The 69,989-nt window shown below is 44.6% G+C and overlaps 3 protein-coding genes across 9 annotated transcripts in view; 2 read left to right on the plus strand and 1 right to left on the minus strand.

Annotated features, from left to right (window-relative positions):
• The window catches only part of RSPH1 (radial spoke head component 1), a 6,944-nt gene extending 1,947 nt beyond the window's left edge, over window positions 1-4,997 (minus strand). The window contains exons 1-8 of one of the 2 annotated variants that reach the window (XM_042033737.1): window positions 4,889-4,997; window positions 4,409-4,522; window positions 4,190-4,295; window positions 3,111-3,201; window positions 2,743-2,878; window positions 2,365-2,436; window positions 710-875; window positions 189-287 (exon numbers count right to left, since the gene is read on the minus strand). In XM_042033737.1, the coding sequence (XP_041889671.1) occupies window positions 189-287; window positions 710-875; window positions 2,365-2,436; window positions 2,743-2,878; window positions 3,111-3,201; window positions 4,190-4,295; window positions 4,409-4,522; window positions 4,889-4,948 (844 nt within the window). In that variant the 5' untranslated portion in view covers window positions 4,949-4,997. Of the gene's footprint in view, window positions 1-173; window positions 288-709; window positions 876-2,364; window positions 2,437-2,742; window positions 2,879-3,110; window positions 3,202-4,189; window positions 4,296-4,408; window positions 4,523-4,888 lie in introns of both variants that reach the window. The other variant, XM_042033747.1, reaches the window with a different exon arrangement.
• Window positions 4,998-14,322: 9,325 nt separating this feature from the next.
• Window positions 14,323-50,637, plus strand: SLC37A1 (solute carrier family 37 member 1). 6 transcript variants are annotated; one of them, XM_042033788.1, is made up of 21 exons: window positions 14,324-14,472; window positions 15,311-15,405; window positions 18,303-18,598; window positions 20,721-20,802; window positions 21,614-21,740; window positions 23,567-23,645; window positions 24,472-24,607; window positions 25,659-25,831; window positions 27,952-28,118; window positions 29,155-29,192; window positions 33,632-33,715; window positions 37,556-37,687; window positions 39,270-39,360; window positions 40,290-40,352; window positions 41,846-41,931; window positions 42,563-42,611; window positions 43,421-43,494; window positions 44,331-44,409; window positions 44,980-45,077; window positions 46,901-46,953; window positions 48,022-50,637. In XM_042033788.1, exons 3-21 carry the CDS (start codon window positions 18,543-18,545, stop codon window positions 48,035-48,037), a joined length of 1,683 nt encoding a protein of 560 aa, XP_041889722.1. In that variant the 5' UTR covers window positions 14,324-14,472; window positions 15,311-15,405; window positions 18,303-18,542; the 3' UTR covers window positions 48,038-50,637. The 6 variants fall into 6 exon arrangements, with proteins under 6 accessions (XP_041889742.1, XP_041889722.1, XP_041889692.1 ...); XM_042033758.1 differs by having other exon boundaries at window positions 18,324-18,598; XM_042033777.1 differs by having other exon boundaries at window positions 18,327-18,598.
• Window positions 50,638-65,970: 15,333 nt separating this feature from the next.
• Window positions 65,971-69,989, plus strand: part of PDE9A (phosphodiesterase 9A) — a 49,508-nt gene continuing 45,489 nt past the window's right edge. Inside the window, exon 1 of the mRNA XM_042033822.1 lies at window positions 65,971-66,407. Coding sequence (XP_041889756.1) covers window positions 66,339-66,407 — 69 coding nt within the window. The 5' untranslated portion in view covers window positions 65,971-66,338. The remainder of the gene's footprint in view (window positions 66,408-69,989) is intronic.

The raw sequence follows: 69,989 nt of genomic DNA on the forward strand, positions 1-69,989 counted from the left end.
GCAGTATGTGAGTTCTGCTTCTCACAGTTCACCTCTCCAGAGAGCTGCCCTCCTTATGAAAGGTACAGATTCCCATGGTCTCCCAGCAGCAGCATGGCTTCAGCTGATTGACATCCATAATTTCAAACCCTGACTACTAATTAAAGAATGAGCACACATGCCCCATTTCTTACCTTGATCCTACTGACCTTGGTTTACTTCTTCCTCTCTTCCCTCACCTTCCCCTCCATTGCTTGCTGGGTTAAAATCCTCACTGGAGGGCTCATGACCCCCACCCTCTGCAGTGACTGCAATATGAGAAATTAGAAATACCAAAGAAAATCAACTTTACAAATTTGCACTCAGCCCTTGTTTTCATGTAATGCCAGCTAACTCCTACTGAAGGCTGCAGTTGTTGTTCACATGAGAAATCCCACAAAATCGTCTCTGTTTATTACCAAGTTTATATAATAAGCCATGACGTAGAGTAAAATAGCTCACAGGCTTCCCAAGACAGTTTATCTCATGCTATGTGAAATAAAACAGATACATACATACATATTGTGCAGTTTATGAATGGACTTGGAAGTTCCAAACATTCAATACATGGAAAATCATAGGAAAAACAAAATAAAACACAAAACCTCTCTCACATCACTTGGTATTAAACCTGTAAAACGATGGTCACCATAGTGAAAGCATGGAGTTTCCAGATGTTTCCAGAACAAACCTGTAACTGAAGGAATTTTCTCTTCTTCAGTTACTGCTCCTTCTGCTTCTCTGGGGGCTGGCTCTTCCTCATGGGGAGACCAGGGTGTTAATTTGGTAATTTCTGATGCTTTCCATTTTGGTTCAACAGGTAATGGTGGTTCATCCTCTTCTTCCTCCTCTTTTTCCTGGAAGAGAATTCATGAAATCCAGTATCTCATTGCTACAGACAGTAACTAAGATGATGGGTTAGTCTACTAAAACCTCCTTATCTGGGATCAAAATGGCAATGACTGGGAAGTATTTACAGGTGGAGGAACTTCAGCAGCTGCAAATCTTGGACAAAAACTACACTTTGAACCTTGATGAAGTTCAGTTGACAATTACTGATGATTGATATCTGATGCTTTGTCTGGTAGATGCTTCACTGTCTCACACAGTAACAGACTGAAAAACCAGTTGTTTCTGCCTAAATCTTTGCTTAGGGAGGACATTTGAAAGGATCTAAGAAGCAGTAAGGTAGTGCACAAAGCTTATGGTTTTGAAATGTGAAGATATTTTTTTACATTTGAAAAAATCATGCTTTTTCTACAAATATGAAGGAGTCAATAATTGAATCATTGTCTGTATTATTAGCTAATCTTTTCTCTTTTTTTTTATGGGCTTTGTTCTGCAATTACTTCAACTAAACCAAAAGGGCAAAATTTAATCTTACTTTAGTGACAGCACTGTCCCTTGCTTTACAAAGCTCATCCAAGAATTCCCAGCTGAACTAAGGAAATACACATTACTTTGGATACTCCTATCAATCTGATACTTAATTTGAGGATCTCTTGCTTTTAGCCTGAAAAAAGCAAAACAGTCTCCAAGCTTTGCAAATCTCTATCACAAGTGACAGGACTTTGATGATTTTTATTTTATCCTTCAGAAATGATTGCTGCATCAGAGAATTTTATGATGTGTAATGGCAACTAATGTCACGTAAGAGGTAGCAAACTCTAAGCTAAAATGTGGCATTTTTTCTTGAAATCAAACAGTAATATTAAAATATATTTCTTACTTCTGTAGCTATTTTTGCATCATATTAATCAGGAATGTTTCAAAACATTAATGCATAAAGGAGAAGGGAAAACACACTTTGACACCACTTTGATACTCCCTACAACTATTAGAATCCGTGGATATTAAGTTCCTAACAGGACCAGGACAACAATAGGATGTATTTCCCAAACATGAATCTGCTGGAAAATACCATTTGTATGCATAGCACCAAGCAGTTCAGAAATACAGGAAATATTGTTCATTATTTTCTGGTGTTCAGAAGAAAATGTCACAGAAGCTAAATATGCAGACAAATGTATCTGTATTCCCCTGTGATTTGAAACTTCAAATGTTTTGGGAAGGTTCTGATTCTTTTTAAGCAGAAAGGATTCATATCTGCAAGCAGTGCAAAATCACACCTTGTAGTTTTCAAAGCTTACACAGTAGAGAACATTAAAAAAAAAAGGCAAAATGAAACCTCATTTAGTTCTTAAGAATGCACAAGTTTCCACCCCTTTTTACTCATAAGATCTACTTTAACATCACTGTCTGTAAGGCATTTTACATATTCCTCAACAATAGATTTGATTTACTGAGTTCTCTGATACTCACTACAACTTGCACTATTTCTTTTACCTGCTCTGGTTCTATGTATTCACCATGCTGCTCACATCCCATATCAAAGATGAATTTGCCAGGACCTAAAGGCTGCATAAAGACATAAAAACATCAACAGAACTGAACAGTTAATCCATTCTAAGCACAGAAATGTAAAATACCCTTTACTAAAAATTCCATGCAATAGTCAGTAACACTACAGTTTGCAAGTGATGTTGCAAAGACACTTGGCATTGTGTCCTACAGGTTAATTCAGTTTCATGTGTTACACTTATGGTACAAGAAATACTACAAAAGATCAGAAGCCTAGCTTCTTATTTTAAGAGGAAATAGGTCATATTAAGGCAATTCCATGCTAACTGTTCAGATGAATAGAAAGTGTTCCTGCACGCTTACCTTACCATTGAGAAACCTGCCCTTAAATCTATGGTTTAGGTGGATAAGTTCAGCTGGTCCTTCCTGGATTCCGTTTACCCAAGCACCAACATACTTAGATCCTGTGTCTTTATAGACATATGTGCCTTGCCCATGCCTAAGGAGAAAATTATTTTGTTTTATACCAGTGAGCATTAAGAATTTAGGATGTTGTTATAATTAAGGTATAAAACCAGTATTAATTAAGCAGCTGAAACTACTCAAGCTGGACTAAATTGCCAAGGTCACCCCTGGATGTCATTTGCTGCAGTCAGACATGCTCTGAAAATAATCTTTGCATTTTAATGCCACTGGGTGACTTGAAACATCCCTGTGAGAACGAAACAAACCTCTTGTTGTCAGCCCATTCTCCAGTATAAGTGTCTCCATTTGCATACAGATACTCTCCATAGCCCTGTCTCTGGTCATGCATCCAGTCTCCTTCAAGGACAAAAGGATAAAAGCAGTGTGAGACCTGGTTTATTTCTTTGTCTGATACAGTGGCCAGTTTGTAACATTATCATACAAGTATCAGAGAAGGAAAAGAAAGCTATGATACTGTTGGACTTCCTCACTATTCCTTACACCACTCCTTACTCTAGAGTCCCTTGCTCTTTTTTCATCAGTCTGTTCCTCTCCACATGTATTTATGCTGCTGCCTGACCTCTCTCTCCATTTTTCCATCATTATCTGTCTCTGTTATTACTTTCTATTACCATTATGAACACATAACAACCCAGTCCTATCTTTAAATGGGGTAATGTATTACAGCTGCATTAGATAATGTGACTTTTCCACATAAATTTTAAAGAGGAACTACTTTGACTTATTTGATAAAGTTGTCCTGTCAGTCATGGGGCACATATATTCAGAAGGATGCTAGATGGTGTGTCTTAATTATTCTTCTAATCAAGCTAAAAAGTAGTTAAAAAAAAAAAAAAAATCACAGTGCTTATGTTCCTGCACGGCAAGATCAGGCTGTGCTTTTTGCTCTCAGCTTTTAGCCCTCACAATGTGAATGTCTTTTTTTTCCTAGCTTAGAAAGGAGGGGGGAAATATTGTCCCTTGAAACTTAACTGATATTCTGAGTATTTCAGGTACTCTCCAGCAAGCAGGGAAACTGTGAATGTCAACTTCTCCAAACTTCAGAGGTGTCCCAATCCCTAAATAAGGACTCTGATAAGCAGCCAATTTTTTTAACGACAGATCTAATAAATGCTCTAAACTAAATCCCCATAAATAAACCCCAAGCTTCTCAGAACTATTACTAGAAAGGGAATAAGAGGACAGTATCTTGTAGCAAATGTATCTTCTTAAAATAAGACATTCTCCAATTCACTATCTCTTTTCATTTGTGGCGGAGGAGGAGTGAGAGGGGAACGTGTCCTTTTGGCTACAGAAATCCTTGCAACTGTGTTCAGTGTTTTACCTGCATATTTTGATCCATCTGGATAAAAAAATACACCTTTTCCATGCTTCTTGTTTTCAAGGTAGTCCCCAGTGTAGAGAGCACCGTTTTTAAACCTGTAGGTCCCCTGAAACACATTTGGTACAGACGAAATACCTGTCAGCTCTCACCCTTGGTTCAATACAGTGCCCAAATAACACAACTGCAGAAGCAGAACCACGACCAGGGTCGGTGTCTTACACGTCCACTCCTCAAACCATGCTTGTATTCCCCTTCGTAGGTGTCACCATTGGGCAGCCGTGCCTTCCCAAATCCATGCCGCTCCCCTTCGGAATTGCGATCGCCTTCATACTCCTGATAAACGCGGAGGGAAAATGGTTAAAGGGCTGGGCCTGACTGAATCCAACCTCACCACACAGAGGGACTCAGGTGTTTGTGGAAAGCTGCTCCAGCTCAGCTTCAGTCAGACCCCGGCACCCCCAGCCTTCTTGCCGCACAACTGAAAAGCGTGGATGCGTGCTTTCAAACCCATGGAAAAAGCGGGGCAGGTCGCACCTGGAACGACACAGCCGCTCTCCCGAAACCCCCTGCCCGGGGAGCTGCCCCTCGGGACCTCTCCTCGGCCCGGCCCGGCGGGCACTGAGCGCCTCATCCCCGGGGATGTTCCCTTTCCCTCTGCCTTCCCCGCTGCCCGCCCGCTCCTCCCGGGCCCCCGCGCACCCCGATGTCCGCCCCGGCCTCCCCGGACTCGTCGCCCTCCTCAGAGCCCAGGTCCGACATGGCCGCGGCGTCGCCGTCGCTGTGACAACCGAGCGAGGCCGCGGCGGGGCCGCCCCTCAGCGCGGCCTGGGCCCGGCCCCGGCCCCCAGCACAGGGAAATAAAACTCTCCAACCTGTTTGTTAGAAAGTCGGCACTAATGATTCCGTCTTGGAGGAACATGGGGATAGCTCCCCAGAACGTGCGTGTCAGTCGCCAAAACTTTTACCTAGTTATTCATTTCAGCAAAGAGATTAGTGTTCATTGGCTTACAATTTACGTAATTGTCTTCATTAATTAGTGTTCTGCCTTCTATTCGTTATTGATTTCTTGCTTCTCATGCTAATTAGTCCGCGTTTTTCAGTATTTTTATAATCTTTCTCCCAGATAGAGCACCTCTGCTTTATGTAATGTGGTTTATAAATTCTGTCCCGTTCTCAACAATAAATTCCCTTCCCAGGCTCTACTAACTTCCTTCTCGAGGTCTGAGAGCACTAAAGTATGTCAAGCCCTAAACTTTTAATTGGTTTTTCTAACACGTGGACATCACCCAGAGCTTGCCCATCAGCTGTTAACTATTTCACTGATTAAGCCTCTTCTCAACATTTTCCCCCCACTGTTGCACAGGCTCATTTTAAAACAGTGCCAGGCTCTGTTCAGTGGTGCCCAGTATGAGGAGCAATGGCTGTAAAATAAAGCACAAGACGTTCCACCTCAACACGAAGAAGAACTTCTTCACATTGAGGGTGGCAGAGCTCTGGAACAGCTGCCCAGGGAGGTTGTGGAGTGTCCCTCTCTGGAGACATTCCAAACCCACCTGGACGTGTTCCTGTGTCACCTGCTCTGGGTGGCCCTGCCTTGGCAGGGCGTTGGACTGGGTGATTTCCTGAAGCCACTCCAACCCTCTGCCTCTTCCCCTCAGCTTTTCCCACCAAGTGCCTTTTGTGTGTTGAAACTGGTGATGTCTTGGATGTGACCTGAGACCCCTCAGCCTTCCGAGAGCTCCCAGTAGTTAAGCTGGTCTGGCCTGAAAACAACATTTTAGATTTTAAACCTCATCCTTCAGCTAGATTCTTTTATTTTTGGGCAGTTTATTGATGTTCAGAAATACCAGTCCACTTCCTGTCTTCTCTCTTACAGGACTCTGGCAAGTCACCTCACCATCACTTTGCACAGTAATTTAATGGCCAAGGATTCACAAGGCAAGGATATGCTTTGTGAAAAGCAGTGAGCTAGACAAGCACTGGGCAGAGCAGGTGACACTTCTGAGGAAGGCAGGATTGGCAAGTAGTTGGAAAATGTGGTGGGGGTCACCTTATGCCCTAGATCAAAGCTTCTCCACCCAAACCAGAAGAAAAACAGGGTCATCGCTACACAAAGAAACACCATATTCAGGTGAGTTTTCAGAGGTAGGAATCTAAATAGCCAGTATTTAGATAATGAATGAATACTAATAAGGTGTCACTTCTGTGGCAAGTGTCTTTTTGTCTTCACCTGGGTAAAGATGCAAAAAGAGGAGACTATTTCTAAATACCTCTGTGTTCATAGGAACCAGCTTCTGAGTTAATGTCCATAGGAACCAGCTTCCGAGTTAATGTCCAGTTACTCATTTGAGAGCACCTTCCCTTTGAAACAGTTAAGAACACTGAAATTAAATTTTGTTAGCTGGTAGAGCACTAAGAAGCTATACATTCATTGACTCCAAACTGTATGGTTATTTCTCTTTCCTGCACATTCCCAGCATTTGACTAGGGAAGCCTAATTTGCGTAATGTACTGTTAATAAGCAATTGCAGAATATGCAAGCTACTGCTCTGCTGAGCTCCTGCAGAGCTGACATGAGTGCACATTCTCTGAAACACAATCTGTGCAGTTCCTTCTTTCTGACTCTTGATGATGCCTCTGTTTCTCCCTTGCACCCAAGACTGGCTAAATTCTTTTATCTACAATAAGGTAATGTCTCTAATTATAAAAGTGCTCACTTGGTCTGTGCGTGGTGTATTCATTCTAAGCAGACACTACAGCTCAGAATGATAAGGGAATTTATGTTTGGAATGCATAGGGAGGTGCTCCCTGTTAAACAAAAGCAACCAGATGTGTCTTTTGGCCTGGAAGGTGACGTGGCCCAGGGAACAGCTGTGACACAAACAGGAAGCAGCGACAAGATACCAGAGTCACTCCCCTGGATGACCACTAATAATGATCCTTAACAGCTCTTGCTTATTGTTTCAGAGTTCTGAAGGAAGAAAAGGGTCTGAAGGAGCTCAGTTTTCTTGGGAAACAGCTAACTCTTTCTTTATAAAAGTTAAACTGCTTAGCACCCAGAAGTGGCAGAAAGAACAAATGTATTTATGACAGGATCATTTCACTTAAATAAGGGAGGCATCAGGTAAAGTTTTCTATACCTAGAAACTGTCTTGTGAGAACAACTACAACTTATAAGGATATGTATAATTAATGACAAGAAGAATTTATCTTGTAGTTTCTTGTCTTCCCATTGAATTTGGGTGTATTTCAATGTCGATTAAAGTTAAGCTTCAGGTATGTCACTTTTGAAAGGAGGGCTGCTATCATCCTTATTTTCCTGTTCTTTTCCCTTTTCTGTCAAAGGACCAAGATTCTTAAGGTCCTGCAGATCTTGTATACAAATTTCATTTGTCCAAAGTCCCGAGAGGGTGATTTGTGCTGATTATCTGCTCTCCCCTTGCTGCTGGCTGAGCTGGCAGCTGCCTGCACTGACTGCCAGTCACCCTGGCAGGGACAGCAGAAGCTGCTACAGCTGTGAGTTGCCCTGGGAAAGCTCCTGGTTTGAGCCTGACAGAAGCCTCATAGGGAGCCAGAGCTCCCCTGAAACCCAAAGCCACTGCTGCCAGAGGTGCTTAAAAACAGAGAAAGACAATGACACAGGGATGGAGAAGGCTGCTGGGAACATGACTCCAGAAAGTGCCTCCTGTGGAAGAGGACAGCCCCAGATGTCCTTTTATCCTGCCTTGCAGGTCCTCACTTTGATTTTAACCAGAGAGCTCCTCTGCAGAGAGAAATGGCCAAAAGGCATTTTTGAGGCCAGTTATGCTCCTGTTTCTCCTTGGACTTTACCCTCTGTTGGGAGGGGGAGACTTTCAGCAGTGCAGGGGTTTTGCAGGGAAAATGTTGCTGTGCCACACCTGTGAAACAACCTGAAGGCTTCCTTCCAGCACTGACCAAGTTCTGAGAGCACACATCGCACAATGAACATTAGAAACGACAGGACTGTTTGTTGACCTCTACGTGTCAATCAGTGTCTTGCTTCAAAGGGGTGATTAAAATACAGCAGGGTGCACACACAGCCTCTGAGATGGTAAAGGCAGCATCCTGCTTAATTCCCACTCAGTGCACTTTGGAATTCCTGCCCTCCAGGAGCTCGCTGCTCTCTGCCTCTGTTCTACCATACATCCTTCTTCCAGGGCCACTGCCTCTGTGAGGCAGCTTTTCTCCACCCTGCCAGCAGTGTGGCCTTTTCATCTTCTGCCATCAAAATTAACAGGATGAGTGGAGATAATTTGCCTGACTCACAGGTTGGTTTCCTCACTTCACACATTACTCAATCATTCCTGACAGAGTTGGTTACTCTGGGAGGGCCAGTCCTTGGCACTCAAGTCAGTTTGAGTTTTGCTCTGGGCTCGATTGAGATGCAAGTGATCCTTCACTGCTTTTGGTAGGGCAGATCTGGGCAGGATTACGTCTTTTGACAAGACTTTAAACAACAGAGATCTGCAAGGAAATATTTTTTTTATCTCTTAGAAGACAGTAATTTACATCTTTCTCCTTATAAAAATGTAATTCATGGCTGGTAACAGACACTAGCAAAGTGTAAACAGGAGCTGTCAGGAAAAACTTAATGAAATCAGTTCTGTTCCTCCTGAAATTTAAATGTAAACCAGATTGTTTTCAACAGCCTTTTGGAGGAAAAATGTGGGATTAGGGAATTGAAATCATATCCTAAGGGGAGTTCTTGCTTGGGAATATACATTTCAGGTCTTTTTATTATTCTGCAATATATACTATCAGACACACTCAAAGAATTCAACATATTTTCTTAGGTTATGGGAACAAACGGTGGACAAAGTGGAATTTACTGTCACTAACTTCCATATACTGTTTTTTTTTCCATCCAACTCAGAATTAAGCAAGATTCTGAAATGTCAAAATCCTTTGCAAAATGGAAACTTCTCTCCGCACAGGCCTTTTTAAGCTCTTTACTGGCAAAATGAAATCTGCTTACTCTGTGTGTATACCAAGTAAAGATAACCTCTTTCTGTGCTCATAACTAAGCCAGAAAAACAAGCAAATGACCTTTCTAGCCACTCAGTTTACAACTGCCTACTCCAAGTACAATTAACATTGTATAGCCTGAAGGCAGGATGATTCAAAAAGCTAAGTTTGTGTGAAATCCATTCTTGAAATACAGATAATGCTTTTTTTGTCTCTTGGCTAAATATGATCTTTCATTTCCCTCCTGCAGATTGTCCTAGGGAAAGTGTTCTGCTGTATTTATATCCTGCCTCCCATTTCTCTGACCTCACTGCTCAGTTTGAAGTACAGACTGCATTCCATTCTTCAGACATCTGGGAAAGTTGTCAGGATTTTCCTTTTACCTAAGGGGTCTCCCTTTCCACTGAAGTGCAGTAGGGACATACAGAGGTCACTTTGGTTCCATTTAGGAAGTTGTTGCTGCTATCTCTTCTCAAGACTTTGATGCCAGTCAACATTACTAGTGATACCAAGAAAGCAGTTGGCATTCATGAGATTTAAAAAAAAATCTTATGGTCAGTATAAGAATAAAGCAGCATCAATATTACAATTTTCTCTATTTTTCTCTGGAAGTGTTTTTGGTTGGGTTTTTTTTTCATTAAATAAAACCCCAAGCCTAAGCTTCTTCATTCAGGCAGAGCTTGTAATGACATAAAGCTCAAGCAGCCCAATCTTTTTGTCTATACCCCCTGAAGTCCTAACCTGGTAATTCAGAATTAACTCAATAGACAGTAATTAAATGATTGAGGTAGATGGGACTAATTTGCTGTCTCCTCATTCCTGTCAGCTCAAATACCTTCATACTTCCTCTTCTTATTCATGACGTGCAAGGCAATTGCTTTAGTGTAAGCTCTCTGTTCTGGTCTGCTTTCTATTTTACCATGGTTCTGGTATTTGATTTCTACTATAGTATGCCTCAGTGCTCCTTTCTCATATAACTACCCTTCAGTGATCAAGTCTGCAAGCAAGGAAAAAGGAAATCTGCTGGCAGCCTACCTGCCGGATTCACTCTGTTTACTCCTCAGCAGTTGTTTCTGTAGCCATATCTTGCACCTCCACCCAGATCTCCAGGAAATTTAAGAGTAGAAATAAGGGCAAAATAGCAAGAGAAACGATCCCATTTCCTGCAGGAAGCAGAATTAATTCCTCGAGATAAGTTCCTCAAAATAGATTTGTATTTTGTAATGAATGATGGTCTACATGTTTTTGTTGTCTGGATTTTTTTTTAATTCTGCATTCTCAGAACAGTCTTGTTCATTTGTCTGTGAGCAGGTGGCTGAAGGTGTGAGAGCTGGTCCAGGGAACCTCCATCCCTGCTATGGGAGCCACTGACCCCAGGACCAACAGGTCCTGTGCAGCAGCTCTGCCCAGGACTCCCTTCAGCAGATCCCACCCCAGAAAACACCACTGCTGCTATAGCCACTTTTTTAACAGATACTTCTTTAGATAGTATGAGGTGATTTAACCATCCCACTCTCCAGCCCTCTGGAAAGCCTTGGGAAGAGCCAGAGCAGGCAGAGTCCAATAGACAACTCACAGGTTTCAAATAAATGCTGTTATTTCTATGTGTCTCCTCCAGGCTAACCAATATCTATCTTTATGTAGGTATCTTTATAGAGTTCCACATGTTATAGGGTGTTTTCTTCATAAGTTCCCTTTAGTACTCAGGTATTGCCCTGCTCTGCCTGAATAAAAGCCTGTGCTGGCCCAGTGGTTTTGTCTGCTGGTGTCTTTTCCTAAAGCTACCAGCTGGTGATTCTCACTGGCTTTCTGGCAAGATAGATGCAATGAAAGTACCAGTGTGGAAATTCTGTGGTCATACTAGTGTGGCACTGGGCCAGCACTAAAATTTCTCCTCAACAAGAAGGACATAATGTGCTAACTCAGCTCAACAGCTTCCAGCCCCTCCAAGTGCCCATCTACTCCCAAACATACAGGCACAGCCTTCAAAGCCTCACTTTTTTTTGGCTCTTTTAGATATATATATATATTTTGTCTGCCAAAGCTTGATGGCAGGTTATATTTGGATTGCACCCAGTGCTGATGTGAATTGCATATTCAATATTCCAGCTGCTCTGTTGGGAAAACAAAGCATGTAAAACTAATAAAGGCAACAAAAGCCATGATTATATCAGTCCTGAGAATCCTGCTACTTGTGGGGAATAAAGTCTAAGTAAATATAGATTTTTAGATAGTCAAATACTATTTAACAACCCATTATTACGTAAATAAGTTATGAATTTTCTGTTCCCCTAAGACAAAGCGATCACTCCGTGGCCAAACAGATTAGTCTTTTCCATCTGTGCAATTATGAATCATAAAAGATACTTTTTTATGCAATTTACTGGAAAGAAAATAAATATTTTAATCAGCTAAGGGATGCAATAGTTGGCATCCAGACTTCTGCTCAGCCAGCATCACCTATTCAGTGAAGGAAAGATGATGCTGACATCCACTGACTTCAAAGTGTTTTGCTTTGTGTGGTCTTGAGGAGTTAAGAGTACCACTTGTGAAAGTAAAATTTAACTGTCAACTGGGAAATTAGATTATCTCTTCTGAGAGAAGCACCATCACAAACACATGAAAGCATCTGCCAACTCATACATCTTTACTTCTGTTTGCCTTTGCAGACAAGAACTCGTCCTTTTCTATTTCCTCTGGTATGAACATTGCCAAGGGCTTAAAAACCCAAACCGCTGCCACACTTTCTACCCACCACAACAATTTCCTGGATGAAATCCTTAATTTGTGTTTCCTTTTGGAAAGCAACTGGAAAAGTGTGATTTCTGTTTGTTTTTCTGTGAGGTTCTAGATTACACATTATTTTAAAATGTGTGTGTGTGTCCTGTTTTTTTAACCATGTAGATCTCCTTTTAATCTCTTCCTGACCTCTGGCCCCCTGCACCAGCAGGCTGTTGTGCAACCAGCAGCACGAGCTCCTGCTGCTCTCTCTCCCTGTATTCCTACTTATTTGATGCTTTCTGGCAATTGTAGCTGCTGGTGACCCACACTGGCATAGCAGAGACAGCAGCTGTGCCAAGTGTGGCAGCCAGCAGGTTTCAGTGACGCCAGGGGAATGGATTACAGGAAACATTTATTTGAATGGGAGATGCAGTTTCTGCTGTAAGTATGAAAAATATCAGGGTTTTCTGTGGCTCTTTGGCTCATGCTTTTTGCAAGCTGCTTGTAACTGAGAATAGTAAGATAATTAAGCAAGGTTAAGATCTTTAAGGAATTTAAAAAGGGCCAAGGTGACAGCAATTAAAAAAAAAAAGAGAATTTCACATGATGATAAATAGTTGTGATAATTTGGGATGGCTAACCATGTATACAAATCCACTGTGATGGGTCTGACCTTTTCTGCTGTAAAAAGACATGTTTTTTCTTGTGTGTGTGTCTGTGCACCAGTCAGAATAGACAGTGCCTGGGTTCCCTCTGGTGCTGGTGCAAAAGTGCAGCCACATGGTTCATGCAAATCATCTCCTCAGAAGGTAAGATTGGTGATAATCAAGAGCAGTGCATTAGCTTTCCAATTAGGACACTTGTAGCATTTGGGGAAATGTTTTTTTTTAACCTCTGATTCACTACTTAAAAATCTCAGCAAGAAAGATAGAATCAACATGTGCCACCAACGAGCTTTAAAGCAGCAGATTTTACTGCACCCACCTGCGCTTGCAATGATCTGGATGCAACTCTGAGACCCTTGCAAATGTGAAAATAAGGGTGAAGGGTTCCTTTACTGACTGGGAGAAGGTGAAGGAAAGATGCCCTGGGATCATGGAGCAAAGCTGAACATGTGTCTAAGTGTTTAACACGTGGGGCCTAAGTAACATCACACTGGGAGTCAAAGAGTTTCTTTTATTGGTATTCCCACCACAGGCAGTGCAAGATGAGAGGGAAAACAGAAAAAAATTGGACACTTCAGCGTCAGGCACGTGGTGCTCTACAAGGGACAGACTTACACAGATAAACTTAAACCTGCATGAGGTAACTTTAGCAGCTATTCAGTCTTGGATGAAGTAAATAGGGCAGGGTTTTTTGCACTGGTGAGGTGGCCATGATGAAGAAATACAGCTGCGGCAGGAAGTGTGCATTTATTTAAATAAACTGAGCTTTGATACATGGTTTCTGAAACACTGCAGGATCAGGAAACCAGGAGACAACTAAAATACATTCTTTCTTCTTTAATGAAGTCCTGCTGAATGTTTCCCTCGGCTTTCCGATGATCTGCTGTATGATCTGTGAACGTCTGGCACCAGAAATACCTTCATGTATGTCTGACAGTGCTGCAGGGAGGCACGTGTGCACACCTCCCCAGGCCAGGGGCTGCCTGCCTGGGGATCCCACTGATGGTGCTGGGCAGTGCAGAGGGGTTGGGTCACCACTCTGAAACACCTGGAGAGGAAGAGGCTGCCGGGGTGACAGATGGGGATAGCAGGCACAAGGGAGCAGCTTTTCCCTCTCTGGCAGGACAGGGGTGAACTGGGGCCCTGCCAGAGGCCAGGAGCAGCAGTTCACAATCACAGAACGGTCAGGCTGGAAGGGACCACAGTGGGTCACCAGGTCCAACAAACTTGCTCCAGCAGGGCCATCCCAGAGCCCAGAGAACAGGATTGTGTCCAGATAGTTCTGGAATATCTCCAGTGAAGGAGACTCCATACCCTCTCTAGACAATCTGTTCAGTGCTCGGTCACTGCACAGTGAAGAAGTTCTTCATGTTCAGGTGGAACTTTCTGGGCATCAGTTCCTGCCCGTTGCCTCTTGTCCTGCTGAAGAGCCTGGATCCATCCTCTTGGCACCCTTCTTCAGACATTTATACACACTAATGAGGTGCTCTCTCAGTTGTCTCCTCTCGAGGCTGAACAGCCCCAGCTCCCCCAGCCTTTCCTCATCAGAGAGATGCTCCAGTCCTTTCATCTTCGTAGCCTCCACTGGACCCGTTCCAGGAGTTCCACATCTCTCTTGTCCTGAGGAGACCTGGACACAGCACCCCAGATGTGCCTCACCTGGCCTAAACAGAGGCACAGGATCACCTCCCTGACCTGCTGGCACTGCTCCTCCTAAGGCAAAGGGTTCTCACGGCAGGCTCCTCCTCCGCGGCGGGGAGGGGCCGAGGCCGCCGGGTCCCGCCGCGCAGCTCCGGCGGCGGGCGGCGATCCGCAGCCGCACCCGGCCCGGCCGCTCGGCTCGGCAAGCTGGCAGGAAGAGGAGAAGGTGGAAGGAGGGAGCAGCAGCAGCACCGGGAACAGCAGCCCAGGGTAGGCTGTGCGGGCGGGGGCGGCCGCGCACCTGCCGAGCCCCCGGCGGGGGCGGAGCGGGGGCGGCTCCTCGGCCGCGGGGCCGCTCGGGAGCGGCGGCCGGGCCGGGCCGGCCGGGGGTGTTGGGGAGCGGCGGCCGCGGAGCTCAGTCATGCTGCCGGCCACCAGCGCTCCGCCGCCTTTTGTCTCCTTTTCTCCCGTTTATTTTTCCACGGGCGGGCGCTGCCCGGAGCTCCCCATCGTGCCGGACGGGGAGGGTCGTTTGGAGGCGCTCCTCGGTTTCGGGGGTGGCACCGCAGGTTGGTGCCCCGGGGGCGCGGGGCTGCCGGCGGGACCCGAGACAAAGCCCGGCCCTGCCCTGTTCGACACCTGCCCTGGCTGCGGGTCCCCGGGGAAGGCGGTGCTGCCCCTTCCCCGGCTGGGCTTCCGCTGCCCTTGACCTTTGGGATGGCTGGAGCCGCTCTGGTCTGTCCTGCGGGTCCCAGGGCACCAGCTCACCGTGCGCTCACAGGGGCTGTGGTCCTATGTGGCTAAGCCACGGTGAACCCTTTTCCCCCCTGTATTAAATAGAGAGAACGCGGCTGTATAAGGCCCCAGAGTGATGGATTTGGCAGGTTCTGGTTCAGGTGCAGAGCTGCCGGGTATTAAGCACAATGTGCATTTGATGCGCGTGTGTGCGGAGGCGTTTTGAGCCCTTAAGGACACCCCGGGGAGGGTTTGGTTACCCAGTGTCTGCAGACAGAATTAATCTCAGCCCCGGGGGAGCTGCTCTGTGGCTGGGCAGGACCTTCCCGCTGCCTCTCCAGCACAGCTGATCCAGGGTTTGCCGTGTTTGCAGGGGGAAAGAGCCGCTCACCAGTGACTGTTTTCCTGAAATAGGGAGGAAGGTATGCTTCAGCCGCTGCAGCAAAGGCGCAATACCAAGTTTGAAAGGTAAATATGGTTTCAAAGTAAATACCGGAATATGGCTTTGTACATTGCAGTGCAGCAAGGAGGAAGTGGAGGGTTGGTTTCACTGTCGACAGAAATACTTGCTGAAAATGAAAGAACATTAAACAATTTTGTGTGATTGAATGGGTCGTTGTCCTTGGGCTTCATCAGTAAATCTGAAATACAGAAAATGTGTTGGTAAACTACTGGTTATGTGTTGTAGCCTATTAGTGTAATTTCTGAAGTGTAGCGTGGTTTTTAAATCTGTTTTAATCTACAGTAAAAGGTGATCTTTACAAACTGTTATTACAAGTTTTATTGCCACAAATTTCTTTGCGTATGGGGAGGATGTTTTTTATGTTTATTAAAATGCACGTGAATGTCGGAGGAACTTAAGGATGTGTGGAGACAGAGATAAGTTGTTGACAGGCAAATGAGAACTCAGGTGTTTCTGCCTGTGGTACATAAAATGAAATCAACCCCTGTCAGATAGAGTTAGGCTGCAGTTCTCTCTGTGCTGCTGATAGTCCAGTCATCTATGCTGGGGAGTGGCTGGGATCCTTGTGATAGGATTTATGGTAAGGATGCACTGCTGGGAGGTGGTGTATGATCTGTGCAGCAAGTGCACAGATGTGCAACCTGGCGTGACCACTGAGCACTGAAACCTTTTGTAAGATGTGTGAAGTCTTTTCCTGCTTGCACTAGCGCTGTTAAATAGTAACCTGCTAAACAATTGCTTTGCTATAATGATAATTGCCCTGTCCCATTATATTTTAAGAGAGCCGTTTGAGGAGGTGTTTGACCTCAGGTGTTGTTCTTTGCTGGCCTCTCGCGTTTTTTTCCACTAGATATTTTTGTCACCTCGCTTGGTATGATCAGTGAAATAATTTTGGTGTTTGGGACTACTGAGAGAGATGAGAAAAGGGGTTTGAGATCATCCTGAAATGGATCTGTTACTGCTGGAAGAAAAATTCACTCCTGGTGTGAGCTACCTATGCCAACCTCTTTTTCTCCTTATCTTTTTTCTCCCACTTGGAGCTATCTGCAGCTCATTTCAATCAAACACAGATTACTGATGAGAAATTGTTGTTTTGAAATGGAAATTTTGAAATCTAACTAACCAGCTGTGGCTGTAAGGGGCAATCTCACCTTTTAGTCCTTGTCTTTATGCTTCTGCTGCCTTGGATTCATCCTACATGGCAATTTTGTGGCCACAGAATGAGTTCATATTCTCTATTGGATCAGCTGTATTTCAGGGCAGGATTTCTGATGGATCAGGCACCTGAACCATGGCTGTAGGACTACAAGGTCTGACACAACAGAGGCAGGGATCTGTATCTGGAGTTGGGAGAGGAGGGGGTGGGGTTGCACTTTCCCTAACCTCCTCAACCTCAGAGAGGAGGTAGGAAACTCCTGTTGGGTAGGAATGATTATGGGGTTTGATTAATTGCACAATCTGATTCAGGGCCAGGGAGGGGGTGGAACATGCCAAACGAGATTAGCAAGTCAAATCACTCTTAGGGTAGGGAGGTGGCAAGCTGAACCAGGACACTGTAGAAAAAATAGAGGTATGACAAAAATGTGTTAGCATAAAGGAGCAGAGCCTTGATCTTCTGGTGGGATACTCTGTTATGTAAAGAGGGGGTAGTGTTCCTCCATCCCTGGGGAGAAGGCCTGTGTGGGTGGTGAAGCTTTCAAGTTGCCAGCTTGGACATAGCAGATCCTGTTCGGTGTTGTCACTTACCTGGCTGAGGAGGAGCAGTTTGGATTTCTGTAGTAAGATGGGGCAGTGAAGATGAGAGGAGAGAGTCTCACACCTTTGCCTGTCCTGTGGCAGCCCCTAAAATTCTCTGGTGAGCACCAACCATGGGTTTGGCAGTTGTGCTTTCTTGCTTTGGCTCACCTCCCGTTGTTTACCAGGAGAGCTGATCCTGAATCCTGCCAGCTTCCTGTCAGGAGCATGGTGCTGACATTAACCAGGGCTGCCAGGAGGGTGGCGGGGTTGTTGCAGACCCTGGAGTGTCCCCTGGCATCCTGCTGGGGTAGCTCGGTTTGTATGTGTGAGTTGTGGTCACACCTTTTGCATACAGCTCCTTTTGCCACCTGACTCAGCAGCTGCCTGAGCTGCTGCCAGGTCACAGTGCAGCCAGTTCCTGTTGCAGTACCTGTAATAAAATGTGGGGTTTTTTATTGTCGAGGGGCTTCAGCCCACGTTGGAACAAACAGGAGGAACTCTGTGATGCTTTAAACCAAACTGCCACGGTCTCGCTCTTCCCCGTGTGTTAAGGACACACATGATCCTGCCTTCTCCCTTCTGCTGGTGTAGGGAGCTTAAGTGGTAAAAAAACTTGGTTTTTTCCTTTTCCAAGTTTTCTGGCTATGTAGAGCTTTGTGCAGTGCTGATACTGGGTCAGGGAAATGGGGTGGAAGAGGGAGTGCTGGTCAAGCCTTGCTGGCAGCATTGTTCAGCAGCACCCGCTCTCAAGCTGGAGGAGTCTCTTATTCCAGGCTGGAAACACTACAGCCATTTTTGAACAAATTGCAAGCTCATGAATGTTTCTGATGTGCTCAAACAGATCTCTGTGAGCTGGGAATTGCTTATTTGTAGTCATTCAGGGACAAAAGCGGAGTGTTTTGATGTAAGCTGGCTTTGGATCAAGTTTTGAGTACATCTTCCCTTTGTGTCTCCACTGCTTTGTACTATGCCAAGCTCTCAAAATAAATTCTAAATTATAAAAACCAGAGAAGGCTGCAATTTGTATAGGCTTAAAGTTCTCCACTGCATTTTTGATGTAAAGGTTAGTGATGTTAATTACTTGCCTCTGAAATAGATAATTGCTGATTCAAATGTTATGATTAGAAAATATCCCAATAACTCGCCCACACTATTTACTTACCAGCTTCTCTTGTTTGACGATCAGCAGTAAACAAAGGCAGAGTGAAGAATTTGCCACGTCGTGACTGAAGGTAAAAGGAAAAAAAAAAAATCCTACAGGGAGATCAGCTCAGCAGCAGATATTCCACATTTGTGGCATCCAGAGGTTTTGGGGGGATCTTTGTTACGCTTCCAGAAGAAACAAATAACGCTGTCACACATACATCATTGTGTCACCTAAAATCTGGTGCCAGCTGTGGTGTAGATGGCTCAGCTTCCTCCGGGGATTCGTTTCATCACTTCATTCTCACGAGATCAGTGGTAAGTCTTGAAGTGTTGGTGGTGATCTTTGCTGTGGACAGTGTGAGTTTGTATCTGTTGCCTTGCTCAGAATTTTTGCTTTTTCATTGCTTAATACATACAGGAAGAACATACAGTCAGTTGTATAATAAATAAATATTGCTGACATATAAAAAGTGGGGTGCTTTGTTGGGAAACCCAGACAAACCCTTACTAGTCAAGTGTGCTGGAGAATAAAAGCCTTTTGTCCTTTTCTGTGCAAGGTATGTATTTGAAAGGATAAATTGCATTTTCACGCTCCTAGGTGGGAGGAGTGCTCAAGATTAGCTTTCTTTTCTTAGCCAGAAGTGTATTTTCTCCCCAGTAATTTGATGTGTGATACAGACTTGTACAATTACAGTGTTAGTTCTTGTGATGCCATGAAGATTTTTGCCTTTTCTTTTATACCCCTGTTATACCTTTTTACAACTTCTGTATTTTTAGTGCTTTTTGCCTACATTCTTGGACTTGTTTGTTCAGCTAGGAGACTCAACATTTTAGAAGCTTGGTAGCCAGGGATCAGTGTGCCCCAGACCCCAAGGTCCTCTCCAGAACACATTCTGTAAACCAAGAGAGAACCATCCAGGGGAAGGTTCCTTGGGGAGGGGGGCTCACTCGAGCCTCTCCTTGGGGAATCTTTGATAGATCTGCTAATTAGTAAAACCTATAATGTTATACCTGATCTTTTGGGGCTGTGCATTGTGGTGTGCATTTCGGTGCATTTGACCTGGATGTGTGCACCTGGGGCTCCTTAAAATAAATACCAAGGTAAAATCCCTTTTTTCCTTCTGTGTTTGACTCTCGGTTTTAAGACCAGGAAAAGGCATCACTTACTACTGCAATATTAAAAAAATAAAAAGCAACAAAACTCCCCAGCAAAACCAAACAAAAATCAAATCCTCCTTGCTTTAGGAAAACTAATCCTGGAAGCTTTATGGCCTGTGCTTTCTGAGATAGAATACTGAGTCAATTGTGTGTGAATAACAAAAAAATAACGAATGAAAGACCAGGCACTTTCCATCTGAGCAATTTTATCATGTGTTTTCTCTAGTTGAGCAGCAGGAACAAAGTAATTTCAGTTTTATCCCTTGTGAGGATGTTTTCAGTCATGAGGGTGAATAACTCAGCTCATGGGATGACTCTTTAATGCCCCTGTGAATATGCCAGAACTATAAAACAAGACCCTGGATATGTAAAAGTTCGTAAGGCAAAAAATGATTGAAAAAGGTTCATTAAAAATCAGGGACTGTAGCAGGCAGTGTGATATCAGATATTTGTGTGTATATATGTACTTTTACTTACAGATGTTATTTTTAAGATCGAGGCTAGAAGGAGCCAGTAGATACACTCTGGGTACTTTTAAAAGCACAAATCCACAAAACACTCTCCTTAAACATCTGAGATTGCAGGTAGAGAATAGAATAAATCAGATTAATGTCTTTGTTTAATGCTTGCAGTGACAGTGAGATTCAGATGCCCTTTTAATTTAGCTGAACAGTAGAGAAAGTCCCAAGGATGCCAGTGAGGCACAAAGGAGAATTCCTTCCCAATCCCAAAGCTGCTCACTTCTGTTCCATGTGCTCCAGTGTCAGTCCCATTTTCCATCTCTAGAAATGACTGATTTCTATTGTTAGAGGAAGGCAAAAGTAAAGTAAGATCCTAAAGTAAGAAAAGAAGGAACACCCCACAATATCCAAACTGACAATTGAGAGAGCCATCACTTATGTCATAGTAATACCACAAAACCCAGCGAGACAGGGAGGTGTGCAGTCTGATTATCAGTGTGTTTAAAGTTGAACTGATATTTTATAGCCCCCAAAGGAGGGTTGCAAACAAGGCAGGTCAGCTCTGTGGGCTCAGGGTGCTGCCACGTTGTCCTGCCTGCTGCCGTGTGCCACCAGGCTCCCTCCCAAAGCCTCATCAGAGCAGATGGGAAGGAGCATAACTGGGAGGGTGGTTCTTCAGTCTGCTGGAGAGCACAAAAAAGCTGTCTTCCAGTATTCCATATTATCAATGATTTGTGTAATGTTTTTTGTGTAACTTGGTGTTAAAAGAAAATCTAAAAAAAATAATTTCCAGATTTTTTTTTTTTTTTATGTTGTAGGTATAGAGCTTTCATTTTCTCTCTTACTTTCCTGCTGTATGCTAGCTTCCATCTGTCAAGGAAACCTATCAGTATAGTGAAGGTAAGAGAGGTGGTGTCCTTGTTTAAACATCCTCCTGCTCCTGTCAGACACAGATGTCATTGTCTTTTTCAGTATTTCCTGTTGTGAAAGGCAAGGTTAAACTTTAGCTTGAAATGCCTTCAAGATGAAAGGCTGATAAAGCTGGTACACAGTGATATTTGCTTGGTAAACTTTAGTGAGACCACACCTAGAATATTGCGTGTGAGTCTGGGTTTTGGGCTGGAAACAGCTGTGCCTACACTTCATTCATGTGAATTAATCTAATTAGAGATATTTGAGAGGTTTACATTCTTACGGTTGAGAAAAGTTGTTCATAACTGATGAGTTGAACATTCCACTGGCATTTCCAAGAGTGTTCCCAGTACTGTTGAGCATCGTAATCATCGTTGTCTGTACCCTTGTGACTGTTCCCAGTGAAGCTGATGACACAAACTCTCTAATTTTGGGTTTGTTACTTTAATCTTCAGTGTTTGTAGCTTGTGCCAAACACAAACCAAATCCCCCAGTGCTGTCTTGTATAAAACTGATGAGTAACAATGGGCAGAGTACTTGATGTTACTGCAGAATTTCGAAGTTGTCACTGTCAGAAACACCAGGTTACAGTAGAATGTTTTTTCTAACCATGCCATTACTCCTTCATGGAATGGTGGCTTCACCCAGCAAAATACCAAGCAATTAATAATGGCCAACAATTTCACTGATTTTGGTGGGTTTGACACAGGTACTTATAAATCTAGAATTGATAAATTTCTTGCTGTAGGAGAATTATCAGTCCCCAATTTTCCATTTTCACATGTCCTTTCTGTTTCAGGGAGAGCTGCACAAGCATTGTGCTGCTTCACATGAAGTTGAGGTTGACTCCTACAAAGAATATGCTGCCCAGATCCAGCCTGTCAAAAAGCCATTTAATGCCTCTCAGTGTGGTTGGGAGCCATTTGGTAAGGCTTGGGTTTTTTTGGTTTTCTGTTTTCCTTTCCTAATAATGAGCTGATATTCGTAATTAGATTATTTGCTTCTAGCTGTTTCTTCACATATGGGGGGATGTGCATGGAAGGGGTGTTTGTTTTCCATGTCCTCACTCATTTCTCCACAGAAAGTGAAGTCGTGTCTTACCTTATGATGTCTTTGCTACTTAAAGTCACTTAAACAAATTATATTATTTTACTTGTTAAAGCTATGAGATGGTTTCAGTAGATCAGTTTTCAGTCAGAAAATGGGATTTGTCTTTAGAATGTCTATTAAGGAAAAAAGGGTGAAGAATAAAATCAATCATTATCATTTTCTGCTTGTTTAATTCAAGGTCCAGCAATCTTTTAAGTGAAATTACTTGGTGCTTATCTAAATTGGAACTTTTCAGAGTCCTTATCTGCCTGAAAGAATATTTTCCTCTCTGTTTTAATGAAGAAAAAGGGGAGACTTTATTGCAGAAGAGACTTGTCAACTTACTGGGTAGCTTATGAACCTGGCCTTTCACTTGAATAGAAGAAAAAATATTTGCCTACTGAACAATTAAAGTTTAATTTAATCGTATTTGACTTTAAATGAGACTTTGAATCATTCCTTGACACTTTTATTGCTACCAGGAACATCAGTGGAACAGATTAGTCCGTTCTGTCAAGGTGCCAGTCCACCCCAGTCTGTGTAACCATACATTCTAATAAGTCTTTAATTAGCAATTAAAAAAAAGTCCTGCTCTCTTCAAAGATAATTAAAGATCTGAGCTCTGGGGTTTCTGTGGACAAAATGCAGTGTATTAACTGCCTGCTGCAGGGTCTGCTGGAAAAATTTAATCCCCCAGGTGGGATGCAGTTAAACTTGGGGAGTGTTTCTTGTCCCTGGGCCGGGGAGTTGAGTTTGTTTGTCTGAAACATTGATTGACTTTTTTTAATGGAGACTTCTGAGCCCAACTGTCCTTCTTTTTTCATGGACATTATTGCCAAGCTGCCCCTTTGGAATGGCACTCTAGACTTGTTCTTTCAGCTGTTTTTCAGGCAAAGCTGGGAGTGACACTGAAAGAAGGAATATGCTTTAGTATCTGTGACTTCATGGTCAAAGCCAATGGCAATTCTGGCGATTTATTGCAAATAAATATACAAACTGTCTATGTGGGTATGAGCTCAGGTCCCTTGAGACTTGACTTGGTGTTTCCATCTGGGTGGAGCCCCTTCTGCTCCCTCCATCCTGTCTGCAGTTCCCTTTTAGGTGTGATTATGGTTGTTTGCTCTACAGGGCAGAACTCTGGGGTTTTTTTAAGCAAAACTTTTCTGTGCTTTGTGAATAGCTGGAAAATGAAATGCAAGAGGCTTTAACCATTTAAAAAAATATTAAGCTGATTCTTTGAAAGACTTTATAATGGAATATTTTTTTTCAGCCTTTTTGACTCCTAGGACTTCACGCTTTTGAAACTCATCTTTCCACTTTTAATCAAGGCTGTTAAATTGGATTTTGGATTTTCTTTTGCCTAAGGCCTCATAAGAAAAAGGCACCTTGCCAGTAACTGATGTTTCTTCTCTTCCAAAATGCTGTTTTGAATAAGGTAGAATTTAGGATGGGTCTACCAATACTTTCCTGATATGTTAGAGGCAGAAGGGGTTTTTTTTTTGTTAAATAAAACATTGGCAAAATGTTTGCTGAAGTCTGAAAGTGCCTACTGAAAATTAAATGTCAGTGCATGTTCACTGACATTTTTCTTGTTATGTATAGAAATGGTTGGGAGGTAATTAGTACATTTAAACTGATAATTTGTTTTGAAAATTATTCTTAGATAAGAGCAACTACAAACAGTTACTGGGAGCGCTGGATTACTCATTTTTGTGTGCATATGCAGTTGGAATGTATTTAAGGTAAAACCCCACTCTCTTTACTGTTTATTTATGAGGCTGTGTGACTTCTGAGATATTTTGCTTTCCTGCTGCAGAGTTTCTGATGGAGAGTGAGATATTGATTGCTATGGGGAAAAAAACCAACATGATTCTGAGCCCCGGTGGTCTTAATGTCTGATATATAGAAAGTTTTTACCTGCACCAATCTTGACTGCCTTGTGCAGGAATATTTTCCAGGCTGAAGTCTAGCCTGTCTTTTTTTCATGCAGAATATAAAGAAATATGCACTGGAATATCTGTCCTCAAACTTAATCAGTCTTCAAATTGCACTGATTGGGTTAAAATGATTGTCCTGGCTTTCTTTAGAGTCAAAGAATGGAGCAGATACCTCCTAAAAATAATACCAAGCCCATCTTAAAGCGTGTAGTCTTAGCTGCTGTTTGGAGATGCTTCTTTTTATTGACTAAAGCCAGACCCTTCATGAGTAGAATTGTTAGCAAGGGAGACAAGTCTCACTTCAGATGGCTGGAGACACATAATTTGGAAAACGACTCTGTAAGTAAATGGCTTTGAATGTGCTCCAGATGAGTATCTTCTTGAAAGATGGTTGTGCAGATGTCAGAACTTAGCAATTAATGAACTTGAAATGTTTTGTTGGGGTTTTTTTTTCTCTGTCAAGTGCTAAAAATTGCTCCTTTGCTACTGCAAAGGCAACCAGCAGTTACCAGTATGGTTTCTCCTCAACCAGAATTAAACAGCACAAAATATTCTTCATTTGTGAAGGTTTTTGGGGTGTGATCTCATTTTTAATTATGGCTTTTCTCTTTATTTCCTTCCCTGTTCCAAGTGGACTCATAGGAGAGCGGCTGCCCATCCGGTACTATCTGACAGGGGGGATGCTTGCCAGTGGACTCTTCACTGCAATGTTTGGATTGGGTTATTTCTATAATGTACATAATCTCTGGTTTTACATAATGGCCCAGGTAGGCACAGTGTTAATTTAGACACTCAGAGTTCTCATGGTGCTGTTCAGGGTAATACCGGGGATGTTTCACTTGCACACAGTGATGAGTGGTTGGGTGGGAGGATGTAAATGCTGGAATATGTTGTTGATGACAGGCAGAAGTGATAGAGTGGATACCCCCAGGTATTTATTTTTGAAAAATGGTGGGGTTTTTTTGTTTTAGTGGAAGAAATCTTTGAAAGCAAATGAGTGTGTTTCACTCTGTGTCAAATCAGTGATCAAATCTTTGCAAGCTTAAATGCGGGCGAGTTTTAAAACAAGCATATTTACTTCTGTCAGTCTGCCAAGACCTGAGTGACACATCCTGGCTTTCTCTGCAGGAAAATTGCATTTATACTGCTCATGATGAGCAGGCTCCCACACTGGTGTGGCTGGGAACAAGCAGTTTATGTAACGAGATTCACTATTTGAGGTTTTTCAGAGCTCTGATCAGGTGTCACAAGAATTTTTACTGTTGGCCTGCAATGGAATTTAGGTCAGGACCAGGGTAGGGTTGGCTCTGGGGCCATTTTGGACAGGTCTGCACCTTGCACTGCTGCTTTCTGTGTTGTTGCAGTAACACTCTCACCTCTGGCACGTCTGCATGGCACTGAGCAAGGTGGCATGCAGAGATACTAACCTGGGCACAGCACTTCTGTAACCTTGTCACCAATTAATCTGTCACTGCCTCAGCCCTCTTGGATCAGGTGTTTTCCAGGACAGGAGCTGCCTGCTTTAGGGTTGAGCTGACTGTCTCTGCCCTGTGGGATGTGGTCAGTGAGCCCTGTAATTCCAAGAGTGGTCTGACATCACCAGCCCCATTGGTTTTTGTTGGGTACAGTGAGGCTGGGTTTTGTTGCATGTTCAAATGTGAGATTTTGCATTGTGATATTTGTGTCATGGTGCATTTGTAGAGAGGGAGCTTTTTAGGAGTTGAGAGGAGTTAAAGTTCTGTGCAACGTGGAGGCTGAAATAGTTCTTACTTCATCCTGAGTATATTAAGTAAATTCCTCCTCTCTGTTTATTTGCAGGTGTCTGTTAAGCATTTTAAAGTTATCCAGTCTCCCCTAAAGTTGCCTTTTTTTTCTGCTTTATTTGATTGCAAACATGCTTTGCCATATGCTCAAGTTGAGATAAGTGTTGTGCTGCTGCTTGAATGTGGGGAATTCACTTCTCTGCTCAGCTCAGAGCAATGTGATTTTTGGTAAGCATGTGACTGAATTACAGTATTCTGTGAATTAAATCATAAACTAATTATAGAGATGTAAGTAGAGGGAAGAATCTCTGCAAAACTTTGTAACTTGTTTATTCTTGGGGAAAAAAAAAGTCTTCAAAACCCCCCACTAAATTTCTAAATTCAAAGCGTTTGTGTAGACTTCCTTTTCCCAATGCAGCACTTGGCAGGAATGGTGTAGGAACCTGATTTATGGCAGGGAATGTTTATTTATTATTATTTGTATATACTTTCAGATAGCTAATGGGTTGGTGCAAACCACTGGCTGGCCGAGTGTCGTTACATGTATTGGCAACTGGTTTGGAAAAGGAAGGTAAATGATAAATAATCCAAAGGTTTGGAAGTACAGATCAATACATTCTGGGCTGTGATATTATAATCAAATGAAATATCTTTCTTTGGCTTCTGTGGGGTTTTTTTTTGGGGGATGAAGCAAGCAGGTAGAGTTTTGAGAGGCGTTTCCTTTGTTATGCTGATTAATTTATATATGAGTTTGAAACTGTCTCACTCATGTCAAAACAGTGTTCTGTGGTAGCTCTTTTTCAGATGAATTATTTCCGAATTTTATTAGAATAATTCTTGCAAATATAAACAGTCTAAAACTACTCTGAGTAAAGGCTGTTATTATGCCACTTTAATGTGGAATTTCCTGTGTTTTCATTTGTGTTTCAAAACAGTTGTCAGGGTGGAACTGTAAAAAATACCTTTGTGCAATGTCTTTTTTTCTAACACACTTACATAAACTTGAAAATTTCATTTAAAAGACAAAATACATATGGCACCTGATTTAACCTTTCTTTTATCACCTTCTTTAAATCATCTGCTTGGGGCTTTTTTTTATCTTAATCCTTCACAGAGATCACTCATGATGTTTATTTTGTCACACCATACAGTAATTTTCCATAAATTTTGCAAGAGCTGCATGCCAAATCCACTGGCTCTGATAATGGTTGATGCATGTAGCATATAATAATGGTATATAATATGGTACCATCCTTTCTATATGTAGAGTGTTATTGTCTCAGTTCCAGAGAAGGATGTACTGAAATTCAGTATTTGATTTTTATATAAACCACAGGGTAGTTAAGACTATATAGGCTCAAACTAATTTTCCATTAGGAAATGCAGAGAATGGTAGCTGTAACAATACTGAACAAAACCAGTGAGTTTGTGCAAAATAAATACATTTATTCGGGTTTTGCTTTGTGCAAAAGCAGCATCCTTTACTTTTTGGATGCCCCACAGTGGACTGGTGAGTAGGGCTCTGGTTTGAATGTCAGTGACCTGGTTTCATTCTGCTATAAATCCCATGAAGCATGAGCAGACCTCTTAGATCTTGTCTTCAGTCCGTGGAAAAGGTTTGGGTTTGTTCAAGTTAGGCTACTCCAGATAAAATCCTGCTGAGGGCAAGGCAGCTTTCCCATGACTTACAAGGGAAAAGAAATCCCTGCTGTCATGATTTCAATGGGATTTTTGTGGTTTACCTTAGCTCAGCTGGAGCTGATGTACAGCAGCTCTAATCTGGGATTTCCAGGCAGACAGGAGCCTGATGTGTGTGTTAGCCAAGCTTGTGCAGGTGTCATCTTCTACCAGAGCCCAGCAAGTCCAGAATGGGATCAGAAAATACTGAATTTGCCCCACATATCCTGTACAGTTTGATTTCTTCTACTTGATAAGTGTGACACATCCTGCAAGCATCAGATTATTGGTGCAATGTGCTTGCAGGAGGATTTTTATTCCCAAAAGCATCAGACTTGGTGTCCAGATGCTACACAACCTGAGCATACATGTTTTAATCAAAGAAACTATCCAGAAATAGGCAAGCCCTAGTGGTGTTTTTAAATGGCAGTAAGTGCAGGATGAATTTTGTCATGCACTGAGTATTTACAACAGTTTTATTAATATTTAGGTGCCTTGAAATTGCCAGATGGGGATTGTAGCATAAATAATCAGTTAAAGAACTGTAAGACTGCAAATATTTCAGTGACACCACAGATGAACAGCCATTTTGATACACTTTTATCAAGAGATTAATGCTTATAATAAATGTTTGTGTGTGTTGTGTTTTTTTTTTTTTTATTTAAATGCAGGAGAGGTTTGATCATGGGAGTCTGGAATTCACACACTTCAGTGGGGAATATCTTGGGATCCTTGATTGCTGCTTACTGGGTGTCCACGTGCTGGGGTCTCTCCTTTGTGGTGCCTGGGGTCATCGTGGCTGTCATGGGGGTTGTTTGTTTCCTGTTCCTTATTGAACGTGAGTGCTTCAGTGGGACAGAACCATGGAGGGCTCGTATTCCTCAAGCTGTGCCCATGCTTAGAGAACTTCTTCCCAGAACACTTGGTGGAGAAGAGCCTCCAAAGCTCCAATACCTCCAAAGAGTTTATACAGTCAGAATCACAGGATCACTGAGGTTGGAAAAGCCTTCCAAGGTTATCCAGTCCCAGCTGTGCCCGATGCCCACCTTGTCCCCAGCCCAGAGCACTGAGTGCCACCTCCAGGCCTTCCTTGGACATCTCCAGGGATGGGGACTCCAAACCTCCCTGGGCAGCCCCTTCCAGTGCTTGACCACCCTTTCCATGAAGAAACTCTTCCTGATGTCCAACCTGAGCCTGCCCTGGCCCAGCCTGAGGCCGTTCCCTCTCCTCCTGTCCCTGTTCCCTGGGAGCAGAGCCCGACCCCCCCGGCTGCCCCCTCCTGTCAGGGAATTATAGAGAGAAATAAAACACCTCTGAGCCTCCTTTTCTCTGGGCTGAGCCCCCCAGCCTCCCTCAGCTGCTCTTCATCTGATTTGTGCCCCAGACCCCTCCCCAGCTCTGTTACCCAGAAGGTCCCCAGCACCCCTGACAGAATGACATTCCAGAGCTCAGTCCATTGCCCTGTCATTAGCTCTTGTGTTGATAAATGATTTCAGTGTATCTTAGCAGAACGGCCCACCTGGCTGCAGTGCATATTCTGTGCTACCATTCAACCCATGCCATGCATCCTCTGTGCTATGAAATACAGGAGTCAGCTGATGAGCAGGTTTTGACACTTTAATTTAGAAATTAAAGAGGAATGCCCCATCCTGTCCCTGTGCAGACTCAGATGTTTTACTGTGACTGTCCTGTCTCAGGAAGAGAAGTCCTGCACATATAACTATAATTCTGTCATGAGCTGGACTGCCAGAATAGCATTTTTTTATCTGTACTGTCAGTTTATTGTCAGTAAATTACACTATTTGAAAGTGTTGTAGAAGAGATCTTCCTTAGGCTTGTTTTCACCATTAACTATGTGTGGTATTTTATTTCAGATCCTAGAGATGTCAGTTGCTCCTGCACACCGTCCAGTGTAAGTGAATGCATTTTCTTTTTTGATTTTTGCCTCCTAATACACACATTTATTAAGATAGTTCTGGAAATCAGATTGTCTGGGTGCCCCTTTTGTGCCAGGCTGTTATAACTGATCCTGTACTTGAGGCAAGGATTGGATTTCTGTGCTTCACTGGTAAACCAGGAGCTTATTTTCTCTCAAAGCAAGTGAATCAAGAGGTGAATTAATTTGTTTTAAACAAAGTTTTGGAACAAATGATCTTATGACAGTAAACCAAGTCAAAGCTGTTCATCTCTTCTTTTGTGTTTTATTGAGTTTTCTTACTTTTCTTCAGTCTTCCTGAGCACCTTCCTAGGGTGTTTTATGTGCTCACAATTACGTATTTTAGAAAGTTGTGTCAGTGGTGGAAAGATGTCCCTTGGAAATCCTGAGTTGCTGTGTGAGAAGATGATTCCTTTCCTGCCTCGTGTAGCTGTGACCCAAGAGGAGGGAGACAATCCAAATGGAATTGGAGAAAAGGAAAAAGCAAGGAAGGGGAACAAAGAGAGCATTAGGAAGACCAGCTGTGTTTAACTTCTCGTAACAGAATGTCATTCCTGGCCCAGTTTTGTTCAGGACTGTGCTCACAGGTTGATCTTGTTTCATGTTCCATGAGACTCTGGTCTGTGTTTGTCTCTACTGCAGCCAAACTCTGGAGCAATTCTTGCTCCAGGCTCCGAGGAACCTCTGGGCAATCAGGTCTGCCACATTTCCAAGTATTTTTTTGGGATAGTAGAGGGGATTAGCAGAGCAGGCCATGAGGTTTCCCATGTCTGAAGGCAAATCAGAGGTGTAGGTCCCAGGGGAATCCCACATGGAAATTGTCTGTACATGTGGATTCCTGTGACCTTTTCTTTGGAAATCTCACGGGTTGTACAGGGTTGATGGCTGTTTTTTCACCACCTAATATTTTCAGATAGATGGAGTTTTGCATTTTAAGTGCTCTTGAATAGGGACTGAAGGCAACTTTTCTAGTCTGTGTTCTCTCTTCTTTACCAGTTAATGCTTTTTTTATCTTCATATGAAGCACTTCTGATAAAGCTTCTGAATGCATTTAATGCTCTGTGGAACTCCTACTCTTAGTTTATTCCTGTGAGACAAGGTGGCTCACACTGCACTCTGTATTTTTCATTTATTTCTCTTTCATTTCTTAGAAGTAATTTCTGTAAATTTTGAGAGCATTTTAAGTGACTCTCACTGCCTGCTGTTAGGAGTCCCATATTTCCTTAGCTTTTAGGTAGTTCAGAGCATCATTTTTTCAGAATATCCAGTTAAGCCTTATGGAAGTAAGTATTTATTTGTTTCAAATACACTTTAACTGGAAAGCATAACTAAAGAGCTATGCACAGAGTGTTGCTCATATGTCTCAATGAGCTGGTGTGGAAAATTTTGACATGGAAGATCTAATTGCCATGATACTTTCAACAAAAATTTAGCATTTTAGGAGCTATTTCCCCCAGCTGCAGAAAAGGACAAGCATTTGCCTTAATCCTCTCTAGTGCAGCAGCAAGGTCACTGCTCCAGGCTCACTCTCACTGTGTGGGATGCACTTGACCTTCTGTTTCCCTGGAAACCTCCCTCTCCAGAGCAAAGGAATCACTTCTTCCTTCTCAATTCCCATTTCACATCTGGAAATCTGGGAGGAGTTTATAACAGGGCTTCTCCACCTGCCTTGGACACTTCTCAGATTGAGATTTGCTTTGTCCTCGGGAGCTTTATGTCACTGGGACTGCTCAAATGCTTCAGTCCTGAGTGGTCTGCAAGGATTCTAAACCCTTGTGGAAGGGGCTCACAGCTTCTGTTTGCTGCAAGGAGGGTGGGTTTCTAAACTAGGGAAATTAATTAGGTAAGAGTAGAAGTTCAAGATGTCCAGATGTAGATGTGGTAATGACAGTTTCTGACTGCAAAGAAAAGTGAGTGCTAATTGAAGGAAGGTTCGTGTAGTAAAAGAGGGAAAAGATATTTCTTCTGTGTTGTACAGGGGTAGAATTTGACAGGCATCAAATGCTTGCTGTCCCTTTCTTGTTCAGTCATTTCAGTGACAACCTGAACAACCTTGTGTGCTTTTGCAAATAGTTAGAAATCTTTTTTTCTAAGGCATTAAACTTGCTGTTCTCATAAGGCTCAGGTCATTTTGGCCAGATGTCCTGGGTAGGTGCAGGCAGCTCTGCTGGCTGGTGCTAAAAACTAGATCTCCTTGTGGAAGAATGAAGGCAGTTAAATTTAAGCACCACTAAAATAAATGCTCAGCACGAGGGAAGGACTTCAGGTTTATATTAAGATTCAGAGATCAGGTTCCTCTCTGTGTGGTGTCACTGTCTTGGATGAATTTGGTCTACTGTTTATTTGCAGTGTGGTCGTGAGCCCAATATTTCTACAGAGTTTGTAGTGGTGAGTAATCTGATTTCATTGAGTTGTCCAAAACCACAGATGGAGAGTCAGGCACAGGGCCTTGAACGTGTGGTTCTTTCTCTTTGTTCTCTGGTTTCCTGGGCTGTGCTTTATTTGCCTGAGTTCATCTTGGCTCTGCTTTACCCATCTGAAATTTGTTTCCAAATAAATGCTTGAGGACAATAAAGTGCTTTTAAATGCTGGCATTGGAGGCTTAATCTTGACTTTCTGAAGGGCTGTACCTATGACAAATGCAAGTGAGGAGTCAGTGGGCTTTATTCAGAATTGCTGCACTTCCTTCATGAAATTTAAAGAGGAGATTTAACTCTTTTTTTCCCTTCAGGCAATGTGATTTAGAACTGGTTTTATTACTTCTCATCTTTTCTCCCTTTGTCTTTTTTTCTTCCATAGTTACATCTTGTTCATACAGACCTGTGTTTGTGCTCTAGAAACTTCCTTTATCTTGACTTCGCGTTCCCAGAAAACTTCCCTCCCTTAAACTCCTGTTGCAAAGTGCTTGTGCATTTAAAAATTACCAGGCTGCAATTTTTATCTCCTGAAAAGGAGGAAGAAGTCCAAATATTAAATGTGCAGCCTCTCAGTCTAGTCCTTTTCCCTAGACATTTTCTCCTTACCACAGTAAATCTTATTTTTTGACAGTCAAATGAAAAAGTCATTCATTTTTCCTCTGCTGAGCTGCTGATTAAAAATGTAGATGACTTGTCTCTAGGTAATGGATTTTCTTCCCCGTGGATTATTGTAAATCACATTTTTGACAAGAGACAGATTTTCTGTAAGATGAAACGTCAAAATCTGTTTTATCAGACCCTGGGGGCCTGAGTGTTGTTGGTTTATTTTGAGGAATGCGTGTCCAAGACTGCTTGTACCTCAGCTCTGTACTGAGCTGCAGAAATACTACAATTTATCTTCAAAAGTATTTTGCCTTCTTAGAAGGATGTGACTGATGAAGGGCAGTTTGTCTAAAAAATACTGAAGTACATACTCTTGATTTTTTTGGGGGAGGGGGAAAGAATTACCCAGTGATTGATTTTTTTGAGCTGGATTGTTCAGTGACCATTTGCATGCTTTTTTTTATTTGTGGTGGTGAGCTTAAGGGGGTATTATTTGGGACAGAGTTTGTGGGGGTTTTTTATTGTTTTACTTTGGTTGGTTGGTTTTTTTTAACGTGGCATCCAGTGTGTGATTAAACACTTAAACATCTCATCCCTGAGAAATGCACAGTGCTTCTTTTGGACTTAGGTTTTCCATACCTGACTGCACACCTGCTTTAAAGCTGTATATTTACTTCAGCAGACAAATCTGAATGTCCCTGGTAAATCTTTTTAAACCAAAGATCTCGAAATGGTGTTTTCCAGTGAAGGCAGTTTTGGTGTGAACTGACACAGGAATGTACTTCTTAATAAGTAAGGATAAAAAGTAAGTTCATCTGGTGCCTAAAATGTAGCTTTTTTTGTCTCATGTTTTCTTCTGGAACTTGCTGGCGGTGCTCAGGATCCTCATTAACACTCCTGTCCACAAGAACACACTGCATTTCTGGGTTAAAAGTGCTAATATAAGCTAAAGGGATGAACTTTTCTCTTAAAGGGGTTAGGAAAGTGAAAAATCAAAGTTTTCATGAAACAAATCAACTTCTGTAGTTGCTGGTGGAATCATCTGCTTAAGGGCAAAAACTAAGTTGCAATCAGTAAGTTCAGTAGAGGAAAAAGCAGCTAAAATTGTGGAGAGGGGTATGACTGTGCTCTGAATTCAGCTGCTTCTATATAAAACCAGTGTGAAAACAACCTTCAGATCAATTTGTGAGTGCATTTTATGTCCATTGCCAGAGCTCTGTGTAAGAACTCAGAAATCTCAAAACACACTGTCATCAAATTAAAGATGCTCCATTTGGGGTTATGTTTATGTGACAATGCACAAAACCTTGTTCCAGAGAGATGATTGACACTAATGTAATCCTTAAAAGAAACAAGCAGCAAAAATATGGAGTTTGTTTTGTTTTCTTTTTTTAGAATTCTAAAACCTTCCTGAACGGCGCCTCTCGGTGCAGAATCCAGATGCCAGCCTTAAATGCTAAGGAAAATGGCAAACCCCAGGTAAAATATAAAATACTACTGTAAAATATCATAGAAGACTTCTTAAGGCTCACATGAAACATTTACTGCTTGTAAAGATTTCTCCTGTTTTCATGATGCTGAAATCTTGCTTCCATCTTCCCACACAAATGTAACTTCAGATGAGGGAACTAAGCATTACCTGCCATAAGTAATGCAAACTGAGCTGAATGAGCTGGCAATGCTCTTTTTTTGTGATCTTGACACAATTCCAGCAAAAATAATGCACTGCAAAATACTTTAAAGACAGCTCACTTCAAATATTTAAATTATGTATATTGTGTCCCATCCTTGCAGTCTCACTTCTCTCCATTTTCTTTTGAAAGCTGTCTGTACTTAGAAGATTATATGTGGAGATGGAAAGTTCTAAATATAAGCAATTATTCACAAAAATCTTAACTTAAAACTTGTAGCCATAAGGAATGTTATTTCCTACTAGAAGATGAATTCTGGACTTGCCCATTTTGTGGGCAGAAAGCTGTTTTATCTTGTGATGGACATTAACTGAAAATTTCCATTTGAAATTTTGTGTTTGTATTCAGTACACTTGGCGTGCTGTATCCTGAGAGGATAACTTTTTTTTTTTAACTTCTTTCAGACTTTTCCAGGAAAATAGAAACTTCCTGTTCTCTTCATCCTTTGCCCATAGAATAATAATGAGCATTCACAGGGTGGAATAATCAGTGTTGGTAAAAAGGTTTTGAAATTTTTGCTAAGGAAACACTTCCAATACAGCTTAAACCCCCTCTGTACTGAGTTTATTGTTTTTGTTTTGAGCTGCCCAAGAGTAGTCTCCAGCCCAGAGACGATTTGTTGGTGTTATTTCACAACCAGCTGGAAGGTAGGGGGAGATGTAAGAATACCAGCAGGTATCTTTAGACAAGCTGGAATTTACAGAAGAAATTCATCTAAATTTATGGAAGAAGGGGTGGTGAGGCACTGGAGCAAGTGGCCCAGAGAAGCTGTGGCTGCCCCATCCCTGGAAGTGTTCAAAGCCAGGCTGGATGGGGCTCTGAGCAACCTGGGATAGTGGAAGGTGTCCCTGCCCATAGCAGAGGTGAAACTTGATGATCTTTAGGTCCTTTCCAACCAATCTGAGATTCTAAATCATGATGACAAAGCTAAAAACGTACATAAATCAGCAAATCAGTAGAGATTTCTTTTTTAACTCTGCTGGTGCCTCTACTGACACCCTGTGAAGGGTCTGCTTAGCAAAGGGTGAGGAAAATGTACCCCTCTCCCACTCTGGTGTCCCTGGGGAGCAGGACAGAGGGATGACGTGGACAATGAACCTGGGGGCACTTGCTGATAATCCTGGGAATATCCCCCCCTTCTCTCTCCACCCTGCCAGCTGGGTTATGTTTGTAATACAGAGTCTTAACAAGGTTTAAAAAGAAACGAATAAAATCATTAAAAACCCTTGTTGGTCACTCTTTGGGACTTCCTGATTTTCTGCCAGTGACAGAAGAACATCTTTTTCCTGTTGGAGCCAAGCTGAACATCTTCCTTTTTTTACAGGGGTTGTGTTGCAGTTATTTGGAGCTGATTTTCACAGTCAGCTTTTGAGCCTCTACAAACAGCAGATGTTTTGTGTTTATGAGTTGGTCTCCAAGCACACTGGAATGGCAGCTTTTACTGGGTTTTCATTGACTTCTGCAGTTACTGTAAAAAGGCAGCAAATACTCAGGATCTGCAGTGATTGAAAGCAGAATGTGTTTTTGGCTGCGTGACCTGAATACCTCTGTGCTTTCATTGCTGCTTGTGTTAGGTTGGCCTCTTAAAAATCACACAAAATTGTAGGATAATGAATCCTTCCCCAGAGATCAAGAGTGTGCCATATGCTGAATCATGCTCTGAGACAAGCTGGCAAGGCTGTACAACATCATCTCTGCCAAGCACAGCCTGCTGGTTTTATGTATCCTGTAGCTATGTGCAGCATAAAAACCCCCATATCATTGACAAAAGTTTCCAGCATGACTTTAAATAAGTTATCTGGGCTTTGGTCACCTCTACTGCAATATTTACCTGCTCTTTTAAAACAGATTTGGAGCTGCTTGTCTGAGAAATGAGCAGCATTTCCTCAGACAATCCTGGGTTGGCTGTGCTAATTGTGCAGGAAATACTCAGACACCATCTAGAATCCAGTGGGGAGCTTCACTGCTTAACCCCTTATTTTTTTCCTCTTTTTCTCCTCTCTTATTTTTTAAAATTTTTTAGTAGTTTATGGTTTGAATTGCTGCTGTTAAAACAGTTCAAGTTTTGAAGTTGCTCCAGTAATTGAGAAGATAAATATTCATTATGATGATGGAGTGGCTCCTGGGCTATGACATAGGTTTGTAGTGCCATGTCAAAGGTCTCTAGATGTTTTTTCTGTCTTCTAGTTAATGCTTTATCATCTGAGCCCAGACACTGGACTCCTGTAAGTCCTGCATCCCATCTAACAATCATGTCTAGGATTTTGGATGCTGCATGGTGGCTTCTGAAACTATGCTGGGTGTCTGGGCTCAGGTGTCCAGATGGTTCCCTGGTGCCCTCTCCTAAGTGATGTTCTTTAAAAATGGAATTTATTTAGAATCACTGAGTGTAAAATAGCAGAATTGAATTTTTCCAGCACTTTTTTTTTTTTTCCTTCTTCCATCAGCTTAGCAAATATTAATCAAAGTTTTCATCTTTGCAATAAGCACTGGAAATGGAGCAGCCTGCTGTTACATCCTTTCTAGCCTACAGTCAAATATATATTTGAGGCTTAATTCTTCACTGAGGCTTTGTTCAAAGGCTGAAGAATTAGGAGAAAGAAGACTGTGCAGAATATGTAAGCAGGAGAAGTACACAGCTTGGTAAAGCTCTCAGCAGGCAGGTGAAAGTGAGGATAGCTACATCCCATCCTTTTTCTAAGTTGGAAGAGGAGTACTGAGGTCTATTTATACCTGATTTTTTTTTTTTTTTCCTGTGTGCAGCTGTAAGATGTAAATTTCCAGCTCTATTCTGAGAGTTCATTTCAGTCTGGTGGAGGAATAAAAATAACATAAACCCTCATGGCTACACTGGGATGGCTTGTTCTTGTGGAGTGGTAACTTGCTCCACAAGTATTCTTAGCAGCCAGTGGAATTCTCGGAATAAGATCCTTCCTAGTACTAGAAGAGAACTCAGAATTCACAGCTTAGGCAATGCTGGTAAAATCCAGGCTTTTATAATTCAGGGATTGCAATGCTCAAATGGAACAGATTCGAAAAAGTAAGTGATTGCTTAACATAAAGCACTCACTGTCCATAATTTAATTCAGTTGGAAAGATAGCCTGTACTTAGATCAGTGAGGAAGATGATGTTACAGAGTCTGAAAAATGGGCTAAATATTTGTACAGAAAGGAGATAATACATGGTTTTACACAGAAATGTATTCTTTCAGAAACGTCTTGTATACAATGTTGTAGGACTCAGTAGATTGATTGTCAGCTTTAAGTAGACCACATTTATGTGGTGGGGTGAGGGAAGATTGGAAACTGTTCTATTCCACTGAATGTACTCAATATGTGGGGGTTTTGCCACTTGAAATTGTTCCTCAATAGAACAGAAACTTGATTCTATTACAGACTCTGTGCACTCAGACAGAACAACCAGATACCGCTGGATATTCTGAATATAGTCTCTGCTCTCTCTGTGTACTCCGGGTATCCAAGCCAAGACGTTTTTAAAAACCATAATTTTCTGTGATAAAATAGATACTTGTTTTTAGAAATTATTTTGGAACTATTTGATTTCTTGATACATATTTTGTTTCTTTGTTCTTTTCTCTCTCTCATCTATTGCTGGGGGACGCTGCAGGATCCAGAGATGCAGCATTTACTCACTGACAGTGAGAACTGCAGCGTGTCACTGAGCTCCAGCACCGTGGCCACTGGGGAAGGAAGGCATGGGACATCAGCCATTAGCTTCCTTGGGGCCCTGAGGATACCTGTGAGTGCCTGTGCTGCTCTTAAGAATTAAATTTTGCCTCAGAATTCATATTTCCATGAAGTTCTGGGTGGAGTGGTAGAGAGTATTAACTTTGCATCACAATCTTGGAATGCTGAGGACTTTGGGCTTGGTTTATTTGGAGGAAAGGAGGCTGAGAGGGGACCTCATTGCTCCCTGCAGCTTCCTGAGGAGGGCAAGTGGAGAGAGAGCTGCTGATCTCTCTTTGACAGTGTTCAAGAGGCATTTGGATAATGACTTTATCAGAGTGTTTCATTCAACTTGTGTCAGCCCTGAAGGGGTCAGGCAGCTGGACTGGGTGGTTGCTGTAGGTCCTGACTGAAACAGTTTATTCCATCCTAAAGTCCATTCTAAACGTTAACTGAACCTGATGACATGTAGGTGTTAAGGATGGAATAGCAAACTGAGTCCATAAGCACATCTCTGTGTCAGACCTTCCTTCTATGGCTCCCCTTTTTACATTGCTCAGCATTTTTAAAAGCTTTAGTCTTAAAATCTCTTGTCTGAGAAGTTTCAGGACTTTCAGCCCAAACATTTGGACTGCTGCTAAAGGAAAGGAAGTTTCCTTGAGGTCAGAACCTGTCATTTTTGATTGTCCTCTCAACCTGAAGCCTAAATGCAGAAGTAGGATTATTTGGATCATGTGTAGAGTAAAAAAAAAATCCTGCACCCACCTACTGTATTCCTGCGACCTCTCATTGTGTTTAGTCTGGTCCTCAACTGTTTTTCCTGTGGCAAAGTGAAAATAGTGGGTGAAAAATTGCTTCTGTTGCCACCTGGAGTCTCTGAAACCCTGTGGTATTTGTCCTGCTTGTTGCTGGGAAGGTCACGGCTGAGTGTGGAGTGTGTGTGCTGCTCCTCAGGATAACTGCAGCCCTCCATACCAGGGATTTAAGAAATCTGGTTTCAAACAAAAAGTTATCTGATGGTGAGGGGAATGAAGATGGGTTAATTTGGCAGTTTAGTTGCATGTCTGTGCAGTAAGTAGACTTTTATGTGCCCAGAAGGAAAGAGGATGGAGCAAGTTAGAGCTTTAAACAGGTCATTGCCCAGTCTGTGGTGTGCTCTTTCCACATTCTGATCTGAGCTGTGTCAGACTGGTTTAGTGGCTTTTTATAAAGAGCTGAACAATAAGGGAGAAATCTTGGACCCATCTGAAGGAAGGAGATAAAGAGCACAAAAAGATGCCAGTTGCTCTGGAACACGCTCCAAACCTGCTATAAGGCTGTATTACAACTTTATTCGAGGGAAATAAGTGATGCAGGTGTCCCAAACGGTATAAAATCCTTCACATTTCATTTCAGTGCTCTCTGCTCAGGTTATTCAGTACCATTTTAATGTTCTCTCTTCAGGCAGTTCAGTACAATTGAAAGAAAATATGTAAGTAAAATACCACAGTCTGCTCAGAGTGCAAGCTTTGTGCTCTCAGGGGAAGAATGCTTCTTGGGAAATCATGAGAGAAAAAGAAAAGCCTAAATGCTTCCTAGAAACCATTCTCGTAATGGTCTGTGAAAGCAAATAGCTCTGTTAAGATACTGACTCCCTGTTTTCTTTATTCTCTCAGGGAGTTGTGGAGTTCTCCCTTTGTCTCCTGTTTGCAAAGCTGGTGAGCTACACTTTCCTCTTCTGGCTTCCCCTCTACATCACAAATGTCGGTGAGTATCACATGAAAGGGATACAGAATTATGGCTACAAAGTGTCTGCAAATAGGAGCTTGGAATAAATAAGAAAATAAACATTACTGCTTCTGAAAGAGGCTTTCTCTGCTGCAGTAGCAGGGGAGTTATAAGTCACCAAGCAGCATATTTCTCAGGTTTATGAATTCAGTGTTATGAGAGGGCATTTTCAAAACAAACAAAAGTGTCTGGCTTATCTTCAGTAATTCCAGGCATAAATACCTTGTCTTTGGCTCTTGCAAACAAATCAAAAAGTCTTACTTACTAACAATGTTGTTCATGATTGAAATGCCCTATTAAAACCTATACAAAATAATGTAAATGAGCTTCTTTATCTGTTCAGGACTGCTTTTTTGGTTTTTTTATGCTTCAGAGTGCAAGATGGACCAACTTTTTAGGGTCTGTTGTGATAGGAAAAGGGGCAATGATTTTAAACTAAAAGAGGGCAGATTTAGACTAGATATAAAGAAGAAATTTTTCACAATGAGGGTGGTGAAATGCTGCAGCAGGTTGCCCAGAGAAGCTGTGGATGCCCCATCCATGGCAACATTCAAGCTTAGGTTGGATGGAGCTCTGAGCAGCCTGATCTAGTTGAAGATGTCCCTGCTCATGGCAAGTTGGACTGGATGACCTTTAAAGATCCCTTCCAACCCAGACCATTCTGTAATTGTGTGATTATAAAACTGGTAAAATGTCTCTTGCAGTGAGAGTAATTGCATTCAAAAGTCTGCATTGCTGAATGCCTACTTATGTTCTTATTTCTTTTACACAGTGTCACCTTACTGTGGCTTATTCTGGTGAATAAACAACTCTGCTGTAAGGTGCCTTTGCCCTGGCATTACAAGACTGCTGAGATTTCCATATTTTATAGTCTAGAAATGAAACAAGTGTTTTGTTTCTCTCACCAGAGCATCTTGATGCCAAAAGAGCTGGGGACCTTTCCACACTGTTTGATGTGGGTGGGATTTTTGGTAAGTTTTAATATTATTTCACACTCTTAATCAGGAAAGGCTCTGGTACACACAACTTACATATTTTATAGTTCGTATGCATGATTTCCACTGAAGAAGAGTGGCAGTAAAGGTACTGAGCTGAGAGCAGTGTTGAAAAGTGAAAATCTAGTAAAATATCTTTACAGCCAGTGATACTGTCCAGTGCAGATGGGAAGAGTCAAATTACAGAATCTTTCAGCTCCATCAGCTCTGGCCCATGAGTCTTGGTCACCACCTATCAAAATATCTTCCTTTTGTCACTCTAACTTAAGAGAACTGTCCCAGTTTGTACAGTTGTGTGGGTTTTGTGGGCACAAAGGTGAATGGCCACAGGTGTCTTGGTTTGGTTTTTTTTTGATAAAAATGGGAGATCATAATAAGGACCAGGCTATTCCTTTCTCATTTGTAAGGTGACCATTGAATAAATTTTGATGCAGTGCAGACAGCTGAACTCATAATAAAGCAAACATCATCATCCTGAAGCACAGCTGACTTACCCCAACCACACATCCCCTCTCCACTTCCCCCATTTCCCTTCTGGAAATAAGCCCTGTATCAGTCCTTTGGAAAATAAGGCTCATGATGGAGAAGTTTCCCTGGATCAAGAGCTGTGTAGCTCAAGGTGTTGGTGTCAGGATGTGTTGCAGTTATTGTTCTGTTTTTTCCTGGGCGTGACTTCTGCTTATTTCATCCCAGAGAGCTCAAAGCCAGACTCAGCAGTACCTTGGAGAGGTGGGTGACATCTTCCAGCAGCATCTTATTCTGCTGTGAATACAGGCTGAACAGTGTGTCAGTGCTGCTTGGATGTCTGGTGTTTATATTTAAATTCAAGTAGGATGGGAGCAATTTGGAGATGGGCAGCTGGGAAGGGAGGGGCAGGCCCAGCAGTATTTAGGAATCTGGAGAATCCAGAGAGTTTCCTTTCCTTCTCCTTGTGCAAGTTCCCTTAATAGAATCTTGACAGAGCCTTCCCTCAGCCCTTTCAGTCCCCTCCAGCCACACCCTCAGATCAGTTCTTCTGTTGTTGGAAAACACAAGAAGCAGAGGGAAATTCAAGAGCCTGGGTTAACTACCTGGAGAGAAAACCAAGGATTTCATTTGCCCCAAGATCTAAAATAGCCCATTTCCCCTGGTTGTAGTATGACAGGGACAGAGAACCAAGTTTTCTGTTGCGTGTGAGGTTTTAAGAGACCAGTGAGTGGATTCCAGAACTGCAGCAGTGGGGCCATGTGGCACCTGGGAAAAGGCTTTTTGCCTTGGACATTTGTTTGGAATAAACAATGAGGAGGAGCAACTGTCTGCTTCTGTTACTTTCAGGTCAAAACTGGTTGGGTTAATGAGGATGTTGCTGTGTGAATTATGTGTAACTGTGCTGTAAAAGTCGTTGGGTTGTGTTTCATTAAATAAAACTGATGTCTTTTGTGCAAAGCACGCACTGAATGTTTTCCTCACGCCCCTGTGTGTTTTTTCAGGTGGGATTTTGGCAGGTCTCATTTCAGACAGGCTGGAGAAGAGGGCATCAACCTGCGGAATGATGTTGCTGCTTGCAGCACCCACAGTAAGAGCCTGCCCCTCTCTCACAGCTGTGGCTGAGGCTGTGATGCCATTCCCTGGACAGTTTTTCAGGCAGCATCTCCTAACCTGGATGTAAAGAGTCCAGGCCAGTTTAAAAACTGGCATGAGAAGTTGAGCAAGTATAGATATTGGGGCTAAACAAGCTAACAAGCTTGTCTACTAAACAAGCAAGCAAGTCTAATGTATTTTTGTTTACAGAATGTATGGAAAGTTTCACTCCCTTGTAAAGTTTGATGTTCAGTTGTTAGAATTTTAGCTGCTCAAAGGGTAAAATTTCTGAGCTGTAACTGTTGGAAAACCAGCAGATGGACATGGGAGATACATTTTTATTTGATCTTTTTATGATCTGTGTTCTGTGTTGAAGCTGCAGTTGGAGAGTTTAAAACTGAGTGGCCTCATAACACAACCCTTCTGAAAGGGCATAGGGGAATGGGATCCTACCCCTTATCTCCCTCCTGTGTCCAATCAAACAATCATTCTGCTGTGGTCTAAAATGGTTTAGTAAAACCTGGAACTTTCATGTAATACCAGCTAAGATAGCATGTAGTTAACATGAGGAACCCGGGATTAGTCCGTATGTTGGTATTCTGAGTGCTTATTTATTATCTTTACAGCTATACATGTTCTCTGCAGTCAGTAAAATGGGCCTTGAGGCTACTGTAGGTGAGTATTTTTAAACTATTCTGCCTAGCTTTCTGTGAACTTTGCATTTATGATCTTCGATGCCCCTTCCTTTTTTTTTTGGGTTTTTTTTCTATTTCATCTTTTGCCTTAGAGGAAGAACATGGCATCAAATTCCTTAGATTTGGTCTTGCAGGCTTTTTACAGGGTAAAGGGGGGAGATAGGAAACGAGTAAGGGGTGGCAAGAAAACAGATTTAGTTAATATCCTTAGTCTTTATGGAGCTTTTTGTGTCAGCACAGAATTTTTTATATCCCTTGTGCCCAATACCAGAGGTGTTTAAAGATTGCCTGTAGTACTTCTGACAGCAGTGTTAACTTTACTTGAATAGGCTGAATTCACCTGTGGCTTTCTGTTACCTCACACCAGAAGTGGAAACACAAGTGCTGACAGTGATGTCTCACCTACCTAAAGGCCTTGTTAGCTTTTAGGGTGCTCTGTAAGCAGAGAAGGGATTTATGGGTGTATCTTGTGAGCAACCCCTGCCCTCATGGTCAGTTTGGTCAAATATTCCCCATTCTCTGACCTACCAGGATCGATAAAGACCCTGGGAAGTGCTTTTTGTCTTAGCCCCATCTTCTGGTATGTTTGAGAATTCACATCATGGAGTGAGCATTGAAAAGAGAGAGAAGTGGATGCTGGTTTTCTTCCTTTCCCAATTCTGTATTGGGTCAGGGGAGCCAAGGAAGGATTAAGCCATTTGGGAACCATAGGCTGTGATGTCTCCTGTTGTTATAGCAAACAGTTGTTCATGCAACTCACATTTTCCTTTTTTTTTTAACTTGGAACAGTGATGCTGCTTATCAGTGGTGCCCTGGTAAATGGCCCTTATGCCCTGATCACCACTGCTGTCTCTGCTGACTTGGTGAGTTTGGCTTCCCCTGTGACATTTGGCCTCCAGAGAGAGCCCTTGGACATCTTCAGGGTCACCAGGGAAGGGGTTGCATTGTACCAAAGCAAAGGAATAAGGAGCTGGAAAGGCAGTGCTGAACTCAGCCACTGAGGTGGTTCTAGTGTGAGTGAGTGCCGTGCCTGTGAGAGGCTTCTAAATTATTCTTGACCACTCACAAGACAGACCAAATCTTGTGGGTGACAGCCCAGAGTGAATCTGAAGGTTGCATGCAAAGCCAGGCCTCTGTACAGGTGCCTTGCCCCTTTTATACTTTGCATTTTTAAATGATTGGAGGAGCTGTACCTGTGTGAGAGATGAGCTGGTGATTTAATTCCCATCAGTGCAAAAGCTATACCTGGCACAGACCTTTACAGAAGTAAAGGGATGTGAAAATAAAAAGTCCAGCAGGATCAGCTCAGCCAAGTCACAAATGCCACGTGGAAACATGAACACTGCTCATGAGGGAGACTTTGGAAGTTTGCTTTGTAATGTGTTGGTTCCTTAAGGCACTAAGCAAGATGCAAAAGCCCTCTAACAAATGTGCTAAGTACAGGAAAAGGAGTATCTGGCAGAAATCTCCAGACATCCTCTGGAGCCCTGTTCTTGGCCTGGAGGTGTTGGCAAGACCAAGGTGACCACCAGGCAATGCTCATTTCATCCTTGGCCTTGTTGAAGGGGCTTGCACTGCAAGGTGCTTAGGGCATCTCTGCAACACAGATCTGATGTGGAGGGGTGTGAGATAGATGATGTTATCAGGGCTTTTTCAGAGCTCAGCTCAGCATTGGTCCAAGCCACCTCTGTCCCTCCAGGGTACCCATAAAAGCCTGAAAGGGAACGCCAGAGCCTTGTCCACAGTGACGGCGATCATCGACGGGACGGGATCTATGGGTAAGCCAAGGCCACCTGCCTCACCTGGGACAGGTTAAAACAAAGCATTTTTGAGAAACTAGGCTCTTCAGGTCACATTTTACCAGGACTCAGAACAGTTTGGGAAATGAGGAATAGCACAAATTTAGCCTGAAACCTCCAGTGGTCCCACACCTGAGGGTGGGAGGAAGAGGGAGGATCACTGATACTGGGCACAGACAGCAAAAGGAGATGTCACTGGACTGTTCTGGGATCAGGGATATTTTATTTATGCCCTCCATGTGGAAGGGAAAACAGTATAAAATTCAGCTCAGTACTGGATGGGCATTTTGTTGAGCCAAAGGCAGATGTTTATCACACATCCAGTTTTCCAGCTTCCCTGTGTTAGGTTTCCCACTGGCTTCCCATCTGTAGCAGTAATGTTTTGCACTTCCCAGGACTTTTTAATACATCAGGTAATACTGAGTTAACATAGTGGAAAAACAGATGCTCTTAATTCAGAATAACTACATTTCAGTACAGTAAATCTTACACAGTTCTGACAGTATATTATATAAAATACCAAAATATAATACCGATATTATATTTTAGGTGCAGCTTTGGGGCCTCTCTTGGCTGGCCTTATTTCCCCATCTGGTTGGAACAACGTGTTTTACATGCTCATGGTGGCAGATGCATGTGCCTTGCTAGTAAGTGTAAAAACACTATTTGGTTGCTGTGTATTTCTCTTGTGCCAAATGATCCCAAAATGCAAATTGTCCTTTTGCCACTTCAGTATTCTGTGTTGTATTAGACTTCCAGTGGTGTAGGAGAATTTCAGTCTTAACAGCAAATTTGCTTGTTTTGAAATTCTCATCTAATTTTAATCAAAAGTGCAGATCAGTTCTGCTGCACTTCAGTTCCTGAGCAAATACCCAGCTGTTAATTGCTGGCTGAGCAGCTTAGAGCAGGCATAATTGCAAGTAAAGCTTCATATTTAGACCTAGAAGTTGTCTCAGATTCCACTCACGGAAGAATCACTTCTGGTTTCTTTAAAGCCAGTCTAGCAAAGCTGCAACAAATGTTTTCCTACATTGCTGTATCAACAAAATCACCCTGATAATGTTGAAAGTTAATACATCACATTTTCCAGATGGGCCCTGAAAGTGCTGTACTAAGTTAGATGAAGAAATGGCAATCCTGGCTTTTGACAGTAACCAGGAGCAGATGTTTGGGAAAAAAAGAGCACACAGGTGGTGGCTTGGTGCAAAGCACTGAGCTCTGGGCTTGTGCAGAGGAGCTGAGTGTCATTCCCTTCCTGACACAAGAAAATCAGAAACCCTTTGAGTTACAATGGAGGCTTTTTTTTCTAAATTCAAATTAAACCCCAAATGTAAAAGTAATTTTTTCACGTTTAAGAGTTAATCTCTGGAAATTAAATAAATACATTAGATAAGTTAATAGCTGAAGTGTGTTGCCACTGGTAGCCAGCTGCTTTATAAATCCTGGTTTGTGCTGGTTTCAGTGTTTGGTATTTCATGCTGCAGAGTGAGGGCTGGGATGCTGTCATATTTTTCCTAGATAAAGTTCTCAGTGTTTTTCTCTTACAGTTATTGATTAAAATGAAAAAACGCCACATTTCTTTGCAGAATCAATTAAAACGCCTTTGCAAAGCTCTGGTTTTGAGAGGTTTGACTCTGCAGTTGTAATAAATCCTTTTTTGCATAACTGTTCTGCTTGTCCTGGTTTTTGCAGTGCAGCATATGGATGCCTGTGTTCAAATGTTATTTCTCCAAGGATACCTGGAGGGGTGTAGCCTCTTACGTGGTGTTCAGTTCTCTCACTCTTGGCCATTTCTGTGCCTCTGAAAAATAAGGTTTAACTTCTTAAAACAGTTAAACAAACTTACATTTTTATAATAGTGAGATTCTGAGGATAACATAACCTGAAAGAGTGAGGAGCCCTGAAAGCTCCAATTCTGTCTTTCACGTGCATGAGAACCATCAATCGTATTTGTAAAATCACTTTCCCTGCTACTCTCTCAATAATCCTTTTGAAGTGCACTTGGAAGCCCTGGTGCTGCACAGACAAGCAAACGTGACTGTCTGTACTCACCCTGACTAATTGTGGTATTAAAGCTTTTCACACACACAGTTGTTCTTGCAAATAGCAGCTAAAATACTTCTATGCTCCAAAATTCCTTTCTGACACGTTTTCTTGCAGCCTCGGGGTCCCTCTGCTGGTTTCTTTACACATCTGCTGGTAAAATAACCAGAAAACCATTCTGGTTTTTATGAAGAAATTGACCTCTCAGATGCAGAAAGGAAATTATTTTCCTCTTGCCTGTCTATTGTGAAAGCTTCTCTTCCAAACATTACTGAGCATCTGTAAATCTTTATTTTTTTTTAAACTGAGTTCAGCATTACAGGGTTATGTTTCAAATGAAAAACACTCCAAATAACAATGAATAATTCTGTTTCTTACCTTGTTTATCTGTGTGATACTAACAGAGATTCTGTGATTGTTTTTGCAGCTCTTACTCCGTCTTATCCAGAAGGAACTTCAGTGTCATGCAGATCACAGCCTGTAAGTGTTTTGCATGGCTGCTGCTCTTTAGTAACACTTCCTAAGCACATTAGTAAGCCTTCCATTTATAATCATATATGATCATTAAGGCTGGAGAAGACCTCCAAGATCAATGCCAACCTTTGCCCCATAACACCTAGATGTAGACTGGACATGTTAAGGTTTGTGTATATCCATTTCTGTCTGTTTTAATTCAGCTTCAAAAGAGTAACCTCAGTTTGATGTTTTCAAACCATGGACACTTCCCTTCTTTTGAAAAAATACCTGAAAACACATCTCTGTCACAATCTCTTGTTTGTGGGGGTTTTTTTTCCCAAATATTTGACCCTCATGGGTTTGGATGCCTTAGGATTTCGGCTTTTATATTTTTCAGATCCTGTACTGCTTTAGAGTGTAACTCTAAAACTCCATAGCCTGCTAGCTACTGTTCTCCCATCCTGGTTAGACATAACAAATCCTCTCTAGGCCTAGGACTCAAGGACACCCTGTTGTCCCAGGCCCTGAAATATGTAAACTAAGCCTCTAAAAAGGGGGAACAAATTTGGGGTAATGACATCATTGCCTGAAATTGTATTTGGAAGATTAACCCTGGTATGCAAATGGACCCAACTTAAAAAAATATGAAAAACTGGTGACCAGTGGTCCATTTTGGGTGTAGCCCTAGGGCTCTGTACCCATAGTGTACCTCAGTGAAGGCCCTTCAATAAATACCTGCTTTTATCCTCTTAATTCTGGCTAGCCTCTGTTTTCACTCAGCCCCAACAAGGCATCAGTTTCATCGTGCAGGTGGGGAATTTCCTGCCCTGTCTTTAATAATGGTTCAAAATGTAACTTTTTCCAAAAGTTCTCCTTAAAGAAAAGGGTGACTCTGAATTTACAGTGTTTTGTAGTGAAAAAAAGCCCAAAACACATCCACAGAATCAATACACAAAATCTAAATTGAGTCCCTTGGTTGTAGAATTTTGGAGGAGTAAAATGGAGAGAATATAAAAATGCGTGGCAGGGGCTGGATCCTGCCTTTTGGTGTCACACCTCAGCTTTTCCTGCCTGGTTGCTGTTCTTCCCCAGGTTTAAAGAGCACTGAGCTACAAGACCAGAGCTGGGATAAGGAGTGTGCCAGTGGCTGGAGCTCTTCCCTGAAAACCAAATTCCGTGGGACACCTTATCCTGTATTTGAGTTTCTGTGTGGTGAAGAGCTTTGTACGTTTGCTGGGAGCAGTGTGAGACATGCAGCTGGTAAATCCCTGAAGCTCTGATTTTTGCACATGAATAAGTACCTCAGGATGCCACCTGTTCATCAGATGAAGAGATGGGGACTTGGGGAAGGTTTCAGCAGCACGCCTCAACTGAGCCAAAGAGAAATACCAAGTGCCTTTTTTATTTCTTTTGATAGGATGTTTTTAATTAAAACTATGGACTGTGTATTTGCCAAAAATCAAGGGAAAGCTAGAGCAGGAGGAAGTTGAAATTTTAACAGTCTGCAAGTGACTGTCCCAGTGTCAGTGAGCAAAGGATGTGTCTTTTATGTCATCTTGTGTACACTGAGAGCATCACTTTCTAGAGGACAATATCAGCTGGTTATTAAGATGTGCTGCTATTAGTACTTGAAGCTGCTCAGACAATAATCACCCCACTGTATTATTAGATTTTAGCTACAGCACTACTTCCCAAGGACAGCATCTGGCCTTTTGGTAGGTTATAAAATAGAATTTACTCTTGCTGTGTACTGCAGTTAGCAGTTTTCACAGATTCTCTGGATGGATGTTAGTCCTCCATTAGGACTGTGCAGAAGAAAAGGAGTCCTAAGCAACAAAAAGCAGTTCATGAGTCAGAATTTCCAGTGGGGGCTCTAATGATTTTTCAGGGCATTATAAACTGGTGGTGCAAATGTCATGGAATTGTGCTGCTCTGCTAGGCTGGGCTGACATGAGAGGTGGTTTCTTCAGGGTGGCAGAGAGCTGTGAACTGTCCTGTGCTTCAGCACCACAGGACTGAGCAGATGGAGCTGCGTTGGTGCCCACTGGCTCGGGGATCTCTGCTGGGTTTCAGTGCTGGTGTGTGTACATGGAAGTCACCGTCAGATCTGGGCCTTAATATCCAGAAATCTCTCTCTAGTGGCTACTTTCAAGTGGCTCTGGGTTTCACATTTGGAGCCAAAATATCAGAGAAGAAAAATTACCTGTGTGGGTGGTAGTTTAGAAGAGAACATTTGAGTAACTAGTGCTACCCAGCAAAATAGATGGTTTAAAGTCTTCAGAACGTATCATTTCTTTGTACAGCTGTCTGCTTTGCAAACAGAATGTTTCTGTGATTTTTTTTTTTTTTTTAAGATGTACAAAGTGAAAAGAAATCTTCTTTTGTATGGGATGTTTATACTTAGATCACAAAGATTAGGTAATTTAAACTGTGTGTTGTCCTTAACTGTATTTATTAAAGCTCTAGGCCTTTGTCTTGCTCTTAAGTTTTGTGAGACAGTGCAGTAGTCTTTACACTTTGATTAGCAAAACACTCTAAAAGCCCTGCAAAATATTCAGGAATGTCCCATCAGCTACTGGTGTTGTGTTCCACGTGCTGGCACAACACTTAATTTCCAGGGCTGTTTTGTACCTGCTCAGTCTTTGAGTTGCTTCTCTGGTTTGATCCAGCACGTGCTTTGTGCTTGACTGGAGCAGTGTCAGAACGGGCTCATTTTTAACTGTTCTGCTGAGCAGAGCTGCAGGGATGACCTCAGACTCACAGGGACTCAGGCAAGGTGCCAGGTCCTTGCAGGGAGCTCTAGGAGGGTCCTGTCCCTGCACTTCGCTGGATGGAAGGTTGACCTCACATTTTGGGTAAACCAGGGGGGATACTCAACATATGAGCGAGCTAAAAAATCTGTGCTGTGCTTGGGCTGTGGTTAAATGTGACAGAATTGTGCAGCAATGTTACTTGAAAGGATTTCCATCCTCCTGGAATGGGAAACTGCTCCTGGAATGTCAAACTGCTCCTCGTTCAGCCAGGCTGAAACAGCTTGATGGGGCAAAAATGACATTGCAACCCCAAAACAGCAGTCCTGGCACAACTTCAGTGTATCTGTGGGGAGGGAGGGATGGATGGAGGACTACATTAGCTGAAGATTCCAATCCCTTTCCCCAAAAATACATACAGAGCTTATACTAGTTTATTGAAACAGTTCAAACTCTGCTGTGCTCAGATTTTGAGAAGTTGTTCCCTGTTGGCTGAAGTCTGAGGTTAAAAAGCTTTTGGTTGTATTTCTAAAGATATTTAACTGTGTTTTGGGTTTTACTTGTTGGGGCTGCTGCTGTTATTTATTTATTTATTTGAATAGCTTTTGCACTGCAGTGACTCGGGTATGGGGTAATGACAGATTGCATTTCAGTTCCTCCCAGCTACAAATTTGTTGGACAAAAAGGTTAAAGATTTGTTTTTCTTGTTTTAGAAACCCTAAAGGTCCCCCAGATAGTGAATAAACTGTGTGTTTTGTTAGTATCAGGTGTCTGTATCCATTAATCTGGAAATGGGCAAGACTGACAAAATTTTGTATGTAAAAATGTGAGTGACCAGTAGGTACAGCCAAATTTAAATGCAACTGCAGGGTTGGTTTGTTGTTTTTTAATGCTGATTATTGTGAACTTTATCCATTCATCATCCTGTGTTGAATAAAAATAGATTCTATTCTAAACAGAGAAGTGTTGAGTACTTTATCTTTTACATCTCCACGAAGAAATGTTCCATTTATTGGTTGGAAGGACAGACATCCCTGCTGGGACATTTGCCTGAGTCAGGGGCTGAGTCTGGCTCCTCTGACGTAGTTTTAAGGTGACTTTTTTTGTTGTCTGCTTTGCTTGCTCTTCAGTTTATATGGAATTGATATTGAAAAGCTTCATCCTTTCTTTCTAGCTCTGATCATCTCGAATTATTGTCTTGATTCTGTTACAGTGTTTGATGGGGTTTTTGTGCCTCTGCCTGACATGCAATGTCCAAACCACAGATGTGCTGGGGAAAAACTGATTGAAAAGGAAAACAACTTCTAGTTACAGAATTTCTGATCAAAATGTGCCTGAAGTACCTCCCAGGGATAGGCAAATAATAGCTGGGGTGTCTTACAAAAGAAGGGAGACGCAAATCCCAGTTTCTGTTCTGCCTAATGGGGAGCAGGAGCCTCCCTTGTGAAAATCTTTGTGAAAACCCTGGTTGTCACTGGACATGTTGCAGGGGGGTTTGTCTCTGTGTGTAGGAAGGGTTTATAGGCTGGGAAGAAGGTAAATAAGTAGCAGGGATAGCAGTGTCGTGTTCCCAAGTCACTTTGAGTCTCCTTTTACCTGTTAAGTTAAACTGCGAACCCACTCCATGCACCGAGACTCAATCCTGTATGTTTTGCTAGTTAGGGAAATTCCAGAAAGGATTCTGCCATTTGTTTCAGGAGGTTATTGCATGTGCTTCTGGCATAACATCCTTAGAATAACAGTGGGAATCCTCCACGTGTGTTTGTGCCAGTGCTGTGCTGCCTCAGACTTTGGCTGAACTCGTCGTGTTTAGGCCCGGGGTTCTTTGGTTGCTGCCGGAAGGTTTCTGTAGTGACTGGTGCCTGGGTGTGAGAACTGCTGCTCAGAGTTAGGCAGGTATAAGATGGTGTAAATGAAATCAGAGGGTGTTTAGAGCGGTTGGAGGCTACTGGTTTTCATATGGAATTAATTTGGGGAAGAATGATTACAATTCCATCAAATGACGAGGCCCGGGATCGGTAATGTTGGCGTTCTCTGGTCTGAACTAAATTTATGACCTGTGTATTATATAGGTGGTTAGATTAGATTATTTCATGGTTTATCCCAACCTCTGATAGGATGTTCTGATTGCTGACCTATGCCCTTTTCACCTTGGAGCAAGGCTGGTTTGGTTTTGTTTTGCTCTCTGCTGAACCAGCCAGGGGACGGTGGGGACACGTCCTGCCCTGCTGTCACAGCCTGCAGGGGCTGGGGAGGGACTGCAGACCCTGCTGGGCGCTGTGTCTGCTGCTCTGGGGCTTTGGGAACCTTGAACTACATTTGCTGCCGTGCTGAGTTAAAAGTGTGCCTGTCATCCTTATGGCTGGGGAGAGGGAAGGAGAGGATTTAACTGCTGGTGTAATTCAGCCTCATGTCCAGTGACCTTGAATGCTGGGTTATGTGTCTCGCTGCCTAAGAGTTTAGTAAACTGGGTTGTTGTAAAGTGTTAGTTGTTTCCTTCTTTGTCTCCCTTCTTTTGGGTATTTTCCAGTTTGGAGCAAGGAGATAATTAGTTGATGTAGTTGATGCTTGGGTTTTTGTTTTATTTTGGTTTGTTGTTTTTTTTCTTTTTTTTTTTTTTTTTTTTGGGGGGGGGGGGTTGTTTGTTTGTTTGTTTTTTGAGGTTTTTTTCTCCCTCTGTAATTCCTTTGTCTACCAGTTACCCTTTGGCTGCAGTGAAGCATTGGCTGCTCTGTAAACTGGGAATACAAGACCCAAACTTTCTTTAGCATACTTTGTATTTCATCTCCTCCATCAGATCAGCTGTAAAAATGTGTGCCAAGTCTCTTGATGCTGTACTTACGTAGAGGGTTTTAAGGATGCTTCCTTCACTTCATGATGATATTGGGGTAGGGTTTCTCTCCTTCCTTCTCTTACAAAGCAGCTGACAAATACCCACATTTCCACAGTATCCCCTTCGGTCCAGTTGTTTCTTTCAGCAGAGGAGGACACTAAACTGACTTCATGTGTACTGCCATGTAAGAATGAACTTTGGAACACTGTTACAAGGCTGGAGTTATTTTCAGTTTATCTGGTACCTAAATCCTGAACAGGTGGTCTGAATTTCATGGGTTATTCAGAAACCAGCAGCTGCTTCCAGCGCTGGGGCCAGAACTGGAAGCAGCAGCCTGAGTTGGTATGTTGGAACAAAGTGATCAGTAATGTCTGAGTTCTCCTCTTCCCTGTGATGTGAAGGCTGGTTGGTGTGGGCAGCCCATCACAGCTGAATGACACAGGCAAAACCTTGGAAGGGGTGAGTTCCCTCTGAATCTTCCACCAAACACACTGTTGTTATTTCTGCTGCAAGGACAGAGTATTATATTCGAGTCTGAGTCACCCAATTTCACCACAGGCCACATGAGGCTTCAGCTGACTAAGTACAGCAGGTTCTGAGTTTTATTCTTGTATTACTCAGATCATCTGGTTGGAAGCAGCTGAATGTTGTGTCCTTCTGTGACAGAATCTGCAGGTTTAGTTTTATACTGAGAGGTAACAATGGGATTCAATTTAGCCATTGCTGTTGAAAGTCTTTATAAATCTTCCTCCCCCTCTCCCTCTGGCTGCAGCTTTTCAGTGACGTGAAAGGAAGACAATATGGTAACAAAGAACAAAATAGGTCACAAAAATGTCTCAAAAGCATACTCTCTTCCAAATTTTGCTCACTTGCTTGGCACCGAGGGAGATCCACTATCACAGCTGGATTGCATGTCTGCCTGTAAATCTGTGCAGTTGCTGAAAGCAGAGAAAAATAGAAACCTTCAAGTTTCCTTGCTCTGATTTTTACAGTGACAGTTCTCAAAATAGATGTCACCAGCCCAAAAAGGCAGAACCAGCGTGACTGAAAAATCTGGGGTGCAGGCAGGGAAGCCCGAGGATGTTTGGTTTGGGACTGATACCTGTGTTAGAGCTGCATTAGACAGATTAAATTCCCACACAAATCCCTGTCAGGCATATCATGAGGCTCTAAACTTACCCCAGGTGTCAGCAAATAATCTTTTGAGGAGGGTGAAATCCATCACCATCAGAGCACCTAGAAATGGTGCTAGGATGGATAAAATCCCATGAACATCTGAAGCAGAACTAACACATGCATTTCTCAGAACAATTTTCACTGTCATTTGAAATGAGACCTCCTGGTAGGAAGGTTGCAGATGATGTAAGCCTTACAGTAACAGGGAAAACAAAGCTCCTGTGTTGGCCTGCTTGAAATCCTCTAATAAAATAATGCATCTGTCAAAGCAGCATCTAAATGTCATTCCTCTGTGTCATCAAGAGGGAAATGTTGTTTCCAAACACAGACTGGTTCCTATGCACAGTTTTTTTTCAGGCTTCCCAGACCTGTAAAAGCAGTCAAAAGGGATGATTAGCAGCTCTGGTACATTCACCTTATGCAGCTCTGTAAACATCAGGAGCTGCCTTCTGCATTGTTTTTGCTGTCTCTGTTTTTCAAGCACAGTTGAAATTGTCCATATAAATGGGTTCTGCTTGGAACAACAGGAAAAAACACCCCCATGATAAACTGCCTTGCTGGTCTTATTTTTTAGGCCATGGAAAAAAAAAAAAAATGGATGTAGTGCTGCGTGACTTCCCTGCAAGTTTAGTATTCTGTGGTGTGAGTCTGTTTTCAAGCAACTTTGTCCAAGCAATTACTTTGTGAATTACAGTTCAATTCACCCAGAGTCAAATGCTGGGTTGTTTTGGAGCAGCCTTTGCTGGGCTCTGCCTGTGCAGGTGTCTGAGCTGCCTTGCAGCAGCTCGTGCTTGTGCTGGAGGCTGGGCTGGGATGCCAAGGGCGGGATGCTTTCACTGAGTGATCCTGAGTGATGGGGTTTGTGTCTCAGGAGGACTTGAAGTTTAAACCTCCTCACCTTTAGCATGAGAGGCAGAGCTGGCTTCTCAAGCCAGCAGGTTCCCAAGGGATCATGGCCAAAGAATCACAGAGCAGATGCACCCAGGGAGCAGCAGAGGCAGCACTGGAGAGAAATTGGACCCCAAAGGCACAAGGAGAGCATGGGGCTCCTCTTGGGTACTGTTGGGATGTCTTAATCTTGTTGGAGGTTTGTGTATCCTTGCAGAGGCCTCAGTGAAAATTCCTGAAGTTAATATTCAGCAGGAACAGCTAATAATGGTGATGTTTGTCACAATGTGATGCTGTAACACTCCAGCAATATTGAATTCACGGAGCCACCACGTCTCAGTGGTGGGTGTGTGTGTGTTTGAGGGGGAAGGAAGCACATTCATAGCACAGGTCATGCCTTAAAGCTTTACAGAGACTCTCCTAGACCTGGGTGTGCTCACAGAGCTGCACACAAACCAGGCACTCCACTGAACAGCAGCTCCTCTTCTTCAAACATTACTCCAGCCGCAGTCACTCGCCCTGGGAATGCGACGTGTTTGGGTGGGAGGAGGGGAGAGCAGTGTGGAGAAATAAAACAGACCAAAAGCGCCATTTTATTAAGAGAAACAAAGTGAAGTGTTGCCTTTGGCTTCCTCCCTAGCGCCAGGGTCAGGCGCTCACACGCTCCAAAGTAAGCAGGGCTTGGGCTCCTCTGCAGGAATCCTGTTTGGCTGGTGAGTGATTCTGGCTCTGGGGCTTTGCTGCTGCTCCTGGGCACAATTCCTTGGGCAGAGGGAGGCAGAGAGCTGGTTGTTCTGCTGGCAGAAGGGCTGGATGGCAAACTGAAGGGAGATTGCAGCCCTCGGATGGAGTGGGGCGGGGGAAGAGCGTGGAGCCCCTTCACCCTGGCAGGTGAAGACAGCAAGGGAGAAAGTGGGGAGCAGAGCACTGGCCAGAGGAGATGATGGTGATGATGAAACAGCAGCAGGGAAAAACAAATGAATAAAAGTGCAGGAAAAGGTGTGGGGTTGGAGAAAGGAGCTGGGTGCAACGTTGGGCCCTTTTTAGTGGAGGGCTCCTGTGTTTTTATTTCTGTGTGTTTATTTCTGTGTGTCCTTGATCTCACTTTCTTGTTCCTGATCTCAGTTTCTTGTCTGAGAACGTCTTTCCTGCCTACTGGAAGCTTTTAGGCAGGGGCTAAGGTCCAAGGAGAGGGAAACCTTCACATCTAGTGTCCAGGTTGTGTGGAAGCAGCTGAAGGTGAGAGGATTTAGGGGAAAAAAAAAAAAATCTGTGTGAATCCAGTGAAATCCACTTGAGGGAGAAGAAGAAAGAGGAGGATGAAGGACCAGGAGGGAGACATGGCTTCAGCTGTGTCAGAGTATGATTGGAAAGAGTCCAGCCTCTAACAAAGCCCCTCTGGAAGAAGCTTCTCACTAAAAGTTTTGCCTGGGGCCACCTCTAAGAAAAGGAGGGTGCAGGAGGGAAGGGGAGGCATGGGCTGAAACCCATCACTGGGATGAAAACCTGGACTGTGTCCAATCAAATGGAGGCTGGAGAAAGCAGAGTGAAAGGTAATCGAAAAATAAAATTCAAGTTCTGTACGAGGTAATCCCTCCCCCCATAAGCTACTTCCATTTCATTTTCTGCATTACTTCAGCGCTGCCCTCTCTCCTGACCATACCATTAATCCATGATGTTTACTGTTTCCTCAGGAAATTGGGTTGTCTTATTGCAGGAAAACCTCAGCTCAATTTCCCTCGGGGAGAGTTTCTGGCTCTCAGAGTTCTAGAGGTAATCTTATGTACCTGACATGGATGAACAGTCAGGTTTGGGAAAGAGGAGCCAGCTAAAGAGAAGAGCCATAAATGTGTTATTCAAAGGCAGATATTAATGATTTCTCATCCAATCTTTTGAGTTTCTTTGGTCATGACCTGTGATTTTTGGAGATGGTGAGAACGCTCTGGAGAGACGTGTGACTCCCAGGAAAAGTGACACTCAAGTACACGTAATTTTGGGAACTTAGTTAAAAATGTCCCTATTTCATGTTGGCTTCAAATGTTCTGGCAGAGCAGATCAGACACTTTCAGTGCTACTGGAGGCTTTTGTCATCTTTTTCACATGGATTCTGTGGTGGGTTTTTGGCCTCTCTCCCTAAAAGCTGAGACTCTTTAATCTCTCCTATTGAGAGAATGTTCTTCTGCCCATTAATGGAAACAGCACTGCACAAACAGAACAAACATGAGAAAATACCTACATCACAGAAAAAAATGTTACATATCTGGGAGATTATCTAGCTGTTTATGAAGACTGTTTTTTTAAAATGTTAACATAGAAATTCCAATTTTTAATGTACTGCGAAGAACTGTGCAAAGTCTGCTTGACCCCCCAGGAATTCCACATGGCTCGCTCTGAAGTGATGCAGCTGAGGGACAATCTCCCACCCATTGAAAAGCAGCCCCAAGCAGTGAAAGACTTTGCAGACATTTCTGCTGCTGTGCTGTTGTTGTAGGAGGGGGTGATCAGCAGCGTTCAGACAAGGAGGCTCCCAGGGATGAGTCAGGGATGTAGCAGTGATCACCTCCTGCTCTGCCCAGGCCGGGTCTTTGGCCCAGACAGCCCTGACCCCACCTCTGTGAACTGTGGGACAGATTGCATCAGGCTGGCACCACAATCAGAAGCCCTCAGTCTTTGGGTTAATCTTTGGGTTGCCAAGACTTCAGGGTGTCTGAGGTCTGCTTGTCAGAGAGATGGAGGAGCTGATTTGCAGTGAGTCACTGCACGGCTCCGAGCTGCTCACATGGCAGCCTCCCAAAACAGGCATCTGAAGTAACTTCGCTCTCCTGCACCACATAAAATGCCAGGCGGCTTCCTTCAAGTCGAGCCATATATCCTTTCCCTGCAGTCTGGGATCATGGGCTGCAGCCCCTACTCAGACTTTCCTGCCAAGAGCATGAGCCAACTGTGCCCTGTAGAGGGAATTGATTTTTCCACTCCTTGGCCATCATCCCTCTAAATGATCTAGCGGGTGACTCCAGGCACACTTAATTTCTTTTTTTTTTTTTTTCTCATCAGCTCTTGAAAGTTCCAGTTGGGTCTCTTAATTTCTTCCATAACCTTATGAAAACACAGCTCCCAGGGCTGGGCTTTCCCAGCACTCTGTTCCAGGGATGAAGCAGGGCCACTAGCAGCCAGTTGGGGCCTGCATGTGGGTGTGAGATTTGCCTTGCAAGCTCCACATCCTGCAGCAGTGCCTGGAACAGGATTTTGAGGCACTCTTGGCTCTCTCCTACTTTAAATGAAAGCTATGGGGAATTATAAGGTAGAATTGGGTTGTGACCTGTAAAACCTGCCTGCAGAAGCACATGGCAAAAGAAAGGAGCACATGGCAGCACAGAGAGGCTTGTTTCCTCGGGACCCTGGGGAGAGGAGGTGTCACATGGCAGAGCCCTGTGGAGAGGAGCCTGCCAGGAGCTGATGGATGAGTGAACAGCGAGTGACCACCCCATAAAGGACATTGAGAAAGTGTGTTGCTGATGTGGCAACACAAGATAGGTCACACCATATAAGGAAATGCTGTGCCTTAGAGAAGTGTATAAAACCAACTCACTCCTTTGAATAAACAATTCAGATTCCCTGCCGGTCTGGGTCCATCATTCAGTTGCTGACAAATGGTGCCCCGTGTGAGGAATTTGTTATACACCTACCTGTGCGTCCGTTGGTGAGCCCCGTGGGACTTGAACTGCTGCTGCAAGAAGTAGGAACGCTGGCCAGTGATAATCCCTACAAGCTGTAGGTGAGCCATGGGGGACGTAGGGGATGGAGTATCCCAGGAACAGAATATCCCAGAGACGTTAAAACGGATCTTTGAAAAACGTGGCAGGAAAGTTGAGTCTACAGATTTGAACAGACTCTTGTTCTGGGCAAAGAACTGTGGCTCAACTTCAGATAGGGCCAATACTTTTGGTCCTCAGACATGGGACACTTTAAAAGACGCGTTGTGGAACCGAATTACACACGGTGACGCAGCACTGACGGAGCTTTTGTGTCCATGCAGGACACTGTGTAAGGCGCTCATAGCGCATGTGGCACCCAGAGACCGGACAAAGAAAGCCGCTTGTGCCACCACGGCGGCTGTGCCGAGCCCTTCTGCACCGCCAGCAAACCGTAAGTCTGTCAGGGCTGTGGGAGGAGAACCAGAAGATGGCCCCTCGTCCCCCGACCTGTTTGACCCTGGAGGGAAGCCGGACGGTACCATAAAGCTCGTGCCGCCCCACGCCATGCGGCATCAGCTGGAGCTGGGTCGCGGCGAGTGGCTGGAGCCAGGAAGTCGCGTCCTAGTAGCGTGTTCCCTCTCCATTTGCCCTCTGCGAAAGCGCAGCAGCAGCAGCAGATGCGGCAGAGAGGAAAGCGAGGGCACGGCGCCGGGGAGCACACGCCAGTGAGCACATGGGGACGAGCCATAGCGGCGAACACATGGCAGGGCCACGCCGGTGAGCACATGGGGACGAGCCGTAGCGGCGAGCACATGGCAGGGCCACGCCGGTGAGCACATGGGGACGAGCCGTAGTGGCGAGCACATGGCAGGGCCACGCCGGTGAGCACATGGGGACGAGCTGCAGTGGCAAGCACATGGCAGGGCCGCACTGGTGAGCACATGGAGACGAGCTGTAGTGGCAAGCACATGGCAGAGCTGTGCCGGTGAGCACATGGCGGGGCCGTGCCAGCAAGCACTTGGGGATGAGCCGTAGCGGTGAGCACATGGCAAAGCCACGCCGTGGCTGCGCCCGGCCCCTGCCCGCACACCGTGGGTGAGCAAGATCAGCAGCAGGGAGAGCTGGCGGGGCTGCAGCTCCGCTCAGCACATGGTGGGGGCTGCAAGCGGCTCTCTGCATGTGAGAGATGAGGAGACAGGCTGGCTGGACCTGTGCAGCCAACGGGACCCACACAGCCAACGGGACCTGCGCAGCCAATGGGACCCATACAGCCAACGGGACCCACGCAGCCAACAGGACCCACACAGCCAACGGGACCCGCGCAGCCAACGGGACCCGCGCAGCCAACGGGACCCATACAGCCAACGGGACCCATACAGCCAACAGGACCCACGCAGCCAACGGGACCCACGCGGCCAACGGGACCCACGCGGCCAACGGGACCCACACAGCCAACGGGACCCACGCGGCCAATGTGACCGGCGCAGCCAATGGGACCGGCGCAGCCAACGGGACCCACGCGGCCAACGGGACCCACGGGCCGGCCGGACTTGAGCTGCTACAGCCAGGCTCCCGTCTCCTGCTCCTTCCTCGGTGGTGGGGGAGCTGCAGATACAGCATTTGCACCAGCTTGTGCAGGAATGGCTGCAAGCTAGGCATGCTGTTCCTGCAGCTAGTCCATAGAACTCTCTTTGCCTTTTTCAAAATGTTGCCACAATAATTGTAATTTTCCAAAGCCTAGATTTATACCCCACATTGTTCTAATTGTTTTTTGTTAGACGTGCTCCTGTAATAGTTATAATTTGTAAGCTATTTTTTTAAGCAAGAATTAGGCTTGTTACCTTTTGAAACTTTTTGAAACCTTTTGAAACCTTTTGAAACCACTTAGAGAATTAATGTTATTATATAATATTACCTTACTTATTGTTACTTGGTGCACACTTGTTGTATTAGATGTATTATTTTACTGTTCATGGTAAGAAAACTGCATGTTATGTTTCACATTTTCTTGAATTTAGTAAGTTGAAAAATGTTCATGTTACCTATTGTTATAATAGAAAAAGGGGAATGCAGAGATGGGGTGTGCCCCCCACAAAAGACTGTAAAGAAGTTTGCATGTTCTTAATTTTTCAATCACATTCAGAATGATATTAATAAAGTTTCTAAGCAATTTCATAAGCATTTTAGAGAAACCCTCTCAGTCAAAGCTTAAGGCTCTGGCCAAGCCCTAACCCTGGCTGACCAGGGATTTATACCATCAGACCCAGGTGTTTCTGCTCTAAAAGTGTAATCAAGTCATTTTGACTTGCTAATTTGATCTTAAAAAAGCTGGACCCTCTTTCAAATAAACTTAAAAGTCTTGCCTAGGAAAGACATTCTAAGTCCTCACTATGAAACAAGACCTTCCAGCAGTTGCAAACTCTGAGTGATGGTAAAAGCTTTAGACAACTTTACATTGTTTCTCAAAGTTTTATCTGTTTGATAACTGCCATAATTCTTAATTGTATAAAACAGAAAAGGGGGAATTATGGGGAATTACAAGGTAGAATTGGGTTGTGAGCTGTAAAACCTGCCTGCAGAGGCACATGGCAGCACAAAGGAGCACATGGGGGCACACTGAGGCTGCTCTGCACCGGGCCTTGGGGGGAGGAGGTGTCACACGGCAGAGCCCTATGGAGAGGAGCCCTATGGAGAGGAGCCTGCCGGGAGCTGAGGGATGGGTGAACAGCGAGTGACCACCCCATAAAGGGACACTGAGAAAATGTCTTTCTGGTGTGGCAACACGAGATAGGTCACATCATATAAGGAAATGCTGTGCCTTAGAGAAGTGTGTAAAACCAACTCACTCCTTTGAATAAACAATTCAGATTCCCTGTCGGTCTGGGTCCATCATTCAATCACCGAAAAAAGCTGAGGAACAGACAACTGGATTGAGGAGGTAGCAGTGGGAAACAAAGGGAAGAGGTAGGAAATGCAAAGCAGAGAGGGAAGGGAGGGTGAAAATTGAACAGAGAGGCTGCAATGGAAAGGAGGGCAGCCAAGGCTCTCTGTAGGCACACCGTGGCACAGGGCATGGAGATTCCTGGGGTCCTGTGGCTCCTGGAGGTGATGGAAAGTGGAATCAGGATGGAGACTGAGCTGTGCCAAGGACCTGGTACCTCTGCTGCAGTGAAAGAAAATGCTTGTGGAGAGTGAGCTCCTTCCACACCCAGCAGGGAAAGGCAGTGGGTCTGCACCACTGGGAGACCTTCAGGAAACCAAGCTGGGACCTGCCAGGTGTTGCTGTAGAGGACAGATCCCTAAAAAACTGCTAACATAGAGCAGAGGGAAAAAGGTTTTTCCCTCAACAGACAAAAGAGAAAAGCCAAGAAATGCCAGATGCTGTATTGGACAAGTGCTCTCATAAAGTGGAAGGATTGCCCATGGCTCGAGTCTGCTCTTCTCCAAGCCAGCACTGCACTCATGGACAGGTATTTGTGAGGTAACAGGGATGGGTTTTTTCACTTTTTTTCACTTCCACAAGATATGAACCTATTAGCTGGCTCTGAGTGTTGAGACACAGCGAGAATTACTGGTAGGTACCAGAATTTTCACAACAGTTGTAAAGAGAATAAAGTCAGTGTTAGCACCAAGGTGGCCAGCGCTGCTGGATGAAAGAGCAAAGCTGGTTCCCGAGTGAGTAATCCCACATCTCCCACCCACAGAGCTCTGCTTCTGCACCCCAGTGCCCTGGACCAGCCACGTCAGATGTCACAGCTCCATTCCAGCCCACGTTCCTGGGGGTTTGCCATGGAAACCAGGATTACAGCAAGTGTGGCTGTACTGCGTGGACTGGGGATGGTGCTGGGGTGAGCAACAGGACCCGAAAATGGGGCTGGAGCCAAGAGTGAGGTGGAGAGCTGTGCTGCTGCATGGTGAGGAACCAAACACCACTTCCAGGGCTGTGTGGACAAATCCTATAAAGGTGCCAATATTAATAATCAGTCATTCCCTAACTGACACTCAATATGATCACCTCCAGGACTGGGCCTGGGGAAACCTGGCAGTGTGTAAAGAATTATGCAAACAAGTGAGGTGAAATTTCCATGTGCAGCGTGCCATGTTCTTTCTGTGGGTTTATGGAGGAGAGTGAGAGCTGGGCTGGAAAGGTCGGTGGTGCTCTGCATGGAGGAGCTGCCACTGCCGCAGCCATTGTTTGGCTGTTAACAGCACAAATCAGAGAGTTAATTCCTGCAGAAAGTCTGCACGACTTCAGATCTGTGGGGAAGGAACACCTAGAAGCAAAAATGGCAAAACACCAAAGAGGGTGAAAAGAGGGAGAGAAGATTGAGCAAAGCAGGGAGAAGAGGAGCTGTGGGAGGGAAAGGGAAACCTTCCCAGCTCCAGGGGCAATCTAGCATTTTGGCAGGCTGCAGCATGGAGAGGTAAAGCAGCAGGACAAGACCCTGTGGGGACATTCAGCAGACAGACACATGCAAGGGACCTGCAAGTGAAGGGATTAATGGGCAGAGGAAGCACCTTGAAGGCTTAGATATGGAATAGGTAAGGGAAAAAAATTGATTTTAAAGAAGTATTATTCTCTGTTTTTAATTCTAGGCAAACTTTGTTCACAGTACAAAATTTTTTACATTTTCTGGCCCTTTCCCCCCATCTCAATCTCCCTGAAAATCCCTGCTGTGCACTCCCAGGTCTGGATGTGCAGCTGCTCACAGCAGGTTGCCAGGGGCACTGAATTTCTTGAGTGCAGCAGGAAAACCAGGTTTCAGAGAGGCTGAGGGCTGTGCTCTGTGTCGGTGCCACCATGTCTGTGACTTCAGGACTGGAGAGGGCAAAAAATGGGAGAGACAGGAATGGTTCCATCCCACCCCAGGCCCACATGGAGAGTGACTTGAGCAGCCCTTTTCTTCCCTAAAGCTTTTCCCTTGTCCTCTGAGCAGGGTTTGCAGCAGGGGGAGATCTCAGCCCATGCAAAGCCAGCGTGGGTGAGTTGTGCCTCGACAGCAGCGAGTCCAAGGGCAATGGGGGATTTGAACATCCTCGGGTTACACCTTGGAAACCATAATAAAGCTGCCTCTGAACACACACAGGGAACTGACACCAGGGCTGGGGGACAGAGGTGCCTTTTTCACTCCTTGGGAGCACTCCCGGGGTAAGTGACATCTGTCTGGGGCACTGCCAGATCCATGGGCCCAAGGCTCGAGCCCTGCAGCTCTCCAAAAGGCACATTCCAGGGTTTGAATGTACAGAGTGAAGAGTGTGGGCCTCAGTAAACAACTGAGGGAAGGCAAAGCAGAGCTGTGAAACACCTGACGTGCCACCTGTGGTCAGGGGGACAAGAGCCTGGTGCTGCCCTGAGCTGGGCAAAACATTCCTCTAAGGCAAATGATGGAAAATCATTGTCTGGCACTGTACTGCTTGGATTTGGTCTTGGGTTTGAAGGATTTGATGAGATAGGATAACACTTCCCAATAATTTTTGCCCCACCTTGCCCAGTGTGTGCTGAAATAAGGAGACTCAGGAAGGTCAAACCAACTCAAGACAGGCAGTGATCTGCTGGAGCTGCACATCCTCTTTGATGAATGTTATCTTTTGTCTCCTTCCAGGCATGGGCTTGAACTGTGCCTTCGATTGCATCGGGCTTTTGTCATTATTTCTGAGTGTTCAGCTTTTGAAGATTCACTTCTACATGAAAAGTTCTTGAAAAGAGCAATATCAGCAGCTTTATAGCAAAGCAGTTTTTCCAAGAAGTATTAACGTAATTAGGGAGAGTGGGATGTGTGCTGGAGCTTAAAAACCACAATTTTAAATACACAGGGAGAGTAGATAGGACAAGGATGGTGGAGAGGCAGGACTAGAATGATCACCTGGATTTCAAAGATTGTCTTTTTGCTGGCTGAGGAAGCTGGTTGCTTTTAAAAACAAAAAAAAATCAAGAAGTAGATGCTCACCAGTGTGAGACTGATCATTAGATGTCTCAGTGAGGTGTGACCAAATCCTGCAATGTACCAGTGACCTTGTCTGACCACTCCTGGAGTGGGTGATCACAGTGGGAGAGCCCAGTCTCCTCCTCCACAATCCCAAATGCCCCATGTGCATCCCCTAGAGTGAGTGCTCTTGTTGTCTCTTTCCAAATGGCTGCATTTTTGTCATCATAGCCATCCTCCTCAGGAACCTGCTGCATCAATCAGGTCACTCAGGACTGAATCACGGTAAAACACGATTAAGGTAGTGCTTAGCAGAGCAGGGTATGGGATGCTGGGTCACAGAGGTCCTGCCTGATGTGCAGAAGCAGTGGGCTTGGTGTGGAAGGGCTGTTGAAGTGGGAGAAGCTGTGCCCACCTCAGAATAGCCATGGGGAATAATCTAAGGGGTTAGCCTCCGGGATAGTTCAGGGCATAGTCTGTGAGACAGACTGCAATACAGCCTAGAGGACAGTGGAGTGGGTAGTGGGGTATGGGATAGGCTGTAGCACAGCCGAGGGGACAGCCCAACAGGATAGCCCCTGGATACCCCTGCAGTGGCAAGGGCTCTCTCCTGAAAGGCTTCCAGTGCCTGCTCCAAGCCAGCAGAGGAAGGATGTGAAGCAAAGGCTTGCACTTCCCAAAAGAACCACCTTGCTGCTGGCTCTGGGAACTTTACAAGTACCACCATCTTCAGCCTGAAAGGTCAGCCTGGCTCTGACTCCCAGGCGGCTCCGGGATCCACTCAGCCCTCCAGCCCCTAGAAATCCCCTTTGGAGAGCAGCAGAGCCCTGTCTGCATTTGCAGGGGCAGCCAGGGACAAACAACAGCCAAGGACAAACCACAGGCAAGGACAAGCCACAGCCAAGCCCCTTGGCCTCTGCTGGGGTCAGCTGTGTCTCGCTCTGGCTGCAGCGAGGGCTTGGGGTGGGCAGGGTGAGCAGCCCTGACCCCCTGCCCCATACCCTGCTCCCCCAGCCTGCAGCACAGAAGAGGCCAGGAAATGCTTTTGCAGCCCCTCCATGAAAAGCCGCAGAAAATCCAGAGAGTTAAAGCTGGCAGGACGGGCTGTGTCCCGGCTGTCCCGGCTCGCAGCCCGTGGAGCAGCCCCCTCTCCGCTGGCTCCAGGTCCGTCCCCGCCGTGGCCGAGCCTCGCCCGCCGCCGCTCCGGCTCCCCGGGCGCTGCAGCGCAGCCCAGCCCAGGCACGGCAGATGGCATTCGGCATCTGCTCCCCGAACACACCGCCGGGGCTTCGCTCCCTCCTGTCTCCTCACGGGAGACGCCTTTGCCAGGAGACTTCACGTTCCCCTAAATAACAAATTCCTTCACTCCGGGGGTGGCACGGATGGCGGTGGGCGAGAGCATGGGCTCTATGCTTTCTTCGTGCTTCTGGAGCTTACAGGGGGGAAAAAGCTGCTGCTTTTTTCCTTCTGTCCTTGTAATGATAACGGGAGGGATGTGGGAATTGAGCTGCTGAGTTTGGATTGAGACGGTCCAAGCCCCGGCTGGCAGTGGGTGTCTGAAAGGACACTTCCAGCACAGGGCACTCCCAGACGGGAGCCTGTCACATCGCTTGCACTGTGCAAGCAGCTCACCAGGAGAGGCACTAATTAATAATTACGGTCGTATTTCAGCGTAAAATCAAATGACATCTCTCGCCACCCCGATGAAGGAGGTTTTTCCTCCTCCACAGCCCCCCCGAGGGATAAATGCCACTTGATCTTGTGCATAACAGGAGCTGGTCAGTCTCAGGGTCAGAGCCCCAATGCGGATTCCCAGCAGCTCTCAGCCTTAAAGCCAAGAGGGGTTGTTGCTATGGGAATGGAGAGGGGGCTTGCAGGCAGCATCTGGAGCCTGTGTCTTTCCCTGTCCGAAGCAGCTGGATTTGGAGGGAAGCAGAACTAAAAGGAGGTGGCAGAGACAGAGGCACAGCAAAATGCATGCACGTTAGAGGAGGGACCTTCCCAGAATGAGAGTACAGTGGGATACAGAAGAGCGGGGACACCAAACTGTCAGGCAGCGGTGGCTCGGCTGGGTAGGATAAACCTGATTTTCTGCTCTGTTTGACACTGAAAACAAGTCCGGTGAGAGCCCAGCTGTAGCAAGATGGGATCTGCCTCCTCGACTTACCGGCCCAAATGTATTTATTTGGATATTGATGGAAGAATTCAAAAGGTACTTTCGCTGTTTTTTCACCAAGTGGCGTCTCCGGACGCGGCGGCGGCTGCGGGCGGTGTTTGCTGCGCGACCGATCCCGCACCGCGAGGCAGACGCGCACCCAGCGGGCTCCAAACCCTTTTTGAGGGGAAAGGGGGGGGATCCCGCGTGCCTTCTGCTTTGTACACGGATGTTTATTGAAAGGGGAAGGGGAGGCTGGCAGAGGGGAGGGCTGGGCGCTGCCAGCACTAACTCGCTGCCAGCTCTCCCTGCCGGCGCAGGGATCCTCGGTTTCGCAGCCGTGTTGGCTTCCACTCCCCGAGCGGCGTCGCGCCGTGTTTACAAAGTTTAGCCTGTGGCGAGGTTTCCCCCCCAGGCCGTGGGAGCAGGGAAGCTCAGCGTGCCGAGCTCCCTGGACAGTGCCTGCCGGAGGGTTCTGGCCGTGGGCATCTCCCTCCGGCCGAGCTGAAGGTCAGGCAGGTGCCCGGCTCTTTGTGCGATGCCGCTGCATCGCCGGCGGCTGCGGGGTCCCCGCCGCCTCTGCCAAAGTTGCTCGTAAACGCCGATAATTAAAACTTTCACTGCCATTCGCCTGCCTTGTTTGGTTAAGCACGGTTCATAGCGCAGGGAGAGCTGCGGGACAGACGTGTCCTGGCTAAAAGGGAGAGCTCGCACGCTGTCGAGCTGACAGCCCACTGCTTTTAAACAGAAGCAATGCCGACGCGTTTCTGCAAGTCTTTTTTCCCCTTCTCTTTGTCAGCAGTTCTTTGGCCGCAAACCAAGCGCCTTTTCTGTAACAGAGAGCTGCTGTGAGGCTCCCGAGCAAGTAAACTCTGATTTGCAAAATTCACATCTCTCTCGTCTTGCTGCTCTAAATTTGCTTTTCACCCAGCCTCGCCTTTTGTTTCTTCTTTGTAAAGAAACAGCAAAGATACCCTGCCCCTTCCCTCCCCTCTGCTGTGTGAGCGACCGCAGAGGCGAGGTAGATGGAGAGCTGATACTCACGGTCCCGTCCCACCACACACGCCTCCAATCCCCTCCACCACTGCCCTGGAGACCCACGGCAACAAGACCTTGTGTGTCCTCGGGAACAAGACCTTGGAGAATCCAGATCTGTGCCGGATTCCCCAGAGAAGGCTGCTCCTCTTGATCCATCTTAGACGTAGCTTAGTGGTGATGATGGTCCCTCTGCTGCCGTGAGATCGTCCGTGCCGGCTCTGCTGAGCTGAGGGCACCGATTCTCTTTTGCCAGGGTTTAATAAATTGGTTGCCTGGTGGCCCCCCGAAGCATGGATTGTACGGAGCCCCTGGTACCAGTACAGTTCAGTACAAGAATGTTTTGGCATTTCGAAAGGGTGTGAGTGTTTCCATAGATGTCGGTAATGCACAGTGTCTGTCATCTATGCCGGATTAAAAAAAAAAATACAGCATTTCTCCAAACAGCCTCTGGAGAGTACTTTTAACACTAAAGGCACAGGAGAGGCACAGCCACATGAGCAAGAAAATGCGAACTCAGGCAGCATTAAGGGGGTTTAAGCTCGATAAAAGTTATCTGCTTCCTTTGTCAGATGTAAAATTCCGCCTGTGTAATGTTTGGAAGGATTCCTGAAATAAAAATGCCGTGTAAATGGGGTTCACCCAGCGGTAAGCAGGACATATCTCAGATTCTCCTGCCTTCTCAGTAAAATCATTGGAACGAAGCAGAAGGGAGAAGGAAAAAAAAAAAAGCAACATCCCTTAATCTTCCAAGGAATGCGGCATTGGAGGCTTCTAAAGGGAACTCATTAAATCAATGCTAAGCTTCTTGTCAGCCAGTAACGAGGTACGAGCTTCATTATAGCAGCACTTGTTGAGTTTGAAAGGGCTCAGCTCCAACTCGGACTGGCCCTGCTGGGCAGCGTGCAATGGGACTGGGCATCCCACTCCAGCACTCCTTGTGGTGGCAACTGTTCAGAGGCAATTTTTTTGTTTCCATGGCCTCATCCTGAATTTCCACCGGTGCAGCCACAGGGTGTGCTGTTGACTTTGGGAGAAGTTGCTTCACCTCTGCGCCGGGGTAAAGGAAGGGACAAACCTGGCCCAGGGAGCCGCACGCTGCCTCCCCTGGGACCCTGCGCCCTTCAGATGAGCACTGGAAAGTGCTCTGCAGCAGGAGAGTGGAATTAAACTAAGTAGGTTTGTGTGTTGGCAGGTCCAGAGGGGCACAGCAGGGAGGGCAGAGGGACGTGGTGGTTACGAAAGAGGAGTTGGCTGGCTTTGAAATCCTTCCCAGGAGTTATAAAAATAAAGGAGGCACCATCAGCCCGGGTGGAAAGCGGGACCACACCGGTGCCAGCACGTCCCAGAGGAAGGGCTGAGGTCCATATCTGTGTCTCACAATATCCTTCTGGACAAAATGTCCAGCCCATAGCTGGATAACCGTGGAGTGATGGATGAGCAACTGGCTCACAGGTCAGGCACAAAGGGTTGTAGTGCATGGGGTGACATCAGGCTGGTGTCCCGCCACCGGTGGGGTTCTGGAGGGCTCCTGTGCTCTTCCACACCCTCATTAACAACCTGGACACAGTACTTTAATGAATACAAAGTAAGTTTGCCAATGACACTAAATTGGGAGGAGCTGTTGACTCCCTCGAGGGCTGAAAGGCCCTGCAGAGAGACTTTCACAAATCTGAGGGCTGGGCAATCACCACCTGTGTGAAGTTCAAAAAAGAGAAAATAAAGGATTCTGCACCTGGGATGGGGCAACCCTGGCTGTGTGCATAGACTGGGGAATGAGATGCTGGAGAACAGTGCCCAAGAAAGGGACCTGGGGGTCCTGGTCTATGGCAAGTTGAATATGAGCCAGCAGTGCCCTGGCAGCCAGGAGGAACATCCATGTCTGGTGGGCATCAGGCACAGCATGGCCAGCTGGGCAAGGGAGGGGATTGTCCTGCTCTGCTCTGGGCTGAGGTGGCCTCACCTCAAGTCCTGGAGGCAGTTTTGGGTGCCACAAGATAAGAAAGACATTAAACTATTACAAAGCTTCCAAAGGAGGGCAATGAAGATGATGAAGGATCTGGAGGGGAAGCTGTGTGAGGAGCAGCTGAGGTCACTCGGTCTGTTCAGCCTGGAGAAGAGGGGACTCAGGTAAACTGACCTTCCAGAGCCACAGCCAGGCACAAAATTGTCTTCACCAAAGCTGACCACAGGGCTGGGCTCTCCTCCAGTGGGCAGAGTTGACCGAACACCTCTCCATGCTGGGGCAGCTTTGGGAGGGACCTGAGGTGGGCCCCCCAGCCCAGCAGACTCCACCAGTGGTACCCCCAAGCTGGCAGAGGTATGGTCATGCAGGGGCTGTGGGAGGGGAAGATAAAAGGCTTTGTGGGATTACAGCCACACTCCAGATCCAGGGCTCTGCACAAACCAGCTTCAAAGAGGTCACTTGTTCTGGGAGCTGAGTGAAAAATGAAATTCCAGTGTCACGCTCTTGCTATCCAGCACCCTCACAAAGGCATGCACACCTGGGGGAAAGAAGTGCTGCTTGGTTTATTTATTTCTAAAGGACCTTCTCAGCCAGCAGTGCATTACCTGCTTGCCTGGACACACACCTCCCTCTGCACT

Source organism: Corvus kubaryi, unplaced genomic scaffold (assembly GCF_017639235.1).
Source record: "Corvus kubaryi isolate FWS band 111438036 unplaced genomic scaffold, C.kubaryi_AGA036_p1.0 133, whole genome shotgun sequence".
Taxonomy (NCBI): domain Eukaryota; kingdom Metazoa; phylum Chordata; class Aves; order Passeriformes; family Corvidae; genus Corvus; species Corvus kubaryi.

Coding starts and splice junctions, on each gene's coding strand:
- SLC37A1 (XM_042033788.1), top strand. CDS start 18,543: ATGGCTCAGCTTCCTCCGGGGATTCGTTTCATCACTTCATTCTCACGA. Junction 18,599..20,720: donor TCATTCTCACGAGATCAGTG/GTAAGTCTTGAA, acceptor TTTATGTTGTAG/GTATAGAGCTTTCATTTTCT. Junction 28,119..29,154: donor TTTCCTGTTCCTTATTGAAC/GTGAGTGCTTCA, acceptor ATTTTATTTCAG/ATCCTAGAGATGTCAGTTGC.